The 72,089-nt window shown below is 41.2% G+C and overlaps 1 protein-coding gene across 1 annotated transcript; it reads left to right on the top strand.

Moving 5' to 3' along the window:
• The first annotated feature begins 12,870 nt into the window (after positions 1 to 12,870).
• LOC121861253 (serine/threonine-protein kinase fray2-like) lies at positions 12,871 to 68,869 on the top strand. Its single transcript, XM_042358900.1, is given in 7 exon segments — positions 12,871 to 12,892; positions 13,825 to 14,041; positions 14,043 to 14,404; positions 16,795 to 16,841; positions 16,919 to 17,026; positions 24,306 to 24,408; positions 68,610 to 68,869. Coding segments are annotated over 7 exon segments (1,119 nt in total).
• Positions 68,870 to 72,089: the final 3,220 nt, after the last annotated feature.

The raw sequence follows: 72,089 nt of genomic DNA, 5'->3' as shown, positions 1-72,089 counted from the left end.
TCCTGCCTCCCTCCATCACCATCACCACTACCCTCCACTGCCTCCCTCCATCACCACCACCACTACCCTACCCTCCACTGCCTCCCTCCATCACCACCACCACTACCCTCCACTGCCTCCCTCACCACCATCTCCACACTCCTCTCCCTCCCTCACCACCATCTCCACACTCCTCTCCCTCCCTCCACACCAACACACTCACTCATCTACACACACACACCATAACTCACTCTCTCTCCCTCCCTGCACTCCAAACACCTATTTCACCTCTGTCTAACTCGGCACCAAATTTTTAGCTTAAATTCTCAGTTACTTAACCCTTTGAGCATTCCACTGGGGGGATTTCCACTACACCCACTTTTACTAAGCCTCAGTGATAATTCTCGTGTAATTCTTCTTTATTTGACAGGTTTTTTTCACTCTCCGACTTAAGGCTTCGTTTATATTACACAAGTATATGTTTTGACATGTTGATACTCCCAACACCTTCTCATATTCCCTCCTGTCTGGTGCTAGTGTTGTGTACATGTACGATGTTATATTTTAAATTATAAAGAATTAATGTGTGTGTAGTGAATCATAAAAGAATATGTGTCTGTCTGTCTGTCTGTCTGTCTGTCTGTTCCAGCCATATCTTTTAAACGGAAGCAGTTTGAGACCAAATTTTTCCTCCATTGAGATATCACCACGACGATTGTGGGAGGTGGTTACCCGCGGCAGGGAGGACAAACTGTGGCAGTCAAGGTTATACAGTGTGTATAACGTACTGTACATGTCACGTGTATATCCCACACATGCCGTTTAGCCTAGTTCAGCAGTAATATCCCCGCAGAACAAGACGGTGGCACCAGTCCGTCAGGCCCCGTGAGGAGGTCTATAGTCGAATTTTGGAAGTTGTATTTAAGTTCTTTAATACATACCCTATGTGACGCTAATTCATCATATATCGTAATATAATGTTTATTATAGATTAAATTATGCATATAACATTATAGACGATACACAGTAAGGTATCGCCCCCCTACACGCTAGAAACATGCCGGGTTCCTTGGGGTCGAAATGCAATCTCTGGCGTCCGTCTTTTGCAATGGGCACAAAAAACAGGCAGCTGACCATCCTGCCAGTGAAGGATATTTAAGCTTTTTTACCTGGTCTGTGGAGTGAGGGAAGGAGGAAGGTCTCGCTCGCCGGATGATCCTCCTTACTGAGAGGTTAAGTTGTGGTGGTCGAGGAGCAACAATACACACAGGAAAAATTCCAGATCCACATATTCTTAATAAGTGACCAACAATGGCGTGTCTCATTTGTCTGTCTGTCAGTCTGTCTGTTCCAGCCATGTCTTCTAAACGGAAGCAGTTAGAGACTAAAAATCTTCCTCGATTGAAATATCACCACGGCGATTGTGGGAGCTGGTTACCCGCGGCAGTGAATGTTGTACACTATATAGTATTTACCTCAACCCATTAGACACCAGTGTAAGGGATGCGACACTGGGAATTTAGGTGCCAGTTTAAGTGGCTGTGTGATGAAGGGAAATTAGATTGTAGTTAGAGATTTAAGCAACAAAGCTCCTCGTAGCGAAAGGATTACACACACACACACACACACTTATCTATATGTTATATGATATACGTATATATATATATATATATATATATATATATATATATATATATATATATATATATATATATATATATATATATATATATATATATATCTTCTCTCACTTGTTACTCTACCTACCTATATTCATGTTTACAGCTCTCTCAGTGCAAAAATTCAGTCTTGTTAACAGTTCACCACCGAAGGTACAATGCAGCAGTAACGTGACCAAAAATATTCCTCTCTTAATTTCTTCTGCTTAATTCCTTTGCCTCCTCTCATATTATTATTATTATTATTATTATTATTATTATTATTATTATTATTATTATTATTATTATTATTATTATTATTATTATTATTATTATTATTATTATTATTATTATTATTATTAAACAATAACGCATTCAAGATCTTTATTTTATAGTAATGAATATTCCATTTTCTTTTAACAGGTATAACTAAACTAGTGAATTTGTTTTTGTTGGCCTCTATCCCCCCGTTCCCATCCCCCGGAGCTATCAGCGCCACATAAACCGTATTGCTTCTGCCACCGTCTTGTCAGCTACCATTTTTAACCTAGAAATTGCATCCCCGCCCCCACAGTATATCATAGTGCTTCATGAGGGTAGTGTTACTCTCTCTCTCCTCTCTTCCCTCAGCCATGCCTTAGTGGGTGTGTGTGTGTGTGTGTGTGTGTGTGTGTGTGTGTGTGTGTCTGTCTGTCTCACTCTATCGTTCCATCACCTTTAAACAGCATATTTCCCACCAAAACCTGAACCCTTTGAAAAATTATCATTTTACCCCGACCATTATGTACTTCACACTGACCGGGCCTCCCTATATAAAAACACTATATTTTTCTCCCCCTTTTAATATATGAATTACAATGGTTATATACAAAAGTTCTATAGTGTGATCATTGCTATAGTGACATTGTATATATATAAAAATAATAATAAGAAAAACAATAGGACTCTACTTTTTTTCTCGCGGTGAAAAAAAAACGATAATAAAAACACGTAACAAAAGTAAATCGTATTATTTTTATTTATAGTTTACAATTTTCATTATTTATTTAAAGTTCATTATACACGTATCCCCTTGAACATCATTTGCGTCGTGTATAACCATTCAAAAAATTACACGAATAATAATCATTAATTCTTCATTCATTTTCACACTCGATAATTGAACAAGTTAACAAGATCTTACGGGGTTAGGTCTTGAACTACTGACCTCCTGTGTAGAATGATAGTCTCATGTGATTAGAGTAGATGTAACTTGTCCTGCTGCTGCTATTATTATTATTATTATTATTATTATTATTATGATTATGATTATGATTATTATTATTATTATTATTATTATTATTATTATTATTATTATTATTATTATTATTATTATTATTATTATTATTATTATTATTATTATTATTATTATTATTATTATTATTATTATTATTATTATTATTATTATTATTATTATAAGCTTACAAACTACATCACACACATCACACCCACACGCCAGGCCAGCCAGTGAAGGCAGACCTCACCCCTAACGCAGCAAAAATTGGTACACAATAAGTGGTGTTCACAGGCTGCCTCAGTATCCATCTTCTTTAACACTTTCCTGTTTATCGAATTCTGGTAAATCCCTGAAGGAGAACGGGACGTATTTATGTGCAGTAGGAAGTCTCTTGTATTGGGATTACTGATGTGTAGTGTTGTATAGTGAGTGTTGTATTCTGAGTCACTATACTGTATTATGGTGAAGATATAGTGACATTGTGTGGTGTTAAGTGGAGAGTTGTATAGTGTGTGTTAGTTGTATTCTGAGACACTATACTGTATTATGGTGAAGTGATGGTGACATTGTGTGGTGTGTGGTGTGTTTCAGACTGTAGTGGCCTTCATATGCACCATACCATGTTGAGTAGAACAAATATGGTTGTCTATTCGTATGAGAAAGTTATTCGTATTTATATCTTCTGATATATCTGTAAAATACAAATATTCATGTTAGGTTAGGTTAGTGTTAGACTAGGTTAGGTTAGGTTAGGTTAGGTTAGGTTAGGTTAGGTTAGGTTAGGTTAGGTTAGGTTAGGTTAGGTTAGGTTAGGTTAGGCTTGACATTCCTTTTAATCTAAAGTTCCTCGTTTGCTATATTATTTGTTTATCCTTAAATACTCCGTAAACTATAACCTAACCTGACCTGACCTGACCTGATCTGACCTGACCTGACCTGACTTGGCCTAACCTTCCCATCAGAACTAAAAAAAAAAAAAATATTTACGTCTCGGCGCATTACCTGTGAGCCCACCTTGCCTATGACGTCATAATATCACCTCGTAATGTCTTCCTAAACGCGAACATTCAAAAACCCTTTCAGGTTATTTCAATTTACTGCGGAGCAAATGGCGGACCCAATAGCACTACTTGTCCGTAATTGTGCCATTAGTAAGGAGCCAGTGATGGTGTTAGCGTGGTATTATGAACTATAGGATTGTTGAGAGTAAGGTTCCTGTTTATGTATTGAGGAGAAGGAGAGAGGCACAGTATGGTATGGGTGAGGAGAGACAGAGAGAAGATGGGAAAGAGAGATAGTGGTATAGAGAGATAGAGATAACTGATAATATGGAACGAGAGAGAGAGAGAGAGAGAGAGAGAGAGAGAGAGAGAGAGAGTTACGGAATATGACAAATATCCGCCCACACACACACACTCTCTCTCTCTCTCTCTCTACACACACACACACACACACACAACATCCGGAACAAGTAGATATACAGTACATAGAGATTCTTTAATACAGAATCATCCGGAAGTTGTTGATATTATAATGTAGTTAGTCACGGTCGGGTCACTGGCATCCTCTCACGGAAACTAATTAGGACAACATAGAAATCAAAGACAGGTGTACATGTTACCACCGACCCCCCCCACCCACCCCTCACCACACCCACACCCACACCCCCACCCACCCACCCCATGATGATTGTTGCCGCTGATAAGGTTGCTTTTAGTAAATTACCTGTTCTGATGGTGATTTGTTATTGTTCTACACCTGTTTGGTTATTTTTTTTGTATTCACCTGTTGGTTAATTAATTAGTCTCGCACACCTGTTTGTTTCTTTGCCTCTTATACCTGATGTTTATTTTAATCTTCCACACCTGCATCACCATTATCCTTATACACCTGCTCTACCATTATCTTCATACACCTGCTCTACCATTATCTTCATACACCTGCACCACCATTATCCTTATACACCTGCACCACCATTATCCTCATACACCTGCTCTACCATTATCTTCATACACCTGCACCACCATTATCCTTATACACCTGCACCACCATTATCCTTATACACCTGCTCTACCATTATCTTCATACACCTGCACCACCATTATCCTTATACACCTGCTCTACCATTATCTTCATACACCTGCTCTACCATTATCTTCATACACTGCTCTACCATTATCTCATACACCTGCACCACCATTATCCTTATACACCTGCACCACCATTATCCTTATACACCTGCACCACCATTATCCTTATACACCTGCACACCATTATCCTTATACACCTGCTCTACCATTATCTTCATACACCTGCTCTACCATTATCTTCTACACACCTGCTCTACCATTATCTTCATACACCTGCACCACCATTATCCTTATACACCTGCTCTACCATTATCTTCATACACCTGCTACCATTATCTTCATACACCTGCTCTACCATTATCTTCATACACCTGCACCACCATTATCCTTATACACCTGCTCTACCATTATCCTCATACACCTGCTCTACCATTATCCTCATACACCTGCTCTACCATTATCCTCATACACCTGCTCTACCATTATCCTCATACACCTGCTCCACCATTATCCTCATACACCTGCTCTACCATTATCCTCATACACCTGCTCCACCATTATCCTCATACACCTGCTCCACCATTATCCTCATACACCTGCTCTACCATTATCCTCATACACCTGCCTGTTACAAAATGACCAGAAACTGAATATTTTTTACGGATATTTTCTTAAGACTGAGCTGCGTGTTGTTGTCAGCTGTGTATGCATATTAAACATCTTATCAAGGATGTGTTCTAACTAATACATATATACATAAACCTACAGACAGACGGCATATGTATACAAATCTCAGACATAGATATGATATGATAAAGATAATTATTTAAAAAAGAAAGAGTAACATTTTATTGAACTCTAGAATTTAGGATAAAAAAATAACATACAGGATTTCCCCCCAACTCTGTCCCCTTGGGTGTTATGGGCTGGGTAACTTTTGTATGGAGGAGCTACACAAGTTGTATATCGACGCTGTGGGTAGTGGACGGCATCTGGTGGTGTTCTCTGCCTCACTAACTCACACCGCTCCTGTACGATAACTTCACCTTAGGCGCCTCGACCCACATTGGCTGGTGTACTCTGGGGAGAGGAGGTCGTTCTTTAGGGAGTCACCTTATGTCGTACCAAGGATTTATAGTTGTCGTACTCTACGATTACGTTGTCGTAGTATTACTCTACCTTGTCATGTTTAAGATGTTGGTGTATTATGATTATGTACCCGAGTTTTAGTACCAAGGTATTAAGCGATCGTTGCCGAGGTATTAAGTTACGTTATTTTATTGATAAAGTTGTAAAGGCTTTTGGACTTGGTATTTCTGTGTCATCGTAGTGGAGAAGTTATTACAAGTGAAGGTTACCAGTATCGCCCTCCTCAAGACACACTGCCTCCCGTGTTGGACTTACTGACATATACTCGTCAACACATTCTCTAGTGTTTAATATGTTAGGATTTTTTTTATAAGTTGTACAAATGTTTTCGTTCTTCTGGATATTATTAGAGAGCAACATATACTTTTTTTTTTACACGTCATTATTGATTTTTTTTGTGATTTGAATATCTAATAGTGTGAGTGGATATCGATCAATCAGAGTATCGGTTTCATATCTGAGGGTTGGTGACCACAGTCCTCCACTCTAAACGTTTTCGGGTTGTTTTAGTTATCTCTGGGGACCGAGTTTTTCATCCATCCCAGTCTCTGCCTTCCCCTGGCCCTCCTACCCTCAACTTTGTCTATTAATATTTCTGTTATTATCCACTCAACCCTAATTATATATTACACTAAATGGGGATAGTTGCCGAATAGTGATAAGTTTTATGTTTTTTTTCTTTTGGGGGTATATAATATCCACTCTATGTTATGTGACCTTCGAACCCTATATGACCATACCCAAAACAAGAATGGTAGAGAGTCTCACAAAACTCCACGTTGACGCGGGATGGAGACACAACTCACCACTAAGACGGTGATCCTGGGGGCGTAATGTTGTGTAACGAGACCAGCTTATGGAGGGGCGGTGTATGTCTGGCGAGGCCCACCTCCATTACCGGGATAGTGGAGGGGCGAGGCCGGGGTCACTATATACGTCAGCGGCCACTCCGGGGAGAGCAGCGCCAGGGTCACTAACTCCGGGTTACGGCACAATATAGTGGTCATAACATGTCATATACGCCAGGTATAGAGAGAATTAGCTGGACAGGTAGGAAGGTAACCCCCACCTGTTCCCATTACCTGCTGGCACCCCGCCAGGTATGCCTGGTCACCTGATCGACTCAGGTATCACCCAGTACCACTTTAACTAATCAATATGAACTACCTAACCAGTTAGCCGAATCGCACAGTCATCATTCGAGATATGTATCCATCCCAGTTAGGGCTGTCCAGTCAATGAGACCAGTTCATGTGGCAGTATAAGTAGGCAGTGAGTGAGCCAAATTACCACAGTATATAATTATTTCCCTTCTAAACCAGTGAATGTAAAAATGTTAGTTGATGACCCGACCCTTGGAATCATGAGGCTGTTATGAGGAGTGTGGGTCATCATACACACATTCTCTACTGAGTTGTGCAAGGAGAGAACTACAGCTCCTGACACATATACAAGATATATTAATCCTAAGGTCGCTCCACCACCGCCACGATACTACCATCCTTAACACAGGGTCAAGATAAGCTGACACAGTAATTAAGGGAGCCAGATTCATTCGTCACTGCCATAGTTATCATCATTAAGTCCAGCGAGGGACCAACAACCTAACCTAACCTAACCTAACTAACCTAACCTAACCTAACTAACCTAACCTAATCTAACTAACCTAACTAACCTAACCTAACCTTGGAGAGGAATGCCTATGGGAGGTGAACACACACACGGTAGAGGGACATCACACTAGGCAGAACACAACCGAACTTTCATCTGGGACATACATACCTAACAGTGTCACTATCTGAGGGGAACGCCAGGCGACATTTATTGCTCGTGCTGGCGCTGTTTATAGTATGGGTGACAGTACCATTCTTTGTTGCTCCCTGTCTCTCTCTCTAGTAACACCAGAGACGAACAGATACGAAACGATATCTGTCACTTTTAATCTCATGAAATTCACGTTAAATGACTACCCAGGGATAAAACTAAGTGATGTTTGTTGCTTCCTGTTACATGATCACGAAAAGAATCTCCAGATAAGTTAATAGTTAAAAACCTACAACTCCTCTTTAACGTCTCGCTATAATAACTACATAACAAGATACAGGAGTAAATAATACCGCTACTGTTTCTTCTGTATAACTTTCATAAAAAAAAGTCCTAAGAAATATATAAAAATCTGACTAATATTTTTTTGCGTTTCCCTTTAAGAATTTCCCTAAGAAAGATGAACAGCGAGGTAGGGAAACTATCCGATTCATTTTGTGTTACTTGTGTTACCTTAAAGAAGTAGGTGGGGAAGTCAAGGAACTAAAGTAAGTGCTCCTTGTTACCATTAAGTACGAGGTATCATTGTCAAAGGATGAACGTAAGTGCTCCTTGACTCCTTGTGTGTTACTTTCATAGGAAGGGGAGGGGGGATGGTCAGGCGAGGCTTGTGGCGAGAAAAATTTTTCCCATCGATCCAAGACCCTGGGGATATGTGAGAGAGAGAGAGAGAGAGAGCGAGCGAGCCAGTGAACAAAAGAGTGTGTGTGTGTGTGTGTGTGTGTGTGTGTGTGTGTGTGTGTGTGTGTGTGTGTGTGTGTGTGTGTGTGTGTGTGTCTCCCCGTAAAGTTATGATGAACTGGACGTACAGAGATCCTTGGCTTGTCCTCCTGGTTTATGTGTTTCTGGTGAGTCACGGGTCAGAAGAAGAGAAAGAAAACTAAGGAGAACAGACAGACAGACACACACACAGACGGACAGACAGGCAGACAGACAAATAGACATATCATAAAGGTAAGAGAAATAAAAAGAGATAAAAGAGACCGAGAGGTAAATATCACCCTCCATGTCATAAAGAAGAGTTATCACAGTGAACTTTAAGCGTATAATTGTACTATAATTATTTATTTTTAACCAGCTGAGAAAACGAGATCCTTAAACCTTACAATCGTGTTTCATCTGTTTTGTTTTCATGTTTATATTAAGGTTAAGAAGGTCCAGGATATGGGTGATATTTTCCCAAATCTTACGTGATGTTTAGACAAAGGGAAATTGATCGCTATGGAGGAAAGGTTGATGGTCCTTGATAGTAATTTTTGATAGAAGTAGAGTCTGATGGTGTACGGGGTGATGAGATATATTGTTTAGAAGTAGAGTCTGATGGTGTACGGGGTGATGAGATATATTGTTTAGAAGTAGAGTCTGATGGTGTACGGGGTGATGAGATATATTGTTTAGAAGTAGAGTCTGATGGTGTATGGGGTGATGAGATATATTGTTTAGAAGTAGAGTCTGATGGTGTACGGGGTGATGAGATATATTGTTTAGAAGTAGAGTCTGATGGTGTACGGGGTGATGAGATATATTGTTTAGAAGTAGAGTCTGATGGTGTACGGGGTGATGAGATATATTGTTTAGAAGTAGAGTCTGATAGTGTTTAGAAGTAGAGTCTGATGGTGTATGGGGTGATGAGATATAGTGTTTAGAAGTAGAGTCTGATGGTGTATGGGGTGATGAGATATATTGTTTAGAAGTAGAGTCTGATGGTGTACGGGGTGATGAGATATATTGTTTAGAAGTAGAGTCTGATGGTGTACGGGGTGATGAGATATATTGTTTAGAAGTAGAGTCTGATGGTGTACGGGGTGATGAGATATATTGTTTAGAAGTAGAGTCTGATGGTGTACGGGGTGATGAGATATAGTGTTTAGAAGTAGAGTCTGATGGTGTATGGGGTGATGAGATATAGTGTTTAGAAGTAGAGTCTGATGGTGTATGGGGTGATGAGATATATTGTTTAGAAGTAGAGTCTGATGGTGTACGGGGTGATGAGATATATTGTTTAGAAGTAGAGTCTGATGGTGTACGGGGTGATGAGATATATTGTTTAGAAGTAGAGTCTGATGGTGTCTGATGGTGTACGGGGTGATGAGATATATTGTTTAGAAGTAAAGTCTGATGGTGTACGGGGTGATGAGATATATTGTTTAGAAGTAGAGTCTGATGGTGTACGGGGTGATGAGATATATTGTTTTTATTAGATATGGAAATAAAACTTTCTCTTTTGGGGATAATTTAGGTGTGAAAAAATTTACTTTGTTGTTATTAATTCGTTACTAGTACTACTAGTAGTAGTAGTAGTAGTACTGCTGCTGCTGCTGCTGCTGCGAGCATAACTACTAGTATTATTACTAGTATTAGAACTAGTATTATTACTAGTATTACTACTAATATTATTGCTAGTATTTTTTTTTTAAATGGCCTCCATCCTCCCCCTATAGCCACACCTTCGCCGCCATTTTATTACCTTAAAAATTGAATATCCTAATACATAAGTAGCTATCCTAGCTGTGTTGAGTTAGTTGAGCCGCAGATCTAATAATAATAATAATAATAATAATAATAATAATAATAATAAACGGTTTATTAATAGAGTTGCAGCCGGTGGCTGAAAATATACAGACTTACATCTATGCGGCATTCACTGACTGTTGCCTCATAGTCAATATCTGCAACTGTTGTCGGCTTTGGGGCCGTTGCTCTCGTCCCCCTGAGGAAGAGCAAAGCCGACCTAAGGAGAGAGAAGGACAGTCGACATCTCATCCAGGCTGTTACATAACTTCTGGGCTGCTGCTTCTGTTCGGATAGCACCTCCGCTAGTCTGGCGTAGAAGCATCTTGCACTTGGTCCCATCCCACCAGAGGTTGTGAACACTAGAGGAGTGAAGCTGCCTTGAACAACGTTCTGAATTCTCTCCCCATATGCCCTTATCTTGTCGTTCTCGTTCCACCAATTATTGCTAGTTTTACTACTAGTATTACTACTAGTATTATAGCTTGTGTTATTGCTAGTATTATTACTAGTATTATGGCTAGTATTGTTGCTAGTATTATTGCTAGTATTACTATTAGTATTATAGCTAGTGTTATTGCTAGTATTATTGCTAGTATTACTACTAGTATTAGCTTGTGTTATTGCTAGTATTATTGCTAGTATTATTACTAGTATTATAGCTAGTGTTATTGCTAGTATCATTGCTAGTATTATTGCTAGTATTATAGCTAGTGTTATTGCTAGTATTACTACTAGTATTATTACCAGTATTATTATTAGTATTATAGCTAGTGTTATTGCTAGTATTATTACTAGTATTATGGCTAGTATTGTTGCTAGTATTATTGCTAGTATTACTATTAGTATTATAGCTAGTGTTATTGCTAGTATTATTGCTAGTATTACTACTAGTATTATAGCTTGTGTTATTGCTAGTATTATTACTAGTATTATCGCTAGTGTTATTGCTAGTATTATTGCTAGTATTACTACTAGTATTACTACTAATACCACCAATAATTACCAAATAGAAAAGTTATACGAAGAAAGAAGGAAAGAACGTGTATAATACTGTTTTATAATCCAAGTAAAAAGATAAAAGACGAAGGCAGAAGTGAGGGGATGTCACAGTAAGTTATGAAGAGGCAACAGGTTGGTGGAGGTTTACAGAGATTTACTTCTGACAAAAAGGAAAAAAAAACACGAGTGAGGTTTTCTGAAGACCAGGATTACGACAACTAACCCATGTGGAGTGGGAGGGGGTGATGGGTGTTGTGTGTGGTGGTATTGGTGGTGGTGTGGTTGGTAATGGTGGTATTGATGTTGTGATGGGTGGTGATGGGGGTGATAGTGGTGGTGTTAGGAGTGGTGGTGGTGATAGGGGTTGGTGGTAGTGTTGCGGGTGGTGGTGATACCGGTGGTGGTGATAGTGGTGGTGATGGCGGTATTAGTAATAGTTGTGGTACTGGTGGTAGTGGTGGTACTGGTGATGTAGTAATGGTGGTAGTGTGAATCCCCCTGACCATCTTACATCTTCTTCATCTTATTCTTCTTCCTGCTTCTTCTTCCTCTTCATTCTCTCCTATTCCTTCCTTCTCTCATATGCAGGAGACGTGAATGAGGACTTTAACTCAGTAGGAGAGGATCAAATACTTTCTTGGAAGAAGTGTAAGGCGTTCAATGTTTGAAAATGAGAGAGAGAGAGAGAGAGAGAGAGAGAGAGAGAGTCTGTCTGTCTGTTCGTCTGTGTCAGTGTGTGTGTGTGTCATCGTGCTACTGACAATATATCAACACACATGTATCTATATTACTCTTCTGGTATATACGACCCGACCCGACCCGACCCGACCCGACCCGACCCGACCAACAGAGCGCCCCAACAAACAACTCGTTTAATAAATACGCGACTCCAAAAACAAGTAAGGGCTGGAGGGGTGATCTGTGAGGGATGGCTCTTGACAGCTGGAGGGCCGGTGAGAATGGGAAAACTTGGCCGCAGGAAAGATGTGTAGAGGGGGCGGGGCGGGGGTGGGGAGGGCGGGGCGGGGGTGGGGAGTAGAAATGTGGGTATGGGGATGGAAAATGGGGTGTAGAGAAGCGGGAGGAGAGTAGGGGGTATAAGGAGGGAGACTGGGGAGGATAAGAAAGGTGTGGGGAGATAAACGTCGTGGGGAGTTGACGGAAAGAGTAAGGAAAGTGGGAAAAATATGATGATGTCTGGTGTGGGGAGAGAAGTAGGGAGGGAGTATTTTAGACTGGGGAGTGTGTAGGTGTGGGGGAGTGGAGGAAGGAATTTTGGAGAGAGGAAGGGGGAATGTAAAGAAGAGGGGCTGAGAGAGGAGGGAGGAGAGTGAGTGGGGTGTGAGGGAAAGGTGGGAGATCTAAGGGACGCTGAGGACAAATGGAAGGAAATGGAGTGGAAGGTATGTAGAAGAAGGAAGAGGAGATGGATGGCAAAGAGGAGAAAAATAAGAGGTGGATGATGTGGATGAGACTGTTCAGGGAGGAAGAAGAGGGGGAGAAGATGTATGGCACGGAGATGGAATGTGGCGTGCGGTGGGGGGAGAACAGGCGTGTGGTGGCGGGAGAACAAGCGTGCGGTGGGGGGAGAACAGGCGTGTGGTGGCGGGAGAACAAGCGTGCGGTGGGGGGAGAACAGGCGTGTGGTGGCGGGAAGAACAGGCGTGTGGTGGGGTGGGAACAGGCGTGTGGTGGGGGTAGAACAGGCGTGTGGTGGGGGAGGAAGGCGTCGTATAGGGCATGTCTCCCATGGGTCATTAGTATTCATGAGGGAGGGCCAAGGCCACAACCCTCGACCTATTTACACTTCACCAGAAACTTTATGACCCACAAGTGTAACAATTTTACCCTAAGTTACTTTTAATTCATTACTCTCGAGGCTTACAATGTGTTCGTATATTCTGTACAGTACGTTCATAGAAATCCACTCGTACTGTTCATACATCAAACACACACACACACACACACACACACACACACACACACACACACACACACACACACACACACACACACACACACACACACACACATGCATTTAAATGTGTAAGTGTGTGTGTGTGTGTGTGTACATGTAAGTATACAGGTGTGTGAGTTTGAGACAGTACATCAGTCGTGTGTGTATTTAACGTTCAATGTAATGTTCGTGTGTGTCTGCTGTTATGTACGTACGTGTGTGTATTATGTGAACGTATTATGTAAATGGGACTCTTTCGTCAGCGGAAACTCTTGTTAAGAAAAACAGAATTGCAAATTGTTTATATTACACCAGCCAAGGTGACCCGGACGAGATGGAGAGTGAAGTGAAGTTAAGAGCAAAGTTATTGTTGGGGAGGTGAGCCGGATACCTGGACCCGGAGCAGGAACGGGAGCAGGAACAGGAACAGGACTCGGAACAGGACTAGAAACAGGAACAGGATTAGAAACAGGAACAGAACCAGGAACAGGAACAGGACTAGAAACAGGAACAGGAGCAGAATCAGGAACAGGAACAGGACTCGGAGCAGGAACAGGACTAGAAACAGGAACAGGATTAGAAACAGGAACAGAACAGGACAGGAACAGGAAGAAACAGGACAGAACCAGGAACAGGAACAGGACTAGAAACAGGAACAGGAGCAGAATCAGGAACAGGAACAGGACTCGGAGCAGGAACAGGACTAGAAACAGGAACAGGATTAGAAACAGGAACAGAACCAGGAACAGGAACAGGACTAGAAACAGGAACAGGAGCAGAATCAGGAACAGGAACAGGACTCGGAGCAGGAACAGGACTAGAAACAGGAACAGGATTAGAAACAGGAACAGAACCAGGAACAGGAACAGGACTAGAAACAGGAACAGGAGCAGAATCAGGAACAGGAACAGGACTCGGAACAGGATTCGGAACAGGATCAGAGCAGGACCAGGAAAAGGTTAAGTGGGTTACGTTAGGTTAAGTGGGGGATAATTTAGAGTTCGATTAAGTTACAGTAGACTTGAGGGAAGGTAGAACTGTGTCCCGTAGACTTGACGACCCAACGAAGCAAACATACCCGGCACTGAACTCTCCACCTTCATTACCTCAACTGTAAAGTCAGGTACCTATTTACTTGTGAAGGTAAGAGCCAGGTTAACCCGAACGGAGCCAGCGAGCCTTAGAGCGAGACTAACCCTACAGTATATCATCCCAGCCGCCTTTACCTGTATAAAGGCACTACAGATACATATGGATTACCAAGTGAAAGTAGTGTATCATTGGCTACCAGCTCAGATTAACCCTTCAGAGTGATTAACTAATAACAGCAGAGCGTTAATCTACAGGTGGTAGTCCGGATTAACCAATCAGAACAGTCGCTGGAAACACGAAGCTTAACAACAGGTGTCCCTTAACGTCATAATAACCCCTCCCTTCCACTTCTCCCTACGTCCCTTCCTATCCGCTCCCCTCCCCTCTCTTCCCTCCCCTCCTATCCGCTCCCCTCCCCTCTCTTCCCTTCCCTCCTCTCCTGTCTTCTAAATTCAACCTTTTCCTACACCTTCCTTCATCCATCTTACTCCCTCTACCTCTCCCCTTCCTCCCCCAGCCCTTTTTCTCAACCCCTCTTCCCTATCTTCCTCTCCACCACTTGTTCCTCTCCTTCCATTCTTTCATTATTTACCCCCATTCCTTCCCTTCCTTTCTTCTCCTATTCCCATTTTTTCCCTAAATTTGTTTCCCTTCGTCTTATTTTTTTTCCTCCCCCAAAAAGACAAAAACAATAGCGGTGTCCCAGGAAGAATGAACCTCGGTTGAATTATGTAGAATGGACAACAAAGATGATGATATGGGAGGTGAGAGCTGGAGGTTTGTGTGAGAAGTGAGAAATGTGTTGGCTGAGGAAGCAGGTGTGAAAGGTGGAGGGATGTGTGAAATATGGAGGGATGTGTGAAAGGTGGATGGTCATGTGAGAGGTGGTGGAAGGTCGTTTGAGTGGTGGAGGGGTGTGTGAAAGGTGGAGGTGTCGTTTGAGTGGTGGAGGGGTGTGTGAAAGGTGGAGGTGTCGTTTGAGTGGTGTGAGGGGGCTGTATGAGATGTGTGATAGGGGAGTAAGATTGGAGAAGGGCTGCGTGAGAGGGATCTGAAAGATGTGAGAGGTAGAGAGTTGTGTGGGTTGAAGATTCCCTAATTGGTGTCCTTAAACCTTATGAAAGATATCAAGAGTGAATAGTTAGAATGAGGATGAGAATGAGGAATGAGGATGAGAGTGAGGAATGAGGATGAGAATGAGGAATGAGGCGTGAGAAAGAGAGTGAGGAATGAGGATGAGAAAGAGAGTGAGGAATGAGGCGTGAGAAAGAGAGTGAGGAAAGAGGCGTGAGAAAAGAGACTGATAAATATTATGAAGGCGAGAGTAAGAGAAATACGCAAGAGAGGAATAGAGTAAAATGTGCTGTGTAACGGTGAGAGTGGAGTGAGAGGTGTGAGAGTGGGCTAAGCATGTGGGAGTGGAGTGAGAAGTGGGTGAGAGGTGTGAGAGTGGAGTGAGAGGTATTGAGGGGGGTGTTGGGGTACAGCTTTAAGGTAGATGGGAGCCTGCCCTCTGGGAGGTCGTCAGCTCTATAATCATGGCAGGTTATGTGCGAGGGAACTTGATATGTGAGATAATTACTAGGTGAGGGAGGTTGGATGGGCAGGTGAGGGAGGGAGGAAGGGAGGCAGGTGAGGGAGGTAGGGCATAGCTTGTATTTAGTGGTGGAGTAACATTGGGAAGCTTGGACGGTCAATAGTAAGATTTAACACACACACACACACACACACACACACACACACACACACACACACACACACACACACACACACACACACACACACACCGTCGCCAAACAAGCAGAAGAAAAACTTTTATTCACCAGAGAAATTGGAGCTACAGCAAGAGACTTTTTTCCTCTATTTTTATGACAAAGTTTGGTATTGGTATCCAGCAGTACATTGTAGTCGTTCACCAGGTCTCACTGACATACAGATGAAACTCTGGTAAAGAAAGTAACGAGAGACACGAGGCTTGTGTTGCAGGTCACAGGTGGAGGCAGAAGGCACAAAATTGAATATCTGATCACCACCTGAGACCGTGAAGCTTCAAGCAGATATATCAGCTTCTCACTCGTGTTATATAGAGACGATGATACACATGTTATAGTGAGTGGATAGTTGACTCTTCCTTTTATGTAGTTGTAATTTTTATATTGAAATTCTTATAACATTTCATATATATCGATGCACAAATTAGACGTTATGGTTAAGCTAATATTTATTTATAGTAACCACAATTAATTTACGTTGTAGAAAAACTTAAAGGTGGAGCGATAAGGAGGCGATATGAGCTGTGCAACGTGAGCGAGCAGCCCCCTGATGAAGTGTACGAGTGTGTGCTGATCTGGGGAGGGAGGGAGAGAGAGAGAGAGAGAGAGAGAGAGAGAGAGAGAGAGAGAGAGAGAGAGAGAGAGAGAGAGAGAGAGAGAGAGAGAGAGAGAGAGAGAGATATCACCAAACTCTAGTTGATCCAGATTTTAGATGGGCAGCTCAGAGAGAAATAATGAATGAAAAAAAAAAAGAAAGAATGAATAAATGAACGAATGAATGAACCAGGATTAATACACACCTAGCTTGATGATCACAGGTAAACAGACAGTTGTTGACTCTTGGGTTTAAGCGACTCCCAGGTGAGAAGATAAATATTTAACATGATAACATCTGGAGGTGTCGATCACTATTTAATGTGATATATGACTTTCCTCCTGCAACTCTCTCTAGTGTGTGTGTGTGTGTGTGTATGTGTGTGTGTGTGTGTGTGTGTACTACCTGCAATATTCAAATCTGAGTTATCTGCAGGTGAGGAAACTCTAATGGGACAGCAGAAGGGGTACTGATATATGTAAAGGTAATAGTAAGGTGGTGTCTATCTCTCTCTCACCTCTCACACAGCTCTCACATATCCTTCCTCCTCTCACACGACCCTCTCCACCTCTCACACAACCCTCGTCACCTCTCACACGACCCTCTCCACCTCACACACGATCCTCTCCACCTCACACACGACCCTCTCCACCTCTCACACGACCCTCTCCACCTCACACACGACCCTCTCCACCTCACACCCGACCCTCTCCACCTCACACACGATCCTCTCCACCTCTCACACGACCCTCTCCACTCCACACACGATCCTTCTCCACCTTCCACGACCCTTCCACCTCTCACACGACCCTCTCCACCTCACGACCCCTTCCACACACGATCCTTCCACCTCATACACGACCCTCTCCACCTCACACACGACCTTCCACTCCACACACGACCCTCCACCACACACACGACCTCCACCACACGACCCTCTCCACCTCTCACACGACCCTCTCCACCTCACACACGACCCTCCACCTCACACGACTCTCCACACCCGATCCTCTCTCCACCTCACACCCGACCCTCTCCACCTCACACACGATCCTCTCCACCTCACACACGACCCTCTCCACCTCTCTCACCCAGCAGGCGTTGTTCACTCCTAATTCAACCGCGGCTCATTCTTCTTGGCCCTCCTCGTTTTATTTACCTTTTTGAGGGGAGAGAAACAAAAGGGTTGGAGGGAAGGAAGAATAAAAACAAATGGAACGGAGGGGCTTTGAAGGATGGAGGTGGAAGGGGAGTGGGTTAAGGAAATGAGGGAAAGGGGGATGAGAGAGAAGAATGAGGTATAGATGTGAGAATAAATGAGGATAGTAGGGGTGAAAGAGGATAATAGTGAGGGTATAGTAGAAGAAATAAAAGGGAAACATGAAAGAAGGAACAGGATGGGATAGAAGTATTAAAAGCAGGAGGTGGAGGATGGGGAGGGTGAGAGAAAGTTAGGGATGAGAGGAAACAAGTAATAAACAATGGAATGGATGGGAGAGGAAATTTGTGGGGAGTGATGAGGTTAAAAAATGGAATAGAAAAATATAATGAAGGTGAGGGGGAGAAGGATAGATGAGATAAAGGAGTAACGTGAATACGAAAGGGGTATGGAAGAGGAGAGGCAGTGAGGAGGAGGTAGAGAGGAGAGGCAGTGAAGGGGTGGTAGTTAGGAGAAGGAAGTGAGGAGGAGAAAGTGAAGAGAAGGCAGTGATGGTTAGAAGCAGTGAGGGAAAACAGTGAAGGGGGGTAGGTAGTGAGGAGGAAGAGTCAACACCTGGTCAAAATATATAACGAAGGTCATTTATATAGCATGATTACTATGGCGTTAAGTGACACCTGTTGTTAAGCTTCATGTTTCAGCGACTGTTCTGATTGGTTCATCCGGACTACCACCTGTAGATTAACGCGCTGTTGGTAAACACTCTGAATGGTTAATCTGTGCTGGTAGTTAATGGTATAACGGTATTTATTGTGATTTATCTGATTGGTTAATTAACACCGTAACCCACACCTGTATCTAACCAGACTTAACCTTATCTAATCACATCTATGCTTAAATAAACATAGCTGACCTTAGCTACCCATAACTATCATTAACTATGTAATTATATCTAGCCTTCATTACCCATATCTAACCAAATCGTCCCCAATGTACACTATCCTAACCAAATCGTCCCCAATGTACACTATCCTAACCAAATCGTCCCCAATGTACACTATCCTAACCAAATCGTCCCCAATGTACACTATCCTAACCAAATCTTCCTCTACACTAACCTAACCAATTCCCAAACACCTGGTCTTAATCACCTCGTAATTCACCTGGGCAACTGATTATAGGTAATACAGTGCTATAGTGACATGTTCCCTATTGTTGACAACTACATAACTGTCTGGTTAAGCTCCTTATTGATATGGAAATGAGATCTGTTTATGTAGGGACGTGGGTGGGTGGTGGGTGGGTGGGTGGGTGGGTGGGTGGGTGGTGTGTGAGGGGGGGTGGGCTGGGTGGGAGGAATATCGCCAGCATGAGCAATTATCTGCGTCTGGCATTCTCCTCCACCTCGTAATTACTTATCCGGATTGTGTGTGTAAATGTGATGTATAGTAACACACACACACACACACACACACACAAACACACACACACGCACACACACAAACACACACACACACACACACACACACACACACTGAGCTTCACTCTTACTAAATTAATTAATAAGTTAAAGGTGTTTTAAACTGATATTAATGCCTGTTATATTATTGAACGTTTAGAAGATGTGAAAAGACTATGAATATATTTTTCGAGGAACGATATATTTTCTTTCTTTTTTCTGTCGTGTAAGAACATGAGAGAGAGAGAGAGAGAGAGAGAGAGAGAGAGAGAGAGAGCCAATTAAGACACTTCTGTATCCTAAATATCCTTAAAATAAAAGAAATCTAAATGCAGACCAGAAATACTGAAGACAAGGAGAAAAATGCTTCGACCACAAACTTTCTCTACTTGTTAAACTTACCTGTAACACCTGAGACCAACACAAACACGTGTATTTCACAGCTGACTGGAGCACAACACAGTGTTCTATCCACCACACGAGGGAAAACAAAAGAAAAGCATTACACACACACACACACACACACACACACACACACACACACACACACACACACACACACACACACACACACACACACACACACACCATTTTGAACACTAAATAACATTAAGACGAAAACTACATCACAATAAACTTATAATTTTACTACACATTTCATTCTTCAATCTTGACCTTTAATGACAAAAGTAAAACATTGTCATAAAAAAATAGTTACACTCATCAGAGGTCGTTAACGGTGGCTCCTTAACTACTGGTCATTAAGGGTCGTTGGGTAAGTTAACTAGCACGGTAATTACACCAAAAAGTAGGCCAAGACTCCCAGAATTTGGTTTTATTTTTAGTTTGAGTTTAGTCTTTAAAGGTAAAACTTACTCAAAATACAGCGTTATGTAGCGACAGATGAGTTGAGTCTTCCTGCTGGGGTAGTGAGATGTTGATTGACTCTCTGCCTCACCTCCCTGTAGATGCTTATTATTATTATTATTATTATTATTATTATTATTATTATTATTATTATTATTATTATTATTATTATTATTATTATTATTATTATTGTTATTGTTATTGTTATTGTTATTATTATTATTATTATTATTACTGTATTATCATTATGATTATTAGTTGTAATATTATTTCTCGTACTAATAATACTAAATGATGTTCACTGTAATCAATGCTATCATTATCATATAGATATGAAATGCTGCTAAATTAAAATTTCATAATTGTTATCATTATCGCTTTCATAGCAGCAATATCAAATTATATGATTATATACTTTAGATAATTGTTTTTGTTGGGTGTATGACTACAGTAGATAAGCTTTAGTCTTGAGAGCTGTTGTTACCTACACAGTGAACGGGGATAGTAGTGAGCACGATGAATGGGCGTGTTAAACCATATTTGTTAGCCAGAACTGTTTATCGATCATCCTCGTGTCTATCTCGTCTTTCATGCTCGCTCCATAACTTATCAACGACTGAAGGAATATCAATAAAACATGATACTAGAATTTGTAAATGGAAGTTAAAGTTGTCGTATACTCTATTCAGGACGACCGTCTCTTGAATGTCGTCAATATTTACAGGAGTACCTTGTGTGTAGTGTAGTGTAGTGTCCTGAAAGAAGTATATCTTGAAAACTACGAAAACTGTACCCAAAAAAATGCATACAGATTCAAGACCCTGACAGACCAATACGTCGACTCACAATTATTGAAATATTAAGAGAATATAAAAAAAGAACTTTATGTCACGTATATGTAGTTCCTTGTACCACTTCTCCATCCTGAACTCGAGAGGTAATCGAATGTTTTATGACTTGCCAATATAAGCATAACACCTCGAAGCTTTTAGCGTTATAGCTTCGTTTACTTAGACTGGTCGACGGAGTGTAATCTTCCCGTGTGGTATGCTGGACTCTCTCACCACCTCGCTCACACTCAGACAGACAGACAGACAAGATTAAAAAGGCCAAAACCCATAAGTAGGTGGAACATGTCCCCCCCCCAGTTGTTACATGTTGATGAGAGACTAAAAAGAAGTTGTAGTGAGACCATACAAAGACTTACTATGGTTGTGGGGAGTAAATGGACATACGTGAAGTCATTTGTCGATAAGAAAATCACATTGTAAATTAAGACGACGAAAAATCGGAGGGAGATGTAGGTATTCTTGTTAACCGGAAATTAGATAGATATACAAAGGGGGAATTGGGTAGTGTAGGGCAGAGTTCAGTATGATAAGATTAATTAACTTTGTAACAATTTAGGCTCACATGAGGATTAGGTTTTAAAAAAATATTGATGACAAATTTTAAGAAGAAAATAAGTGAAATTCTACCGAGGATTTTATTTAACCTTAGGATAATGAAATAATTAGTTATTAATTAGATCATATTCTGTTTCAAGGAAAATTGATGAATTCGGAAAGCCAAAGCAGAGACTTCCTCAGGTAAAGGTGTGGGTCAGACCGAGTCCCTGTAATGAGTTTAGTGAGGCTAAACCTTAAGAAATTAGAAAGAAGAAAGTTAGATGAAATGAAATGTGATTTAGGAAAGGTGAAAACAGAGGCACGTGGAGAATTTACGAGTGAAACCACAAATAGACGCAGCAGCAGCAGCCCCACTCCTTCCACCCCTCCCCCACTCCTTTCACCCCCTCTCCTTCCACCCCCCTCCTTCCACCCCCCTCCCCCTCTCCGTTGACCTCCTCTTCCTCTCCTTCCACCTTTCTCCCTCTCATAACACCCTTACCCCTCTCCACTCCCTCTTTCATAACACCTCTAACCCTCTCCACTCCTCCCACTCTTATTCCGCCTCCTTCCCCTCTCCTTCCACTATTCCCTCTTTCCTTCCACCTCCACCTCATCTTCTTCAGCCTCCTCTCTCTCTATCTCCCTGTCCTTCCTCCTCCCCTCCATCCCTCCCTCTCCTTCACACCTCCTCCCCATCTGTCCCCTCTCCTTCCACCCCTCCCCATCTGTCCCCAGCCTGCCCTTTCCTTCCACCTCTCCCATTTCCTTTCACCCTCCCCGTCCACTCCTCCCCCACTCCCGTCCTCCTCCTCTCAGTCCCCTCTTGCCGCCTACCCCTCCCCTCCTTCCTCTCACTTCCCACCTTCTACCCCTATCCCATCCCTCCCCCTCTCCATCCACCTCTCCCTTCCTTCCACCCACCCCGTTCTCCTACCACCTCCCCTCTCACCCCTCCCCTCTCCTCCCATCCCTCCCCTCTTCATTGACCCCTCTCCTTCCACCTCGTCCCCCTCTCCCATCCCTCCCCACTCTTCTTCCACCTCCTATCTTTCCACCCCATCCTTCTACCCCCTCTCCTTCCACGCCTCTTCTCGTCTTTCCACCCACCCCTTCTCCTTCTCCTTCCACCCCTTCCTTCCCCTCCTCTCCTTTCCTCCACCCCTCCCCTCTCTTCCCCTCCTCCCCTCTTCTTCGACCCCTCCTTCCACCTCCTACTTCTTTCCTCCCATCCCTTCCCTATCCTTTCTCCCCTATCCCTCCCTTCATCCCATCCCTTGATGAAAGGGTCAACTCCCAATCAGTTCACCCCCAGCCTGATAACCTGTACAGAGTCTTGGTTCTCGTTAGGCTTAAACAAATCTGTTTTGATCACTGTACATTATTTAATGAGAAAGTGTTGTTCTCTTGGTAATTTGTTGTTTATTTTACCCATTTCTTAAAACTCTCGAGTATCCCAGGTTGTCACGGGTTCATGGCTATTCCTGATCCCATACTTAATTTCATGGACTTTTTCTGTTGGTTTTTGTGTTCGCTATCTAGCTCCTGTAATGTTTTAATTCCAGCTGTCATATGATGTGTTAATCCGTTTGTGAATCATCGCCTTCGTCCACTTATCGCATTATAATGATTATGTAGTGTTTGGAGGTCGCCGCCGGGGGAAATAATCATAACAAATACCTCGGTCTCGTTTGTAGGTCGTCAGCTTGTTTGCTCGTCTCATCAACCTGGTTCAGCTGAGAGTCCGTACACCTTGCATTAAACCCCTTTTTAATATCGTACCTTCCAGCCCTACCTTAGATCCATAGTACAATGTACGTAGATAATCTGATCATACAATTTTGTTCCCTTGTATTATTTTCAAAGTTTATATTAGTTTAGCTACGGTAGGTTATTTGACTCCTGTGGTAGAGCCGGTGACAGCGAGGCGCCACACAGTACATTAGCTCTTCACTCGTCCAGGTGTCTGGTGGTCACTGCTGGTAAGGTTGGACCTCTTTTTTCCTAGGTTATCTGTAGGAGTGAGAGATCTAAGTCTTTATTATTTCTAGCACGTAGGCAGGAGTGTTTAATTTGTGACTTATGTGTATATTTAGAGTATTATTATGTATCATGTTTACAGTATGTTTACACTCGCCATAGATTATAAGTACGTAACCTGTCCCTCCACTCTTTGTGACTTTATCCTCTGGCCATTGATTAAGGAATGCTCTGGTCATAAGAGAGTAAGGAGGGGGAGACCAATAAGGACTGAGGAGCACTCTGTAGGTTATAACTGGCTGCCACACTTACCACAACGTCTGCCTTCAGCACTTTATATAAGTTAGTACTGTAGTGTATTTATCACCTAATAAATACCATTGCTGTTGTGGATTTATCAGCACTTGACGATATCGTAGTGTAGAGTGAGGAAAAGGCGAAGTCCCGTGTATCGAGGTTCTACGGTGTCAATTAATCAGTCCCACTCGTATTGTCCCATCACTCCTTTCACCATACAATAAGGTTTTATTCATGTGTTGTATTGCAGGGGAGAGGATGGAACGCTAGAGACGGCCACACCTGTTCCCCATCCCAAAGAAATGCCGGGTACCAGACGCCACAAGGACAGTCGTTACTGCCAGTCAGCCCAAGTGAGTTGTAGTAAAGTCATAGATATTGAGTAACTGTGAATCTCTTCTGGTGATGCATTATACCCCTCCCTCTGTAAAGGCCTAGGACTTAGGGATAGAAATCCCTTACCAGGCTAATCAGGATCTTAATAAAGGAAAGTCAAGGACCATGGTTTCCCGAGGAATAACAAACAACCGTTAGAGATTGGCATCTCTTTACTATAAAAATATAACACAAAACTCTGTCACCACTCAACAAACATCAAATAATTACGGGAGTCAAACAATTAATGGAAGCAACAATTAAAGGAATCAAACAAATAATGGGAGTCAGCAATTAATGGAATCAAACAATTATAGAATCAAACCATGAACAAATATTTCCTACGGCAGTGGCCCTGGGGGAAGGTTCTGGAACACGGTGATGCACACTCAGGGTAACGAAACGTCCACTTCGACTCCACACTCAGCGACGTCTTGAAAAGGCAGGAGAACACCGGGGCACCGACGGAATGTGATGAACTGATGGTCGTGGTATGCGGTAGTGGTAGATGACCAGAGAGTTGGCAGTTGATAGGTGAAGGTCTGGGAACACAGCCCACGAGTCCAGGACCTATGATGAGATCACAGCCAGAATTTGACGGACAGCAGGGAAGCTAGATACTGACGGTATGGCGGCTGGGTTGAATCTGCCGGTGGCGGAGATAGTCGCTGCAGTTCTCACCTCCGTCCAACCACCCCAAGTGTCGTCTGCACCAGCAAACGAGCGAGTTAGCAGCGGTAACCAGCCGGAGGATCGTTTCCGCCCTTACACCCTCCCTCCCACAGCCCCACTGCTTATTTCACCTGGTGACTAAACACCTTATCACTACCTGGTTAGGTTAGTATTAGGATATGACGAATGGTCGGCGGCGCATTATCATTGGCTGGGGCTGACACTGATATTCTCCATTACAGCTGGTGATGTGACGGGCTGACCTCTCGGAGCGGGGCGATGGACCGGAAAGTGCAGCGAGTGTTGGCACCCTTCCAAACTACTCCACCCCCTTCCCAAACTCCTCCTCCTCCCTCCCTCCTCCTCCTCTCCCCATCCTCCTCCCCCTCTCCTCCTCCTTCCTCTCCTCCTCCCACTCCTCCTCTTCCTCCTCCTCCTCATTTTTTCTCCTTCCTCCTCCCTCCTTCCTATTTCCTTTTCCTCCTTCCATGTTGCCTCCTCCACCTCATGATGCGAAAATTTCCCATTTCTATGATGCAAACTTCCTTTATGATGCAAAATTTCATTACGATGCGCAATTTCCATTTCTATGATGCACCTATTTTCTATGATGAAAATTTCCCATTTATATGATAAATTTCCATTTTTTATGATGCTAAAATTTCCCATTTTCTATGATGCAAAATTTCATTTTCTATGATGCAACCCATTTTCTATGATGCTAAAATTTCCCATTTCTATGATGCAAAATTCCATTTTCTGATGCTAAATTTATTTTCATACCTATTTTCTATGATGCGCAATTTCCCTTTTATATGATGCTAAATTTCCATTTATATGATGCAAATTTCCATTTTCTATGATGCTAAAATTTCCATTTTCATGATGCAAAAATTTACTTTCTATGATGCAATTTCCCATTTTCTATGATGCAATTCTCCTCTGATATTTCAGATGAATTTCTCTATGATGAAAATTCCCATTTTTCATGATGCGCTATTTCAGATCTCCCATTTTCTATGAAGAAAAGTCCCTTTTTATCCCATTTTTAATGTCCATCATAGAAAATGGGAAATGATCATAGAAAATGGGAAATTTTCGCATCATAGAAAAGAAATTTGTGCATCATAGAAAATAAAATTCGCATCATAGAAAATAAATGGCATCATAGAAAATGGGAAAATTGAGCATCATAGAAAATGGGAAAGCATCATAGAAAATGGGAATGGCATCATAGAAAATGGGAAAATTGAGCATCATAGAAAATGAAATTTTAGGATCATAGAAAATGGGAAATTTTAACATCATAGAAAATGGGAAATTTTAACATCATAGAAAATGGGAAATTTCGCATCATAGAAAATGGAAATTTGAGCCTCATAAAAATGGAAATTTATGATCATAGAAAATGGGAAATTTTGCATCATAGAAAATAATTTGCATCATAGAAATGGGAAATTTACATCATAGAAAATGGGAAATTTGGCATCATAGAAAATGGGAAAATTGAGCATCATAGAAAATGGAAATTTTGCGCATCATAGAAAAATGGGAATTTGTGCATCATAGAAATGGGAAAATTGAGCATCATAGAAAATGGGAAATTTTAGCATCATAGAAAATGGGAAATTTTAACATCATAGAAAATGAATTTAACATCATAGAAAATGGAAATTGCATCATAGAGGAGAGGAGGAGGAGTCGGCGTAGGAGAGTGAAGGGGAGGAGGGAAGGAGGAGGAGGAGGAGGGGAGGAGGAGAGGAGGGGAGGAGGAGAGGATGGGGAGGGGAAGAAGAGAAGGGAGGGAGGGGTAGGGGGGGAGGGGATAGGGAGGGGAGGGGAGGAGGAGAGGGGGGGCAGAGAGCGGGGAGGAGGAGGGGGTGGAGGAGGAAGGAGGAGGAGGAAAGGGGAAGGAGGAGGGAGGAGAAGGGGAGGAAGAGAGGGGGGAGGTGGGAGAGGGTGGAGGAGGGGAGGAGGAGAGGGGGAAGGAGGAGAGGGAGGAGGAGGGGAGGAGGAGGAGGAGACGGAGGAAGGAGGAGGAGAGGGGAGAGGAGGAGGAGAGGGGGAGGAGAGCTTGAGGAGGAGAGGGGAGGGAGGGAGGGGAGAAGGAGGGAGGAGAGGGTGGGAGGAGGGGAGGGAGAGGGGAGAGGGTGGAGTAGGGAGAGGGGGGGAGGAGGATAATCCACAACAGCAGGTATTTATTAGGTGATAAATACACTACAGTACTAACTTATATAAAGTGCTGAGGCAGACCTGGTAAGTGTGGCAGCCAGTTATAACCTACAGAGTGCTCCTCAGTCCTTATTGGTCTTACTCTTATGACCAGAGCATTCCTAATCAATGGCCAGAGGATAAAGTAACAAAGAGTGGGGGGACAGGTTACGTACTTATAATCTATGGCGAGTGTAAACATACTGTAAACATGATATAATAATACTCAAATACAAATAAGTCACAAATTAAACACTCGCCTACGTGCTAGAAATAATAAAGACTTAGATCTCACCCCACAGATAACCTAGAAAAAGAGGTCCAACCTACCAGCAGTGACCACCAGACACCTGGACGAGTGAAGAGCTAATGTACTGTGTGGCGCCTCGCTGTCACCGGCTCTACCACAGGAGTCAAATAAACTACCGTAGCTAAACTAATATAAACATTAAAAATAATACAAGGGAACAAAGTTGTATGATCAAATTATCTACGTACAATGTACTATGGATCTAAGGTAGGACTGGAAGGTACGATATTAAAAAGGGGTATAATGCAAGGTGTGCGGACTCTCAGCTGAACTAGGTTGATGAGACGAGCAAACAAGCTGACGACCCGCAAACGAGACCGAGGTATTTGTTATGATTATTTCCCCCGGCGGCGACCTCCAAACACTACATAATCATGATAATGCGATAAGTCGACAATGGCGATGATTCACAAACGGATTAACACATCATATGACAGCTGGAATTAAAACATTACAGGAGCTAGATAGCGAACACAAAACCAACAGAAAAGTCCATGAAATTAAGTATGGATCAGGAATAGCCATGAACCCGTGACAACCTGGGATACTCGAGAGTTTTAAGAAATGGGAAAATAAACAACAAATTACCAAGAGAACAACACTTTCATTAAATAATGTACAGTGATCAAAACAGATTTGTTTAAGCTCTAACGAGAACCAAGACTCTGTACAGGTTATCAGGCTGGTGGGGTGAACTGATTGGGAGTTGACCCTTTCATCAAGGGATGGGATGGAGGGGAGAGGAGGGAGAAAGGATAGGGGAGGGGTGGGAGGAAAGGAGTAGGAGGTGGAAGGAGGGGTCGAAGGAGAGGGGGAGGAGGGGTGGAAGGAGAGGGGAAGGGGTGGAAGGAGAGGGGAGGGGTGGGAAGGAGAGGGTGGAGGGATGGGAGGAGAGGAGGAGGTGGAAGGAGAGGGGAGGAGGGGTGGAAGGAGAGGGGGAGGGGTGGAAGGAGGGGTGAGGGATGGGAGGAGAGGAGTAGGAGGTGGGAAGAGGGGGTGGAAGGAGAGGGAGGAGGGTGGAAGGAGAGGGTGAGGGATGGAAGGAGAGGGGTGAGGGATGGGAGGAGATGAGTAGGAGGTGGAAGGAGGGGTGGAAGGAGGGAGGAGGGGTGGAAGGAGAGGGTGGAGGGATGGGAGGAGAGAGGGAGGGTGGAAGGAGAGGGGGAGGTGGAAGGAGATGGGGATGGGAGGGAGAGGGAGGGTGGGGAGAGGGAGGTGGAAGGAGAGGGTGAGGGATGGGAGGAGAGGAGTAGGAGGTGGAAGGAGGGGGTGGAAGAGGGAGGAGGGTGGAAGAGGGTGAGGATGGAAGGAGAGGGTGAGGATGGGAGGAGATGAGTAGGGAGGTGGAAGGAGGGTGGAAGGAGAGGGAGAGGAGGGTGGAAGGAGAGGGTGAGGGTGGAAGGAGAGGGGTGAGGATGGAAGGAGGGAGGGTGGAAGGAGAGGGGAGGGGTGGAGGAGGGTGAGGATGGGAGGAGAGGAGGGGAGGTGGAAAGGAGGGTGGAAGGAGAGGGAGGAGGGTGGAAGAAGGAGGGTGAGGATGGAAGGAGAGGGTGAGGATGGGAGGAGATGAGTAGGGAGTGGAAGGAGGGGGTGGAAGGAGAGGGAGGAGGAGGGGGTGGAAGGAGAGGGGTTGAGGGGTGGAAGGAGAGGGTGAGGGATGGGAGGAGGGTGAGGGATGGGAGGGAGAGGTAGGAGGTGGAAGGAGAAGGTGGAAGGTGAGGGAGGAGGGGTGTGGAAGGGAGGGAGGAGGTGGGAAGGAGAGGGAGGGTGTTTTAGGGAGAAGGCTGGAAGGAGAGGGGAGTGGAGTGGAAGGAGAAGGTGAGAGTTGAAGGACAGCGGGAGGGTGGAAGTGAGTGGGAGGGTGGAAGGAGAGGAGGGGTGGAAGGTGAATGGGGAGAGATAGAGGGAGGAAGGAGAGAGAGAGAGAGAAATAGAGTGAGTGAGGGGAGAAGAGAGAGGGGTAGGCAGAGGAAGGAGTTGGAATGAGAGTGGGCAAGTAAAGAGTGGGGGGTTGGGGTAAAAAGAGAGAGGGAGAGGTGAATGGAGCGGGCTAAGGGGTAGAAGGAGAGAGGTAGTAGGGAGTGGAAGGAGAGAGGGATGGGTGGAAAGCTAGGGGGAGATGTTGGAAGGATGGGGTGTGGAATGGCATATTGAAAGAGTTTATATACTGTCAGGAATCACTCTCGCCCTTTACACCAATAGACAATCATTCAAATAAACCTGAATGTAAACACCAATCCCTACGGAGAATATCATCACCAAATATTCCATCCACTAATGTAAATAAATCTTTAAATAATACCAAGCCACCTATTAAGAATATCTCCCCAGAATATTCCCGTATATGAATATCATTTCTGTCACAAGGAGGTGGAGGTGTAATTTAGCATATACAGGTATAACACTCATCTCTAATACACGAGTTCGAATTTCATGGATACAATTCGGAACTGTCCTAATTGCTGGCGTATGAGAGAGTGGGCTGAATTAATACAGCACTGGGAATTTACACAGATTTTACTCAAAGGTGAAGTAAAATGATAGTGACTTTGTTGATGTTGGAGAGTTGTGTATGGTGATGATGATGATGATGATGATGATGATGATGATGATGATTGCTCTACATATTATGGGTTTGATGAGTAAGTAATAATAATAATAATAATAATTAACGGTTTATTGAAAAAGTTCTGCAGCCCGAAGGCTGAAAATATACATTGGGCACAAATGACTTATTACATACATTGGTGGTTTAACAAAAGCCTTCATTAGAGAAAGGTAGAGGAACATACAGTGAACATACAGATTAATGTAGGTGTTGAACAGCAAAAACGTAGTGTAGTAACTCCCTCCCAGATGGTGTTAGGAGGGACCTCACGTGGTGTAGTAGTTCCCTCACAGATGGTGTTATGAGGGGCCTCACGTGGTGTAGTAGTTCCCTCACAGATGGTGTTATGAGGGGCCTCACGTGGTGTAGTAATTCCTCACAGATGGTGTTATGAGGCCTCACGTGGTGTAGTAATTCCTCACATGGTGTTATGAGGGCCTCACGTGGTGTAGTAATTCCTCACAGATGGTGTTATGAGGGGGACGTGGTGTAATTCCTCACACCGTGGTGTAGTAATTCCCTCACAGATGGTGTTATGAGGGGCCTCACGTGGTGTAGTAATTCCCTCACAGATGGTGTTATGAGGGGCCTCACGTGGTGTAGTAATTCCCTCACAGATGGTGTTATGAGGGGCCTCACGTGGTGTAGTAATTCCCTCACAGATGGTGTTATGAGGGGCCTCACGTGGTGTAGTAACTCCTTCACATATGGTGTTATGAGGGGCCTCACGTGGTGTAGTAATTCCCTCACAGATGGTGTTATATGAGTGAGGTGTGGTTCCAGGCCTTCCTATCGTAGACGGATTAACACATCGCTGGTAGTTGGGTCTCATGGGCCGTTATCACTGGGTACCTGGGACCTCACTGTGTGAAAGGTCAACTTGGGTACCACTGTTACTGTTGAGTTGTTCTCACTGACTTAAGCACTGTTCACCACTGTTCACCTCTGTTTAACACTGGTTCCATTTCTTTCCTAAATGAAACAGTAACTTCTGGCGTGAACTTGTTGATATTCCGGTGGGGAGGAGGGTTCAGGGGAGGGAGTTGGTATGGGCCAACATAGCAGTTGACCTGGCTGCTCCGAGAGGAGCGCCAGGTACGTCTTGACCCTTCGGTGTGTGTGTGTGTGTGTGAGACGTAGGATGATGATGTTTTTATTTTTTGACTGTATGTGTATTCATGCCGTGTGAGTATACTTGTGTGTGTACGTGTATTGGTATGTATTTCTGTGTTACCTAATAAAAACGTTTGGGAGTGCATTTATCTGTATTTCTGACCTCTATGCATATACTGTACAATATATGTATTTGTCTATGTATATCATGTAAACTACGTTAAAAGTCATACCAATGCATATAGTAAGTGTGAATAAAAGCGAAAATAACTACTACTACTACTACTACTACTACTACCACTTCTACTACGACTACTACTACTACACACAGCCTTCTGCTTTGGGAAACACAATGATCATGAACGAACTCACATATAAACAGAAGCCAACCAACCAATATACCTTGTAATGATTCCACCAATAGACCAAATGAAATATACCACCACAGGACATGCAATAATAATAATAATAATACTAATAATACTAATAATACTACTAATACTAATACTAATACTAATACTAATACTAATAATAATAATAATAATAATAATAATAATAACAAGACAAAAACAACGTGAGGTAACAGATAACTCAAATACAACTAAGAAAATAAAGAAATACAATAAAAGAAACAGCAGAAAGGAAAGACAAACGGAAGCAAAAAAAAAAAAAAGTCAAATTCACGTAAAACGACAGAAAGAGAAATTGGCTGATAACGGTGATAAAAGGGAAGAAAGAAAAATAAGAACGAAAGAGGCGTAACTACGGGTGGAATATAAACAGGTAAGGAACACGGGGGTGGGAGGAAGAAGATCGTCTCTGCAAACAAAGAGAAAATGGCCAAACACACCAACAGTCCCACGTACAAGAAACAAAGACCTCCGTGTAAACAAAAGAACATACAAACATAAACAAGGAAGTAGGAGGAAGAAGGAAGAAACAGAGATGCAGACAACGAAAAGAAACAGACTAACTTTAAGATTATCTGAAATGGTAAGACAAAAAAAAGGATATATTTTCCTTGATGTACAGGTATATTCAGTCCCAGGGAGAGGACGAGGCGCCTCACTTACATATAACACTCACACAAACATGCATTTACACCTACATAAATACACACACACACAAACACGCACAACACATACAAACAAACACACAATCACCTACAAACACAGACCAACACAGAAAACCAGTGGAAAACATTTTAGGTTCTATATTTGTGGATTCTTGGTGGGTCCATTTCATTTGGTGTGTAACGTAGTATCGACTTGGTTGTGTTCCTCTGTGGCTTTAAAGTGATGTGTCGTGGTTTGTTGGGTACGGCAACCTCTCTCTTGGCCCATCAGTGAGGTAAATAGTTTGTTGTTGTCGCTGTTCCTTGAGTTTAAAATCAGACCAATAATCACCTTCGTAGAACTAATGAATGATTTCTTTAAATATACGTCTAACTAAATATCCTTATAAAAAGTAACTACCTCAGTTGAGTCAGTTAAGGCACAGATCTATGAGGTATTCCATGTCTGTTGCCTCATAGTCGATGTTTGCGACTGTTTTTGGCTTAGAGGCCGATGATCCTTTTTCTCTGAAAGTAATGCAGACCTAAGTACAGAGAAGGACAGATGACGTCTCAAACAGGCTGCAATATAGCTTCTGGGCTGCCGCTGCTGTTCAAATAACACCTCGGCCAGTTTGACATAGAAGGATCTTGCACCCGGTCTTATCCCGCCAAAGGTTGTGAACACCATGCGGATATGGGGTCATATATCCTAATATCAAAAAAGGCTCGCTGTCCCCGTGTCCAGAAACCGCGAGCACTGACGTCAACAAGAGTTTCGTTGCATGTGTTGAAAGTCCTGTGATGGAGATTCTCAGCATCCAATGGAACTACTACTACTACTACTACTACTACTACTACTACTAATATAATAATAATAATAATAATAATAATAATAATAATAATAATAATAATAATAATAATAATAATAATAATAAACATCACTCCAATCCATTTTTCCCACAATAAACTCCTAGGAGGGGTCCAAACGGGTCTTTCAATACCTCCCACTATACAGGCTTGGGTGAGGCTTCAGAGTATTCGGTGTAAAAGTTTACGTGACATCGACCTAAATTCGATTATCCGCTGCACAGTCGGAAAAATAAGTTCTTTGCCTAACTTCGGGACTTCTGTTTTTTCCTGGTGTGTGTGTGTGTGTGTGTGTATATATATATGTGTGTGTGTGTGTGTATATGTGTGTGTGTGTGTGTATATGTGTGTGTGTGTGTGTGTGTGTGTGTGTGCGTGTGTGCGTGTGTTTTTCTGGGCTATCGTCACCGTACCGATTTTTTAGGGCAGGTGTCATCAATCAAGGACTTCCTGGTTCTGGGAATTGGTTGACGGGGGACGTGAAAGTGGATTTAGGTGACCATGTTGATAGAAATTGGACATTGGTATTCCAGCGGTAGCTTGTGAGGCTGCCGGTGGTGACCAACCTGCCCGTCCGCCACCACCGCAGTACACCATGGCTTGATTATTGACACCGCAAACAAACAAACAAATAGATTGATTAAATAAACAAATAAGTGAACAGATACACCAATAGACGGATGATAAAGTAAGCAAAGAGTCTATCAAGGAATTTGTTGATGTAGGGATATGAATTAATATATAAATACATATATAACAATATGAATACAAACACATACATAAATTTAATAAACTAATATAAGTAATTATAGAAATTGATATTTTTTTATAACCCAATAATTAAAAGTAAAAAACAATATAAACTTTAAAGTATATTTATTTACTTTGGCCATGGTACCTGTACTATACCTGTACTATAATTAAGAAACGAAAGTATTAAAATATGAAGAAAAAAAATCGCTTCCAGTTCATTTATTTTCTTGATGACTTTGTGTTTACGACCCTCACATAAGTCTCTAAAAAATAGTGATATTAAGTCGAATAATTTCAACCTGACTTAAAAAGAAAAGAATAAGAAAAAAAAATAACCTTTTCTCTTTACAGGGATTTTATGACTCCTGCGTGACACTTTTTTTTTTCTCTCCTTTATAAACTCTGACCTCCGGGTAACATTAGTTTTGTATCAATATTTAGAAATGCTTGGCGGAAAAAAAAAAAAAAAAAAAAATAATAATAATAATAAAACAATAAAACAGAAAACAAAAGTAAAACAAAACAAAAACAAAAGTAAAAACAAAACAAAACAAAACAAAACAAACATAAAAAAACAGAGGAAGATGGACGGACGCTTGTAGACAAATCCTCCAGTAATTATAGCACTTTAGTAGACGAACGCCACCACTAGTTGTGCATCTTTACTACACTAATTAACCCCGGGAGATACACTAAACTCTCATTGGTAAATATGTATGTATGTATGTATGTATGTATGTATGTATGTATGTATGTATGTATGTATGTATTTTCAAAGTAAAAATAACATAATCGTCTTATTTCAGTCCGCCAGCGTTTACGTAATGTCCTGCAGTGTAAATTACGGCAGTGAGCTCTCGGAAGTAAGTCCTCTGTAACACCCAGAACAATACACACACACACATATATATAAACAGGTTGTGTTGTGGAGGATGATAAACACACTCAGACTTTGGAAACTCTGAAGAATAAAAAAAAAAAACTAACAGAGAATCTAGCTCGTGGAGGTTGTAAATAATGCAGGCCATTATGGGGGGAGATTTAGAGAGATTTGTCAGGCTGTAAATCGGTGTAAATATCATCCTCGGAAGCTGTAGTGTTTCAGGCTGTCGGCCAAGAACGAAGGTCATATATCAGACCGTCTCTCTCTCTCTCTCTCCCTCCTGTGAGCTAAACGACACACCACTTACACCCATCGAGGGAAGAATCTTTCATCTGCAATACTCGACAAAATGTATACACCTCGCTTGGAGAAACCAGTGTTGGGTGTGTTGAGAATATTTATGTCAGATCACGGTATAGAAGGTTAGGTTAGGTTTGGTTTAAGACGTATTCCTCATTGTGTCAGCCATCACCAAACGGAGAGAATCCTTGAAAAAGTTATAATAATTCATGTGAAAAGAAAGAACATAATGCATTAAATCGTCCGGTTTCTTTTGATGCTTTAAAATGTAATGCTATTTTAATATTCGTTCTTTGGATGTTTTATAAATTAAGAAAAAAAAACAGGTAAAAAAAAAAAGCTGACAAAACACAAACAAAAAACACAGGTATAGAGCTAAAAAACAGAGACAAAAATAAACAAGTGTAAAAATGCGAAAAGTATTAATAGTCAAGCAAATAATTTCCTTTTTTCCTTTCGTGTGTACAGAGCAAACGTCTGGGATTATTTACTCCGACGACAAATATCAAAGCAAACAAGTTTTTATAATGTACTGTAAAAGAATAAACGAGAATAATGTTAATGTGAGTATAATAAACTCCTAATGGGTGTATATTAGTGTTGAATACATTATAATATTCTCATGAAAAACAAAAGCAAAACTACGAGAGAGAGAGAGAGAGAGAGAGAGAGAGAGAGAGAGAGACCTCCTTGCAAGAGAAAATACACAGTAAACCTTTAACCTTTGGTAAATTAACACGTCCGTCATCACCTTGCAACACAGCGCAGGTATTTTAAACTTTTGCACCTCTTCTTCCTCCACCCCGTCTCTCCTCCTCTCCCCCTCAACCTCCTCCTCCTCCTCCTCTCCCTTCTTCTCCCGCACCCTGTCCCGCCCTTGACAACTTGGTGAAAGCTCTGCGTCACACCGCCCGCCACCTCCCTGCAACGCCCTTGGGAAATGCATGACAACATGGAGTGGCGCCCTTGTCATGTTCCGCCCGATGCCATGAAAATTGCAAAAACAGAATGACAGAAGGAGTTCAGTGGGGGAGGAGTGACGTCACATGCTTGCGTCATTAGTGTGGGTGTGACGTTGATTCATTGCATCATGAGCATGGCTGTGAGGTCACCTGTTTACGTCATTGGTGTGGGTGTGACGTAATCTCCTGGGTCATAAATTTAAGTGCAACATGGCATGCTTGCAGTACTGTGTCATGGACTGGAATGTGAAGTTGTGTGGCTGCTTGTGTCATGTGCCTGCCAGCTTATGTAACAAATAGGACTATAAAGAGACACAAATTTTAGGAATATATTCAGACGTATAAATAAACAGACAGACATACAACTTAATAAACAGATAGACAGAAAAAGTTAAGACTCTCAGTAAAACATCAATAAACACCGATAGACTGACAGATAATAAAATAAACACAGACAGAAAATAATGACAGAAATTCACAAGGTAAAAACTGACGAGTTAATATAACATCAACCAGACTAACACGCAGACATTTTAATATTCACCAACACCGACTCTGAGAAAAAGAAACAAAAATGATAACAAGGAAGTACACCCCTCCTCCTCCTCACCCCTCACACCCTCTCTCCCTTACACCCCCTCCTGCATCCCCCCACCACTCCCTACCCCTCCTCCACACACACACACACACACACACACTCTAAGAGTTCAATGACTTTATGATTTGCTCACCTCGGCTACAACATTGAGTCAATATTAGCCGAGTGAGTTTATTATTCAACACACTTCACCTGAGCATTGTGTTAGGTAACTGAGTGGTGGAGAAGCCTATTGTCTGCCTCACCGTGTTAGCTCTACTGTCAGCATAGATTATTACTTCTCAGTTGAATACATATTTGTCATTTACATTAGTCAGTGACTCTCTGGTGGAATGAGTAAGTGTATCTTATGAGCCAACACGTATGTATGTGATTTGCATACTTGTGTATAAGTAGTATGCATAGAATATACCAAGGAATTTGCTACTGTGTATGATACTTAGTTTTAGTCGATGCGAACAGTTAACTAGCATGTTGTAAAGCTGCTATTGAAAGGCCACTAATATTAGATCTGCTTAGTGGTAAATAAATAAAATTACAGCAGGGGTGAATATAAATTATGATATATAATTTTAAAATAGCAATTTCAGTGATTAGTTTTTCAATATTTAAAACTGATCACACACACACACACACACACACACACACACACACACACACACGTCATTATATCAGCTAAATACTTTGACTTAAATTAACCTCATTTTATACAACTTAGACATCAAGTAAATTCATACACTTTAAAAAACATCCTCCTTAGCCACACCAAAAAACAACATTTAGATAATTGTTTAGGCTTTAGTCAGAGAGAACATTACAATATTAAACTGCTGTATAGAGCTTTCACATCAGAGCCTCTGTGATGATCTAGCTAGCTGACCATAAACGAGTCCAGAATCAACTATGCAGATTAGAGCAACAAGAAGCAGGATCAAAATTTGGATAATCAAAGTTTCGTATTAATTGTCATGTTTGGTTAAGGAAGGGTAGGTTGGGTTGGTGATCTTGTAATTATTAGTCCAGTCACACAGTATTTCTCGTTATCTCATTCCCACTTCTCGTTATCTCATTCCCACTTCTCGTTATCTCATTCCCACTTCTCGTTATCTTATTCCCACTTCTCGTTATCTCATTCCCACTTCTCGTTATCTCATTCTCACTTCTCGTTATCTCATTCCCACTTCTCGTTATCTCATTCTCACTTCTCGTTATCTCATTCCCACTTCTCGTTATCTCATTCCCACTTCTCGTTATCTCATTCCCACTTCTCGTTATCTCATTCCCACTTCTCGTTATCTCATTCCCACTTCTCGTTATCTCATTCCCACTTCTATCTGTGTTCTTTATCTACTACACTACATTTTCCGGTTTGTATTTTACGTTAATCGAGTTCTTTTCGCATTTTATTTCATCCCATTTAATTTCTTTTTCTCGTTTCCCATCGAGTTCGCTTCACTGTTTCAATTATACATTTTGTGAATCTCATGGGGTGGGGGGAGAGGGGGAGGAGGGAGAGGGAGAGGAGGGAGAGGGAGAGAGGGGAGGAGGGAGAGGGAGAGAGGGGAGGGGGTTTCAATTCAATAAATTCATGGAGGTTTCAGCTCAATATATATATTTAAAAAATATATAAAAAAAAAACAGGTTTTCAGTTTAATGTCTGTTTGTTTGTTTTGATTTCATGTGTTTTATTATTATTATTATTTTTTACTTCTGAGAGGAAAATATGACTAATTTGTTCTATTCATGGCTATTTCACGACACAAACCACATCAACGAATTTTTTTATTTTTTTATTTAGTGTTCGTTGTGGTTGTATGAACTTGTATGGTGTAGTGTGGAGGCTGGATGTTGGAAATGGCCTTCCCAGTATCCAATGCGTGAAATAGTTTTTTTTTTAGAGAGAGACGGGGTGAAAAAAGAGAAACGGAGAGACAGAAATATATAGATATTTAGAAAGAGAAACAGATAAAAAATAGAAAGAGAAGGAAAATAATAGAATGAGAGAGAGAGAGAGAGATTGCTCAGCACTCACTATGTAATCTGAATTATTTGATAATTACGGAATTTGAATTTGGCGATAAAAAACAATGCAATATTGGGTTCTGTTCTGTTTACGTGTGTGTGTGTGTGTGAGGGCAAGGTTTGTGTGTGTATGTGTATTTTCATGTTAACGAATATCCATCTACTGTCACTTGCATATGAGTAACTAAACACACACACACACACACACACACACACACACACCAAAGAGCTACTATAATCTGTAATTTCCATTCCTCTGGCGTGTCCTGCCTCGTCTCTCGGCTGATATTCTTTTAGCTTTCAATTAGAGTAATGGTGTCTAGGAGTAACCACCATTTTGCTACCTATGTCTCTCTGTCAGTCTGTTTTTGTGGCACGCTGTTCCTCGCTTTCCTTGTTGCTTTGTCTGTCTTTCTCTCTCTTGTTGTCTCACGCTGTTACTCTCGCCTCCCGTTATTCCTGTTATTTCTACCCCACTTGCTTATCTCCATCAAGCTATAAGAGACAGCCAATTTAATAACAGAAGCTATATTATGCACTTGCCTCAGGCTAAAAAATATCCGCTTTTGGCCGCATACTGTGAACTCGCATTACACTATGAAAATGTGATCTGAAAGCACTTACATCATGTCAGGTAACATCACTGAATCTTCACATCTGGTAACAACCATTAGAGGTTTCGGAAGAAACATGGGATGAGACCCAGGAAGTGCATTATAGGTAACTGTAAAATAACATTAGAGTCTATCCTTAATCACTTGCAAGAGGTCAACTAGAAACTTACATTATAGTCTATGAAAATATCATCTGGGAGCACCTGATAATACTCGGACATTCCTCTCAAAGTGTTGCGCCATTCAAAAACAGTAATTCAACCCAGCAACTCATCAACATGTATGGTGGTGAATAATGATAATGATAATAATAATAATAATAATAATAATAATAATAATAATAATAATAATAATAATAATAATAATAATAATAATAATAATAATAATAATAATAATAATAATAATAATAATAATAATAATAATAATAATAATAATAATATGTTTAGTTTAGAATTATATACGTATACAATTTAAGGGAAGACGATTCTATACATTATATATTACATAAATTATTACTATACAAACAACTATAAGCAAGAGAAACAAAAGGTGAAGATTCTATATTAACTCACATAACTAAGACGTGATTAAAACAACATCAGTAGTGGATAATTACGTAATGTATCTTATCATATGTATCAATGTGTAGAGAAGGAAATGTATCTTTATAATAACAAAACTCGACTTGGAGAGCTTAATATACAGTATACCATCAACAGCCCGAGTAAGTGAAATGTGGCGGGAGATATCCGTAGACTTTACGCCCGGCCTGATTACCACCTACTGCTCTCTCTCTCTCTCTCTCTCTCTCTCTCTCTCTCTCTCTCTCTCTCTCTCTCTCTCTCCATCAAGCTATAAGAGGCGGCCAATTTAATAACAGAAGCTATATTATGTTGACTTAAGCTGGATTATGAAGACTTTTTCACCACCTTGATAAAAGACGTAAATAAGCGACATAATAATATGCCCGTAATACCTATATCCCTATGGACTAATACTTGTCTCATTCCTCTAATTATCTATTTTTATCTATACATTATTTCTTGATGTAAACAAAGTCCCGAAGAATAGAAGTACTTACATGTTGTCATTATTATCACAATGCGAGATATATAAACAAAACTAAGTTGGTAGTTTAGACAACAAGGCTGTTAAGTGGCGGCCGTCTGTCACAACCACAAGTTGGCTGTTACAACACATTTTGATCACAACAATAATTATGACTTCCACAAGTTGTTGAAAAGGATAATAAAAACAATGTGTTTATGAGTGTGTGTTGGACTGCAAAGGAAGCAGGTTCACTGGTGGCGTGTCTGTTGAGTGTTATACCGGCGGGGGACGTAAGACTCGTGACAACACAAGTGTCATCATACCATATTTGGTGAAGAAGTGATCCCAGGGAGAGAGACACGAGGTGTTCTGTTATCACAGCCACACGTCGCTCACCAACACTCTCCGGGCCAGGTGATGGTCATGAGTCATTCATTATTACTCAGACTTCAGTGTTCAGTCATTCCTTCACTCTCACATGTACTTAATTCTTCTACACTATTTACATTACCGCTGGGGAAAGGACTCCCCCCCCCCCCACCCACATCTGATGTCCAGCACCCTAACTTGTCCACCAATCAGCTCCCTCGTTACAAGACTACTACCCATTCATTAATAAGTTTAGTATTGTGACTCTGCCACATGTACAGTCTCCAAATCTTGACCACTTGACAGTATTTGGCATGAAAGTACCCGAAGATTTTAGGTATTAAGGAGAGTTTTATCCCATTTTGTGGTTCAGGCACAATATGTGATGACAAGTAGTGTTATTAGTATATCCCAATAATATATATAACTCAGTAGATGCCAGATATTGCTAAGTGTTCAAGACTTTTGACCCCAACTGTACGTAAACGTCACCACAGTGAGTAAAGTAACTTGAGGCAACTGTACACAACTGTTACGAGTCTGAGACACAGACACATACATACACACACAACACAACACACACAACACACACACACACACACACACACACACACACACACACACACACACACACACACACACACACACACGACACAACACACACGACACAACACACACGACACAGCGACTAAGAGGCAGAAATATTACCTTATATTCCCAAATCTGCGACAACACTACATTCCCGGCTGATCCCTGAGTTGTGGGCCGGACCAGCTCACATTACTGACGAGACCATGAACACAATTGAGGATTATTAAAAGAGAAATGGATTTTGTTGGTATTTAATGAGCGTATCGAGATATATAGCTTGACACATACACGCACGTGCGCACTCACACACACAGACATATAGACAGACAGATACAGACAGACAGACAGACAGACAGATACAGACAGACACAGACAGACAGACAGACAGACACGAGCGTAAATACTAGTGAGGTTAAACCTGTCATTAGTTTAATGCAACACGGTCACGAGAGTAATTCTTGCATTGAGGATAGTGGAGGAAGTGAAGTGAGGATGGTGAGTGAGGTGCAGTGAGGATGGGTGAGGAGCAGGAGGATGGTGGTAGGCGCAGTGAGGATGGTGAGGAGGCAGGAGGATGGTGAGGAGGCGCAGTGAGGATGGTGAGTGAGGCGCAGGAGGATGGTGAGTGAGGCAGTGAGGATGGTGAGTGAGGCGCAGTGAGGATGGTGAGTGAGGTGCAGGAGGATGGTGAGTGAGGGGGCAGTGAGGATGGTGAGTGAGGCGCAGTGAGGATGGTGGGGGCAGTGAGGATGGTGGTGAGGCGCAGTGAGGATGGTGGAGGCGCGGAGGATGGTGGTGAGGCGAGTGAGGATGGTGGTGAGGCAGGAGGATGGTGAGGGGCGCAGGAGGATGGTGAATTGTTGATGGGCGTAGTGAGGATGGTGAGGAGGCGCAGTGAGGATGGTGAATTGTTGATGGAGGCGTAGTGAGGATGGTGAGTGAGGAGGCAGTGAGGATGGTGAGTGAAGCGCAGTGAGGATGGTGAGTGAGGCGCAGTGAGGATGGTGAGTGAGGCAGTGAGAATGATAGTTGAGGCGCTGTGAGGGTGGTGAATTGTTGATGGAGGCGCTGTGAGGATGGTGAATTGTTGATGGAGGCGTAGTGAGGATGGTGAATGAAGCGCAGTGAGGATGGTGAATGAAGCGCAGTGAGACTTCAGAGTGTTGGTTCCGACTCTTTCAACTCTGGGTCAGATACCTTAACATTTGACTGTGATAAAAAAGGCTTTAATACCTGACTCATGTATTGTATAATGATATGTAACACGAATAGTAATTCTTCATGATGTATGTGTTAAAATACGCTCGCGCGCGCGTGCGTGTGTGTGTGTGTGTGTGTGTGTGTGTGTATGGAATCGTTACTATTTTCACCATATTTGTAATTACTTCTAAAATTAATGCTTTTATCGGTAATGTCACAAACAGTTCTCTTTACTCAAGTCATCTACAAAGAACATGCAACACATTGACCACTATGAAAACGTCATCACTAACCATACATAATCAACAACTGTCACAAAAACAATATATCACAAGGACTTAACTCACGAGATTAGAGCTTTTACTGACGACAGAATATTGTGAAAGTTACCCCATAAAACTTGACTTAATCCACACTTCAGCACCAAGAAATTTAATCTAGCATCTTGAAGCTTTTTAACACCCGGTTTTAATACACACACACGTGTGTATATATATATATATATATATATATATATATATATATATATATATATATATATATATATATATATATATATATATATATATATATATATATATATATATATATATATATATATATATATATATATATATATATATATATATATATATTAGTTGGTAATTTCATGAATACTGTCCAGGGATTTATGTTAATGTGTGTCGCAGGTTATTTTGATGTATTCAGTGAGGCAGCGACATACATGCACGTGTTCACATGAATATTTACACACATTCATTAACTTTATACACTTGATCACGCACTTATGACTTCTTAGCATTTACAGTATATGTTCGTGTAAAGTTACGAAGGTGAACAAAATTTGTCATTATTTATCTCTTTCCCTTCATGTACATATAAATATGTGCACACGTACACACACACACACACATGTACTTAAACCTACATACATAAATGCAAACGAAAATCTTTGCGTAGCTTTTTTTGCGATCTGACACATGCCACACCCCATCGACCCTGACACATAATGTATACGCAGCCGATATATCCATTATTAAATACGCAGTTCAACCCTCAGATCAGAGAGTTTATTTTCTTATGCTGACAGGTCGCTTAAACATCGTTCACCTACTCTGAGCTTCTAAACAAGTAAGAAGTTTTAAGACTTGAGAAACATGTGTCTTAGGGTTCAATGTCTCCTACTGAATTAGGGATTAAGTGGTGAAATCTTAGTGGACAAGTTTCTCAATATTCCACGGTTAGGTAAGACTTCTGTAAGCTCATACACGCTTGAAGATTTAATGCCAATATACTTTTTTACGGGGAATATTAAGCTCAGTTTAATAGATGAAATTATTCTCTGTGCTCTAAGTGTAGATTTACCTCCTGTCCTCTGTTATGATGGAAAAAAGAAAAACCTTTGATGTATAACTAAAGACTTGTTTTGGTGAGATATCAAATATTCCTTGTTTAGCCTCTTAGTCCAATGTATAACAGGACTAGTTTACTTTACGGTATGTCTAACTGCTTACTCGTATATACTAACACAGACAGACAGACGTACAAAAAAACCACGTGTATATATATATATATATATATATATATATATATATATATATATATATATATATATATATATATATATATATATATATATATATATATATATATATATATATATATATATATATATATATATATATATATATATATATATATATATATCAAACCAACTTATACCGTGTGATGAAAAGTCTACAAATCGTCCAATATTTGGGGAACATCCAGCACTAGGCACGACTCTCTTTCATATCCCAAGTTCTCTCGTCTATTCATCCCTGAGGAAGTTCAGTCCGGTCTTCTATGTAATCTCAATATTTGACCTCCTCCTTGACCCCTGTGTGTGGACGGTGGCTGAGCTCTTGAGACACTCTCCGTTTGATGTGATCTACGGTGGAGGACTCTTGGATATACTGGCGGGGGATACAACGTCAAGACCTTAGCCGGGCAATTGAGAGGAATGACCCTAAAACGCGAGGTATTGCTTTAGCCTGTTTCTCTCTGGTTCTTTGGCCTGCGAGGATTTGAGAGACAGCGTGTGTGTGTGGGGGTGTGTGTGTGTGTGTGTGTGTAGGGGGGGGGGGTGGAATGTGCCCCCGCCCCGCACATACTATTTGGTCAACATGCTTTAAATCATTCACTTCACCCTATAAGCCACCCAGTAAACGATGGCTTGGATGTTAATCAATGTCTTAGATCATCTTCCAGGTTAATTATTAACCAGTACAGTTGACGAGGTGTCCGGTGTCCCTGGGCCACCCCTTAACACTGGGTCGTACACCTCACTGACCCGGAGTTTGGGTGTTGTGTTGGCGATAGTTTCAACACTTTAAACAGATTTTCTACTCGATGCAATTATGAAGGTTATCCTCGAGCACTAAGGTAAATATCTATATAATATACACATTTATACTGACATATGTTTTTATCTCTACCAGTATACACAGGGAGCTACGACACACCGCGGTTGAACTAGAATCCGCCAGCACCCTCTCACCAGGTCTCCCCACACCTTAGGTCAAATGAACCCACCTGGGTAGGTAGGCAGGTATCTTGGTGTTACCTCTCCTTGTACCACAGGTGTGAGCTGGTCACCCCACGTCATAAAACTTGAGTGAAGCTGTATTGATTTTCTAGATCCACGTCAGAATAGGTAGGCGTTAAAGCAGATGGTGCAGGAGAGGCTAGTCTTGTCATGATGACGTGTACACCATACTACACACACCTTCTGGAGTAACAAGGTATTTACTAACTAACAACAAGATGAGGTTGTTATCACTCAGCAATGATAACACCTGCTGGGTAAATTAGATATGTGGTGACTTTGAGATCAATAAAGTACTGTCAACAACAAACACATGTAAAGCTAACACTCTCCTCGGTGACTAGATGACGTTATTATCAACATACCACAAACACCTGCTGGGTTAACATATTTGCTGCACGTCCTTAAACAATCATTAGAGGTTTTTATATCAGTAAATATTGATAATTAATAACAAGAATTATACCTACATCATCTACATACACCAAACAGCTGTTGAGTTAGCAAAATAGTAGATAAACTACACACAACAAATTATTAGGTGTTCTAACAAGCCATGGTAACAAGTGCCACCAACTTATACCAAGTGTTTACAGCAGCTATTGATGAACGTGATGAATAAGGCGTGACCAGTACTGACGGTGGTCTGTACAGCGCTACAAACAAGTACAGAACTACCAATTTGTTGGTGAATGTTACCCAATCACAGAGATATGACTTGCATAACAATGACCCAGTGATACACACACATAGATGATAAATAAGGTAATTTGTGGTTGCTGTTAATAAATCAGGATGTTATTAACAGTACACCACTAACAATGAGCATATTAATATACAGGTATTAACAAACCACTTAGTAACTGTTAACAGCGGTATATCCTCAAGATATAAACAACAGTCAACAGTTAATGTATTATGACAAAAGTTATCACAATCATGGTTAACCGGTAACAGTCAATAAGTCATCACTAAGCATCATGGTAGGGAATCTTAACAACAATAACATACTGACACGAAGTAAAACAACACATCGACTTGGTAAACTCACACTAACTCTAAATATTAAAATCACGGTGACATTAACAACATACAGACAGACAATGGTTTAACGAAGCCTTGGGAACAACCATAAATCTCAGTGAACGTAATAACAGCTTGGCAATACCACAACGGTCGTAAGTAACGTTTGCTGTGTCGGGTACGAACGGCAGCAGTAGCAGAAGCAGCAGCAGCAGCAGTAGAACGATGAGTTACGACATTACCTTCTCCAGCACCGCCACTACTGCCAGGGGTAAGCTGGTTACTTGTCAATACTTGCATTATATGAGAGAACGCCAGTGGACTATAACCCCGTGTTCAGTATTGTGTTTACGGTGGAAAATACAAGTCCCACTAACTATAACTTATGTAGTGTTACCGTAAAGAACTGAACATACGAGCTATTTATGTAAAACATTCCTTATATATTACAGAAACAGACACACAGACAGACAAAGATTAAGATCTAATTTACTAAGATAAACAGTGATGCTTGTAAATGGGATGACATATGATATAATGAATGTTTTATGCTAGTGATTTAATTTAAGAGTGAAGCTTAACTCTTGCTGATACTACCAACACTCATCAGGTGAGAGAGAGAGAGAGAGAGAGAGAGAGAGCGCAGCTGCATCATACTATCTTAAGAGGTCACCCAGAATAGCCTGAAATCCACCACAACGTCCTGCGAAATTGACCTTTGACCTTCCAGGGTAACTCACATATTCTAACCTTTGTGACGTCAGAAGCAATGCCCACCTGTGTTGGCCAAGACAGAAATATATTGATTATGAAGGTAATCATTATTATTATTATTATTATTATTATTATTATTATTATTATTAATTATTATTATTATTATTTATTATTATTATTATCATTACATTTACTTTTTGGAATTATATTGTGTTGGTTTTCAATTATTTCTTAAAGTTCTGTGATATAGGAATACACTTCACTTCCTCACAACAAGGACCTGCATCCAGTGGCTAGAATGAGGTATCCACAGCCAGTGTATAAATAAAAGCTTTAACTTTTCTTCGTAACTTTGTGTAGTGGACCTCGGGGAAACCTAACTCATTTCCGCTCCACTAACTTCTACGGGATCACTCTGTCAATATGTCGGTGTATTTCATAGTGAGTGTGTGTGTGTGTGTGTGTGTGTGTGTGTGTGTGTATGTGTGTGTGTGTGTGTGTGGTTGTGTGTAACCCAAGTCAATATCCCAAGCCACGGAAACAGTATACACCCCCACACTTCCTAGATAACACCTCCACCAATACCATCCCCTTTGTCCACACACGCCTAGAGACGCCCACAACTCACAAACACCCACGGCGAAAACGACTCGATAATTGGCCAGGTATTTTATGCTAATGAAGGTAATTGTTGGGTTTTACCTGGTAGTGCAAAGGTTAATAGAGTCATTAAGATGCCAGTGTGTAATCTCATGGGATCACCCAGTGGGATTGGTCTATTGGTTGGAGTCAGTATCAACGGAATGCAAACCTGTATTAAGTTCAAATTAAATCCATTTTGTATTAAGGTCTTTGATAAACAGTGATCCGGTTAGACGTAAATAAAACAAATCCCCATATTATTTTTCTGTAGCCATAAATTTGATGGTGAATTGAATGGCGATGATAATTTGCATTCAGTTCAAAATATAGTTCAGGGTATATTTACACTTACGATAATAGATGGAAAATGAGATAAAAAAAAAATTAGGATATCTATGTTTCTATTCATAGTTTCCCTCAGAGATGCCAAATCTAGGAGGACTGCTGGTCAAGGTCCCTAGAGAAGAAGCTGGGGTTGAGGGGCGTAACTGCCTACCCTCAGACGTAGAGAGAGAGAGAGAGAGAGAGAGAGAGAGAGAGAGAGAGAGAGTTTGGATTAACCCTACTTTGACATACAAATATAACATAAAGCTATGGACTCAGTGGTCAATCTTTTATCGGTTTGTCATTATTACACGCGTATTTATTAATTTAGAATTTAACATAATCCGAGGTATCAGGTTGGGAGAGTGTGTCGTGCTGTTTGTATTACTTAAAGCGTTATCATTTTTTATTTCAGTAAATGAATCATGTGTAATAATGGTTGAAACACATCACCGTGAAGTACAATATTCAGAATTTACTTAGTGCAGTTTCGACTCTTTTGTCTCTCTTATGTATGTATGTATGTATGTATGTATGTATGTATGTATGTATGTATGTATGTATGTATGTATGTATGTATGTATGTATGTATGTATGTATGTATGTATGTATGTCTGTCTCTTTTGTGTGTGTGTGTTTCATTCTCTCTCTCTCTCTCGCTTCCAGAAATCATAAAATTGAGACATTGAATATTTAATCACTTAAAAAAGATTATATGAGATTTAACTATATAAGAAATCGGGGTTTGGTGACGCGGTGGCAGGTTTCAAATATTCCTGAAAATGAGTTGAGGTTTTTTTTCGTCTCCATCGTGGAAGAACGTCAGTTTAATTAATTAGGGAGATAAGACCGCTTTAATGGACAGTGCAAATATTGAACCGAAAATCTAAAGGTTTGGACATAGTGGTGGTATGAATGACGATGTTTAAATTGAATCTGTCTGTCTGTCTGTATATGTTATCTGTCTGTCTGTCTGTCTGTCTGTCACACACACACACACACACACACACACACACACACACACACACACACACACACACACACACACACCGTTTACAAAATATCCTCCAAAACATAGATTATACACAATGATTTTAATTAGCATAATATCCCCACCCAAATCCTCAGCTTATGTTAATGTTAAACCCCCAAAAAGAACACTTGCTGGGACTTGTGTCATTAACATTCAACCTAACATAAACTTGAGAGATCTCTTTTACGGTACGAAGCAAACGTGACAAAGGAATATTTCTCTCGTAATATATCCTGAAGCCGAGTGGTGAATTATGGAGCAAGGAGCTACCTCAATTACGCCTTTATACTGGGTGTTTTTAAGGTATTTCTGGCGTCGTGGTGGTGAGTTGGTGGATGATAGGTTGCCATTCTCTGTTCTCTCTGATTCACACGATCTTTATGGGATTCGGTGTTAACGTGGGGAGGAGATTTAAGTTGCTGTTTATTATGAGCCATGCAGTGTGGATGGTGGGTAGGATGGATGGTTGATCTATCCCACGTGTATTATGAGTTAGGGTTAGGTTATTTAAGTGATGGATAGAGGATTTAAATGATCTTTTCCTTAGGGTTTAGATCGTGGAGTGTGGGTAGTGGATAGGGAGGGGTGACTGTAATATTATCGCACTATCAAAACCACTGACTTTATTCCAAGCTTGCAGCAGCAGATAAGGCCGCCATTACCAGCAAGTTAGGAGACCACAGACACCCACACCAGGACAAGCTTTTATCAACACTGTGAAGATCCACGCATATGGTACAGTGCCCCCTCATTACTATTCCCCAGTGTCACCTCGCCTCACTAACAAGTTTCATGAGTTGACCACCACCACATTCAGGTCAGTTGCAGCCCACGTCGTTGCTGTGTTCCCGTGACTTGACTCTTTGAGAAATATATCAACTTTTACCATCTTCAAATGGACATGGCTAAGGTCAACTTTTTACTTACCCAGGGAGTGTAATTAGTGACCTGAGGTGACGTGTAACTGCCTGAACTCAAACTTAACAAGTCTCTCCCAACACACCTGAAAATTGGTAAATAATTTATGTTCTCGAAAGGTCTCGATCAGAAATGTAAGACCGAGACAATAACCTGAAAAAAAGTCTCGCGACCTACAACGGTGATTCACAAACGCGCGCACACAGAGGGAGATTCGGGTGATAGGGAGACAATGGTACGAGAGTTGTCCTGGTAGTCGACACAGAAGGTCACAGAGGAAAGTCATAACTGTATGTGTCTTGCAGTTCTCATCACATTAAGAAGAGATAGACAGACAGACAGACAGACAGTTATTGCTTTTATGCATGTTTTCAGTTGTATTACTGTCAGCAAGGAAGAGGAGACCCTATCAGTGACTACAGGGATACAGGAAGAGAGAGAGAGAGATCCTTGAAGACGTTCCACCACCAGGTAAAAGTGATAATTTCCCTCAGATAAGTTGCCATCAATTAACACAATAATCACAAGTAATTACCTATCAGAAAAATTATCCGACACAAGTTAACAAGATTATAGTATAGAATACTTGATAGGAAATTAAGCAGGTGGGCGTGTGCTTAGGTTATAGATGATATAATTAAGCTAAATATAATGTTAAATATTATGATTACATTAGCTAATTATGTAATGGTTAACTTCAGGTAAATATTTTTTTAGGGGGGATGTTTTAAATTTTATAAAGGGATATTTAAATGCACCTACATTCGCACGTACATATATATTTACTTATAGATATACAAATACACATATACTATTGTCGAAATAATACACACACACACACACACACACACACACACACACCCAATTACCTGTACAAATACACAGTTCCCAGGTAATCCATAATTAACATATTAACACAGCGACACACACAAGATGTCTCGACACAGTTTAATCAACTTCCCTTTGGTTAACCACACGACCCCACGACAAAGGAGAGAAGCTGCGCGCACGTGTGTGTGTGTGTGTGTGTGTGTGTTGCTACTATGATAAGACTCATGTGTTCTATTCTTTTACCCCACAAAAAATAAAGTATTAAATGTGGGTGTTATTATTATTATTAACCAACCAACATGATCACTGAAAAAATAACTATACTGAAGGACATATATTACACACATATACTTTTTTCTTATTTGATATACTTCTGTGAATACGCCAAGAACCGGGAGTAAGTTATGGTGGGAGGAGTATCTGCAATATATCCGTAATGTGAGCTATTTTCGGCCATATTTTGGTCGTGTGCCCAACATATTCTGGGTGATCTTATTCCCACGAACAATTCCATTCTTGCTGTACGTTTTTTCATTGAATTAGCCCCAAAAATGTATCTTAATTCCTTGAGTTCGATGAATTTAACTCAATTATTAAAATTACTTTATATTTACCGAGTTCTTTGAGTACAATGTCTCGAGTTGTTTAATAATGATTACTTATTTAATCCATTGAGTGTTATGACATTGTACTCAAGGGGTAATGTTATCGTACTCAATGGATAGAGTCATTGTACTTAAGGGATTTAGTCATTTTACTCAAGGGATTAAATCATCGTACTCAAAAGTTAAAAAATTCTCACGTCCCTCAACAGTCCCTAAACACACTTCATTTTCCAAGAGTACAAGAGTCCTCACCATCAGTACAGTGACTCATCATCATCATCATTACGGAGCTTTTTAACCATATAGAGTAAAGACCCTTAATGCCCTAATGCCTGGGTAAACAATAATAACACACTGGTGAGATCCTACTTTAAGAGAGATAAAACACAGTGAAACGAGAACACTACTGAAGAGGACCTCAGGTTAGGTTAGGTTAGGGATTTCAATACTACGATTTAGGTGGTATAACATTATTTATTTTTAGTTTTACGTAGATGTATGTATGTATGTATGTATCTATCTATCTATGTATGTATGTATTAAGCCACAAGTGAAGTCAGAATATATGTAAGTTTTTGGTAGGAAGAAATATCTCCTCAAAGGGGATTCCGTATTAACTAATCTAAAATATGCGTTTAAAAAGACCTCGGCCGTAGTTGTTGAAGAGCAGTAATGCATTATAACATCATCATCAAACGTTAGGAGCGAGAGCCTTGTAGTGTGATAGATTGATGATGATGATGATGATGATGATGATGATGATGATGATGATGATGATAGTATGTGATTTGGAAACTAACCTAACCAAACCTAAACTAATTTAATCGAACCTAAAACTAAACCAAACCCCTCAGGTAGTGTTAGGGTTATTTGATTATCAGGTGAAATTAACTAAGGGGTGTAATCTTCATGTGATTCTATAATTCTTACTTTTGACTCGTACTAAAACACGTAATACAACAGGTCAAACACTACCATAAATCATCCAACTGTCACCACGTTACAAATTATAAGTCATGTTTGCACTGTGTAATATTTGCTGAATAAATAAAGATAAATTTTAATTATATCTAGACAAAGGAAGAATGTGCATACTGATACTAACTAAATAAATATTGGTGTAACTATTTTTTTCTTGTACTGTTGGTGCTTCTTCATCTGCTTCAGTGATTCAGTTAATCGTATATATATATTCATGAGATTTGTGTTACCTGGTTATTCCGTGTACCTGATAAATAATGCAGAATCTATTTTTTTAAGCTCTAAACCCTACAGCAGGAACGTGAAAAAGACATGATTAAGTTTGCTCATCATAGCTGCCACTTTGTCTTGCTGTGTAAACTTTGTGGAACGACCAACTTTATCTTCAAAAGGTGGAAATGTTAACCTGTGATAATGTGCTCTCATCCTCACACTTAAAGAGTCACCAGCCACACACTTTCATGCGTTCACACTCTTCAATGTTGACACTGGTATTAGGACAACCTCTTAACGTAAACACAACACACTGGCTTATAAAAAACAACACACTATGGAATGAGCCCAAACACCACCAGAGAGACGGACCCAAACATCAAATGATTCTATAAACTTCATCACCAGAGACAGGTCAGAGCATTTGAGGTACAATTCAGCTTAACACAACAGACACATGTAAATTTGGAATGGAGATAACAGTGAGGCAGATTTGGAATGGAATTAATTCTGGACACAAAGACGGAAGCAAATTGGGGCTGAGTATGAACACCTAGCAATCATAACACAGTACAGTCGGGTATATAAAGCGATCTTATGTATTATAAAGCCATTGAGGGAATATTCAGCGGTGGGATAGCATTGTATAGTACACACAGGTTAGCCTAGACTGGAGCAATCAAGGTTAACTACAGTATGAAATTAGCCAAGGAGTATCATATCTGGACCAGAGAAACACACACACACACACACACACACACTCACACCTTAGTTACCAATAAACTATGACCATGAGTGTAAAAACATAACTATATAGGTCATTGAAGGTGTAATTACTAGCCAGAGTTAAGTGTGGGCAGGTAATTTCCACACCTTAGTCTACCTGAAGGGGTGAGAGTCGTCCGTGTGAATGATGATCCTCTCCTATCATCATTTTCATCATCAACTGGGGTGTAGGATCGATTAAAGTGGGTACTCATCCGCGGAACGGTGATGAGTGTTCATCATCCAGCACTGGGCAAAAAGCAATGGCGAGGCGAAATAACAGCAGCATAAACATGGCATATATGGCCGCTTTATGGTTCAAAATATTTGCAAAATTTCAAAAACAACATTAATTAGTTTCCATGGGTGGGGTTAGGTAGGTGGAAATGATTGATTAACATTGTGGAATCCATCACCTCATCCCTCCTATCCTTACTCTCAATAGAAAAATAAAAACAAGTCTCTCTCTCTCTCTCTCTCTCTCTCTCTCTCTCTCTCTCTCTCTCTCTTCTTCTCTTTCTCTTCTCTACTCCTCTCTCTCTCCTCTCCTCTCTCTCTCTCTCTCTCTCTCTCTCTCTCTCTCTCTCTCTATGGGGATATTCAATAACAAAAATCCCTCTCTAGATACAGATAACATTTAGTATCATGACTCCCGAACCACAAGCTATTTTCATTCCTACAGCCCTCAGTAGCGGTCACAGCACCAGTAATGCCGACCATACCCCCTCCAAATGGTCCTGTTTAAACCCACTTACCAACCAATTCCCGGTGTGGTTCAGTGGGACAGGAAGCTCTATTAACAATACTTGACTGTTTACGATGTCAATAGAGCTATCGTGGAGGAAAACACAGGGGGGAGAATTTCAGCTTGGAGACGGCACAAGTTGTCACGGAGATGAACGATGGTGCCAGGAGGCAGCAGCGGCGGGCAATATGGAGAAATGCGGTATTTTGGTCGGTAATGGTTCTCTCTCACCGAGTTAACTTTCTGTGTTTCATTAACCGTTTTGGCAAGTGACCTTGTTTTCTCCTCTCTATTTATCTCTCCTCTCTATTTTTTCTCTCTCTCTCTCTCTCTCTCTCTCTCTCTTCTCTCTCTCTCTCTCTCTCTTTGTCTTGTTTTAAAAGCATGCGAAAATTGTCTTAAATTATCAGTCAAAATCGTTGATGCTGCAAATTTTTATACAGTAGAATGTTTACTTTCCACAGTAAACATTGTTGGGTCGATTATAGTTTTACGGCCGAGCTGTATGACCTGCTGATAGTAACCAGACTAATATACAGATACAGATAGGTGAAAACAAGAGTGTCTACTCCTTCAGGTTATAACCAATACCTTAAATACGACTTACAAAATGCTGCAGCGGTCAAAACAACAGAATGCTGTCTGGTCATCTACTAGCCAGCAATGCGCATCTGCTCTCACTTCTTCAATTTTGCAACATGGGCAGCTATCCTATCTGGACCTATCTGAACGAAGGAAATATATATAATTTATCTAAATATTTACTTTCGGTTAATGTTTGGTCTACGTGCACAACAATGCTTATTACAATAAGAATATGATGAATCACCTGAAGGGTCGCCCTCCAGCTTATTTCACGAAGCTCGAGAGCGAGTCTTCATTAGAGCCACATGACAATATTAATAAAGGTAAATTCTTTTCATACTATATATGAAACATTATGATAAATGTGTTTAAAAATCTACTTCGTGTGGCTAAACTAGACGTAGAGCGAAAACGGCTTTACAAAACATCTTAGTTATGCCGCGAGTCGTTTAAGTAGTAATGAGCAGCCGATAATATATATTTTACATTAAACTTTCCAGCATCCTGTTGAGTCAAGTAGCTTTCTCCTTTAACCTCATCGTATATATTCTCAAGTTGTTTCTTGACGCCTCCTACACCTGCGATCATCGACCAACTTCTTCACGTTCCCACAGGTAGAAACCAGAATCGGAAGTAATTTCGTGAAATGGTTCAGCTAATATGTTCTAAGCCTTAGAAAACTAATATTTTTTCGTTTTAGATTATTATTATTTTTTTAATTCTAAAAACTTGAGTCATTCACAGGACAAAATACAAAGTTTATTACTTTAGTTATATTTGTGAAAAAAACAAATATGTGATGGTTGCAGAATCACCAGAGTTACAGTCTGGGAGGCTTACCTGTAAAAGTCGAGAGGGTCTTAGGGAAGGTATTAGCTGAACCTAAATCTGGGGAAGAGTTTGTTGGTCCGGTGGTCGCTTGTGCACCCCAACAGGAAGGAAGTAATAGTTCATCTCTTCTATGATCCCATTCATACTGTGGGTCGTTTGACCTGTGCCGGGTGGGCTAATTCCATATATATATATATATATAAATATATATATATATATATATATATATATATATATATATATATATATATATATGAAAAGCACAGGGCGCATGTAGTCTTATTCAAGACATCTTCGTTTGCCTCTGAAGATGTCTTAATATCCACGTTTCATTGTGGATTTACATAGAAATATATATAAATATAAATATATATATATATATATATATATATATATATATATATATATATATATATATATATATATATATATATATATATATATATATATATATATATACACAACTTACATACATACAAGTTAAGGAGCTGTAGGACCCAGTGTCACTGTATAATCAGAGAAGAGCGGACAACTCACCTGTGACATAATGGTCAGCATGCTCGTCTTGAAAGTGAGTGGACCCGGGTTTGATCCCCGGGCAGGGTGAAACTATGGGCATTTTTTTTACGTCATTTGCCTCTGTCTTCCCAGCAGTAATTTGGAACCTGGATGTTAATCGATTTGCGGATCGTGTTTCGGGGTAATAGTTAGCCAGTGCAGTTGGGGAGTTGTCCGAAACCAGAGAAATTAAACACACACAAACACAACCAACCCACATTATCATATTTCTTCTCCGTATTTTACTAATGAAAACAGGAAAAACACACTCGACATTAAAATAGGTCAAATTGTCCATTACTGGCAGAAGGAGCAGCATCTCTGTCGCCGCCAGTCATGACCCCACCATTAACACCTAAGTTATGTGGCCCTCCTTAATGACTTGCCTCACTCCTCCACCCAACCTCCCGCCACCAACTATATTTTAGGCCCATGTACAGACCACTACACACACACACACACACACACACACACACACACTCTGTATCATGAGAATGAAGATAATGCTAATCTTAAAAATTAGGATACTACTACTACAGCAACTACTACTAGAAATACTACTACTACTTACTACTACTACTATAATAAATATAATCCAATCTTCATGTGTCCCTCACAGTAAGTTACCCACCTACATTATTATATAGATAAGATAAATTCTTACCCCTAAACAAGCAACATTACCAATTAATAGCCTACCACCTGCACACACACCTCTCTAAGCTTCTCAATAATTAACGAGACACTTCCAATATGTTACTTTTACCTGCTTATATAACCCTCCTGAATTTAGCATGACTTTACCTGTACAGTGTGTGTGTGTATTTATAGACGTGAGACATTAATTTTTACTATTGCACCACCGAGGGATTGTTTCCAGTTTTGAAAGGCTCTTTACGGCCATTTAAGTGTTGAGTTAAGGATATTGACGACTTATAAGCATAGTATTACACTTTAATTATTAAAAATATACGCACGCATACGCACGCATACGCACACGCACCCCCTCACACAGCACGCTGGAAATTTACGTTACGGTAAGAATCTGTTATTTTATTTTTTTTACTTCTGTTTATAAATTTTTGATTTCATATTTAGTTCGGCCGTTCTGATCCAAGTTATATATATTTCCCATATTTTCCTGACACTTTTACCCTCACCATATACAAGTGCTAATGCATTTTGTTAATCTTCTCCGGCCACCATATATGAGTTGGAACAGTAAAAATAACAACATGATGATAAAACAAAACAAATGAAGGTCGATAGTCAGCGATCCATTATGGAAACTGAAGAAAAGTGACCAGATATATTGGAAAAAATAACGCACTTTGCCCAGACCTTTTACAAAAATTGGTTGCAGCCATTACTGTCGATAACAGAAATGAGTGTAATTTGAATACAGGTTTATATCTAATAGAAGTTTACTAGGAGGAGGTGAGGAGGGTGGTCGAGGTGAGTGTGTTGGGGTGGGGTGTCGAGGTGAGTGTGTTGGGGGTGGGGTGGTCGAGTGAGAGTGTGTTGGGGGTGGGGTGGTCGAGGGTGTGAGCGTGTTGGGGGTGGGGTGTGAGTTGTTGGGGGTGGTCGAGGTGGTTTGTTGGGTGGGGTGGTCAGGGTGAGGGTTTTGGGGGTGGGGGTGGTCGAGGGTGAGCGTGTTGGGGGTGGGGGTTGGTCGAGGGGTGAGGTGTGTTGGGGTGGGGTGGTCGAGGGTGAGTGTGTTGGGGTGGGGGTGGTCGAGGGGGAGTGTGTTGGGGGTGGGGGTGGTCAGGGTGAGGTGTTGGGGTTGGGGGTGGTCAGGGTGAGTGTGTTGGGGGTGGGGGTGGTCGAGGGTGAGTGTGTTGGGGTGGGGGTGGTCAGTGAGGTGTGTTGGGTGGGAGGTGGTGGTGGGGTGGGTCGAGGGTGGGCGTGTTGGGGTGGGGGTGGTCAGGGGTTGAGCGTGTTGGGGTGGGGTGGTCGGGGTGAGTGTGTTGGGGGTGGGGGTGGTCAGGGTGAGTGTGTTGGGGGTGGGGTGTTGGTCGATTAGTGTGTTGGGGGTGGGGTGGTCGAGGGTGGGCGTGTTGGGGTGGGGGTGGTCGAGGGGGAGTGTGTTGGGGTGGGGGTGGTCAGTGTGATGTGTTGGGGTTGGGGTGGTCGAGGGTGAGCGTGTTGGGGGTGGGGGTGGTCAGTGGGCGTGCTGGGGTGGGGTGGTCGAGGGGGGGGTGGTAGGGTAGGCGTGTTGGGGTGGGGGTGGTCGAGGGTGAGTGTGTTGGGGGTGGGGGTGGTCGAGGGTGAGTGTGTTGGGGTGGGGGTGGTCGAGGGTGAGGGTGTGTTGGGGTGGGGGTTGTCGGGGTGAGCGTGTTGGGGTGGGGTGTTCGAGGTGAGTGTGTGTTGGGGGTGGGGGTGGTCGAGGGTGAGTGTGTTGGGGGTGGGGTGGTCGAGGGTGAGCGTGTTGGGGGTGGGGGGTGGTTGAGGGTGAGCGTGTTGGGGTGGGGGTGGCCAAGGGTGGGCGTGCTGGGGGTGGGGGTGGTCAGGGTGGGGGTGGTCGAGGGGTGGTTTGGGGGTGACAGTGTGGCTATAGCTCGTGTTGACGTGATCCTTGCAGGAGGTGTATCTCTTGTCAGGCACGTGGGTGGTCGTGGGTTGGTGGGAGCAGTAGGATGGGGGTGGGGAGGTGGTGGGAGGTGGTTGGGGTGAGGTGGTGGGTGGGGTGGAGGTGGTGGGTGGGGTGGAGGTGGTTGGGGTGGAGGTGTTGGGTGGGGAGGAGGTGGTGGTGGGTGGGGAGGAGGTGGTGGTGGGTGGGAGGAGGTGGTGGGTGGGGAGGAGGAGGTGGTGGGTGGGGAGGAGGAGGTGGTGGGTGGGGAGGAGGAGGTGGTGGGTGGGGAGGAGGAGGTGGTGGGTGGGGAGGAGGTGTGGGTGGGGGAGGAGGTGGTGGGTAGTGGGGATGGGAAAGGAGGGGTGGTGGGGGAGTAAGAGGACTTGTATCAATTTGCTCCAGAAACCAGACAGATTAAATATATTACTGGTTATTATAATTTTTCCTTTATTTTCTTTATGGAAAATTTAAAAGTTTATATATATTTTGTTTTGTTCTGGTAATTAAATGGACACCCATCGTTTCATCCATCTAAGTATCACCTTGACTAGGTTTAATACTAGATAAAAATTAGCATTAAAAAAAACATGATAATTACTTATACTAATTAAACAGCAAAAAACAAAAATGCCACACAGGAAACACAAAGCCTCACTCACATCATGTATACACACACACACACACACACACACACACACACACACACACACACACACACATACAACGGCCGAGTGGAGTTCTAATTTTTTAGAAAATAAAACTCTGAGTTTCATCTCGTTCTTGCCTTTGTACCAGAAAACAAATATTGCATTTTAAAGTTCCTCAGAAGTAATGAAATTCCGTGTGCCGGGTCAGGGTTCGTTTTAGTGTATCCTGGGAATAATATAAGGTGCCTCCGTAAGACTTTAATGGTCACTCTAACCGATTATAACGCTGAGGAGCCAGTAACACATAGCCGGTGTTCATCCTAGGGAAAATATTGGTTTGCTTTATGGAAATGAATGTAAAATATAAAATGTGTTTTTCTTTTCTTGTTTTAATGTTAATAAAAATTAAAATGAAGAGTTAAGATATAATCACATGTTACTGAGGTAGTGAAAGTTTTAGCACAATATTATATCCATAAAGTTTGTTCGACGACGACGACGACGACGACGACGACGACGACGACGACGACGACGACGACGACGACGACGACGACGACGACGACGACGACGACGGCGACGACGACGACGACGGCGACGACGACGACGATGATGATGATGATGATGATGATGATGAGTGATGATGATGATGATGATGATGATGATGATGATGATGATGATGATAATACCTAGTTTCTACTCATCAGATACAATGTTCAACAGACAGAGTAATACGACTACAATATCCCCAACAGTGTGAGGGTCTTCTGGGTGTAGGTCACAGGGAGATAACAACTACAGCCACAGTCTCAAGATTCCTGCCTAATTTTTTTTTTTCCCGTAAGTGCAAATGAGACTATCTTTAGCCTATCTACTCTAACCTAACCTAACCCTAACCTAACCATTATGGACACACGGGAAAAAAAATTATATATCATCAATATTCTTTTCCTTATATTTCTGTTTTACGTCTGGGGTCAATTTATTTGTGTTAATGTATAGTAAACATTAAAAGTTGATATAAGTATTTTTTTTTATTAGTTTCTATAGGTATTTCTTGGTATAATATACAGGGTAATCAAGTTAGTGTGGATAATGTATCGTCAATGTGTGGAGAGAGTTCCTCTTATACAGTGACCGTCATCAAATATTTCTGTGATTTACTTTATTTCTTCTTAAGTCGACTTTCACCTGACACAAAATCGACAGACAGAGCTAGGTGGTTAGATAAGGTTTAGGATCGGATAGGTGGATAAGTAGGGAGGAGGGATGGGTAGGAGCGAGGGAAGCTAGAATGGGAGGACATAGGTAAGTGATGGAATTAATAGGTAAGTGAAAGTTATTCATTTCACATAACAAATATATTTATCCATATACCACATACATTCATCAGGTCTGTAGAACATTTCATGGTGTTTTCGGGAGACTAGTTTAATGATCCCAATTATTACATATTTTCATCACCCGGTAAAAAAAACACATCGGAGTCCCATGGTTCAAACAATTTTTTTTTATGACACTGAAAAGTTTTAATCAATCATAATAAACTAGTTGAATAAATGTATCGAGGTTTTAATACAAATGGCAACAGAACGAGAAGAGATGAAAATACAGACAGACGGATAAAATAAACTTTAATGGGTAAGTTACATGATTTTCCATATGAGTTTAGATATACGGACATATGGACACACGAACACACGAACACAGATACATACGAACACGAACACAGATACATACACAAACACACGGACACAGATATACAGACACACAAACACAGCACAGATATACAGACACACAAACACATGATCACACAGATATACAGACACACGGATACACGGACACACAGACACACACAGACAAGAGATATGTGAGTAAGAGACCAAAGCTACAAAAGTTTAATGACTTTCAGGAGGAATTTCGCAAGAGACAAATGAATAGACAGTCGGAGATAACGGTACATTAAGAGAGACAGTTGTGAACGGTGAGATAACGGTACATTAAGAGAGAAGTAGCTCAGACGGTGAGATAATGGTACAGAGACAATGCAACGGAACACAACGGTACCGAAGATGTAGCGGTACAGCAGAGAGGGACGGTACATCTGACAAAATTAAAACAAATAAAACGAGATGCAGACAGACAGACAAGCAGACAGACAGGCAGACAGACAGACAGACAGACAGACAGACAGACAAAGACAAAAAGAATAAATTAATCCTAGTTAGAGAGATTCACATCAGACAGAATGAACAGACAGACAGACAGCAGACAGACAGACAGATAGACAGAGACAAAAGGGAAAGAAAAGAATATTTAATGGTTCCTGTGGAGATAATCCCATGATACCGATACACAAACAGACAAAGAGAATAAGTGAAAGAGACAAACAGGCAGCGTAAGGAATGAGAGATAAAAAGGGGGAGGAGAGAGATGGCTACAGAGAGACAAGAAAGAGAAGTTCTTAACACACACAGAGAGAGAGACAGACAGTGAGGAGCAAATGGAGAGAGAGAGAGAAGAGAGAAAATGTGGAACAACAACAACGAAGTTTAATGAATGACAGTGGTTTAGGTCCCAACATCAGCCAACATTTCTGGGTGTTCCTGGGCCTGTGTGAGACCTCGTTACACAATCCAGTTGGTTGAAATGATGAACCTGTGTCATTTCGCTGCCTGAAAACAGCTGTGTGTGTGTGTGTCTGTATGGTGCTGCGGTGGTTGTTGATGCTGTTAATGCTGCTGTGGTCGCTGTCGATGCTGTTAATGCTACTGTTGTATGAGTGTATGCTGTTAGTGCAATGGTGTTGTATTGTTGCTGTGTCTCTGTTTTTATATGCTGTTCTTTGTAAGTTCTTTTCTGTTTATATGATTTTAATGGTAGTTAACGTTGCTGTTGTTTACTGCTGTTAGTGATGGTGGTTTACTGATGATTTTGCTGTGTGCTGTGGCAATGTTGTTGTTTCTTGTTTTGTTGTATTTGTAATTGATTAAGATTTCTGTCTGAAATCTAATGAACTTCCAGTTGAAATTAAATCACATTTCTTTCTTTCTTCTCTGTGTGTGGGGGGTGTGGGGGGGTGTGTGTGTGTGGGAAGGAATAGAGAAATGAATAAGGAAAGGTTAGCTGTGTTATTGTTCCGGCACCCCGTAAGCAAAGGAAGGCCAGAATGAAAACGTAATTAACTAGTCGAAAATAATCGTTCTTATTTCCGGTTTTGGTTTGGTCTCTACGTCAATCCTCTTCTATTTCAGGGTTGTGGTGCAGTTGTGCCTTGTTAGAGGAAAGGTCATGTTGGCGTAATGGATGTATAATTTTTTAAAGGTATTATTTTGTTTCGTTTTTCTGCCTCGAGGTCCTGAGTAGAAATAGAAGTGAAAGTTTTATTCTAGAAACATACACGGTTATATAAACATACACGGCCACACACACACACACACATAAATACATACACATATAACTACTCATACACTTACACACACATATATTATACATTTATACATACACACACATGGACAGACACATATACGCAAACATACACACATATACACAAATATACAAATATACATACACACACATACACAAATATACATACACAGATATACAAAACACACATACACAAATATATACACAGATATACAAAACTATAAACATAAAACACACACACACACACACACACACACAACACACGAACAATGTTTAAAGCCCCCGAAGCGAACGGTGGCACACAGTATTCAGCCTACAGTTACGTCAACAATTTACCTTTGGGACTAGTATACGACAAACTCAGCTCCAAAGTTACGATACCTCTGGATCTTAAAGTTTGTTAAAGCGAAGTTAATGTAGACTTGTAACTGTCCTGGCATTAGTTTTGTTTTTGTTTAGTTTTGGAGAAAGACTCTGAAGAGATGTGTGTTGTGTGTGTGTGTGTGTGTGTGTGTGTGTGTGTGTGTGTGTGTGTGAGTGTGTGTGTGTGTGTGTGTGTGTGTGTGTTTATCTCAGGGTCCTTTTAAACATGTCTATCATCCAATACTTATTGCTTCTCTAACGGCAATTAATAAACCACGTTAGCTAATAATAAAGCCACGTTAGCTAATAATAAACCACGTTAACTTCAATCATAAACCACGTTAACTTCAATCATAAACCACGTTAGCTTCAATAATAAACCACGTTAGCTTCATAATAAAACACGTTAGCTTATCATAAGCACGTTAGCTTCATTATACACCACGTTAGCTGCATTAATAAACCACGTTAGCTTATCATAAAACCATTAAGCTTCAATCATAAACCACGTTGGCTCAATCATAAACCACGTTAGCTTCCGATATAAACACGTTAACAATCATAAACCACGTTAGCTTCAATCATAAACGTTAGCCTTTTATACCGTTAGCTGCATTAATAAACCACATTAGCTTTTAGTAAACTGTAGCTTCAATAATAAACCACGTTAGCTTCAGAATCAAGATACTTTCCTTTTAAAGCTCTAGAGCGTCAAGAGGACAAAGGTGGAGTCATTTGGAATAATTTCATAGCTTTTGAGCCGGTGTGCTGGTCGCCTCAGCTAGATCTTATACCTCACTATTTACATATGAAAGACATTTTACATCTCCTGTTGCAAGACCTTAACTCCTCCGACCTACATACATGTAATACTGATGTTGCAGAGGTTGAGAGTGTTGCAGGGATATAATTTTTACAGTAGGTGTTGTGGGTTGTAGGTGTTGTGGGGTTGTAGGTGTTGTGGGAGGTTATGGAGTGTTGCGAGATATTGTAGATAATGAGATGCAGAAGGTGGTAGTGACGTGGGTGTTACGTGGGTGTGACGTTGGTGTGTAACGTTGGTAGTGACGTGGGTGTGACGTGGGTGTGACGTTGGTAGTGACGTGGGTGTTACGTGGGTGTGACGTTGGTGTGACGTGGGTGTGACGTGGGTGTGACGTGGGTGTGACGTTGGTAGTGACGTGGGTGTGACGTGGGTGGTGGCTCTGTAATTGAATCTTACGTCATCATTCTCATAATTTCTCTGTAGCCAAAAGAAAGTTTGATGTTATTTATTCTCTTTACAACTATACTTCCTCTCATAGTCACAACCTATGTTATTCCCACCAGTCACCTTGTGTGTTGTATCTAGCTAAGTGTCTCTTGGTAGCGTCAGTAGCTGTAGATTATAGCTAAAATGGTCTACAAATCATGTATATAGTTAAGTAATGTATCGATGTGTATGTTAGTCGTTGATAGTCAGCAGTCATAGTTCTGGGTGGAAGAGGTTGTATTAAGCCTTAGGTATAGTCCTTATAACGGTAATGGTAACAAGCTGAAGTCTCTATTGGTAGGGTCATTGTCTGGGGGTTGAGGAATCGTGGTGGGGAGGTGACACGTTCTACCACGCCACCCAGGCCATTGGTGTTTACGCATCTACCGTTTATTGCCCTGGCCAGATAGAACTGTCGAAAGCAATATGGCTTTGAGAATTGTAGAGGAGACGACAAAACATAGACATCTCGATGAAACAATTTGGCTTCAAAGGCTTTTTAGGAAAGGCATTAGTTATCGTAGACGTCTGATAGCTGAGACATTGACGGGATAAAGTCGTCGTTGGGACAGACAGACACAAAGACAGACATAGAAATACTACAACCACCACACACTCAGGGCAATGCTGTTGACGCTACGTTTTATTGCCTGGAAATTGTCTGTCGGTTATGGCCGTCCGTCCGGTAGTTAATTTGTTTTCTGGTGGCGTGACCACTCTCTCTCCCTCCCGCGGGTACTCCAGATCCTTGTTATGTGGACGTCATACACGTCGCCTCCTCACGACACAAGTGTTTCTTCGTTGGGGTCACAGGACATTCCAGAGGTCGAGATGTTTGTCTGTCAATCTATAAAACTGTCGAAAGAAAATTAATGATATAGAGAGACCTGTTGGCGCCTCTGTCCTTAACATTGTTAGTTCGTCTTCGTCATCTACCGAGTGTTAGTGTGAAATATCTCATGTTCTCTATATGGAAGTTTATTGGATTGTCCACTTTGTAAATGTAATAACAAAGCATTAAGAAAATGTATCCAGTCGTCCTTACCTACACAGGTATGTGGGCATCAATAAATATATATTTTGGAAATGTATTCAGTGGCAATTTAAATCTCCAGCAGATGGTGATGGAGGCCATTGACTATCACCTAGAGGAGAGGTCTGGATCATGTTGGCAAACAAGGAACCTCAACTACAATGGTAGAGTCTCATAAAACAGAGACCATTATGTGTGTTTAAGACGGTCACAGTGTGGTGAGACTAATGTTTTGTGGATATTATGAGTTGATATTAGAGTCAGACGCTATAACACACACTATAATATATATAAATATATATATATATATATATATATATATATATATATATATATATATATATAAATATATATAAATATATATATTATATATATATATATAAATATATACAAATATATATATATATATATATATATATAAATATATATAATATATAAATATATATATATATATAATATATATAATATATACAATATATATATATATATATATATATATATATATACAAATATATATATATATATAAATATATATAAATATATACAAATATATATATATAAATATATATAAATATATAAATATATATATAATATAAATATATATAAATATATATATATAAATATATATATATATATATAATATATATAAATATATATATATATAAATATATAAATATATATATATATATATATATATATATATAAATATATATATATATAAATATATAAATATATATATATATAATTATATAAATATATATATATAAATATATAAATATATATATATAAATATATAAATATATATATAAATATATAATATATATAAATATATATATAAATATATATATATATATATATATATATATATATATATATATATATATATATATATATATATATATATATATATATATATATATATATATATATATAGGCCAGGTGGTGTTACTGCTTGTCGTACACAGCTTAAGGCTCGTCAAGGTCCGTAAGTTTAATAGGTTCCAGTGAGCGACCGTCGCCTCCTGTGGCCTGAGTGTCGTCCAGGCTTCTGTTAACTCCACCCTGTTAAAAAGTGATACACATTATCGTAAACCGCAGAAGGAAAAAATCTTTATAGTTTCATTATTTTGAGACATTCCTTGTTGACATTATATTATGACGATACAGATATATAGATTGATACGCAGATAGACAGAAACAGGGCGAAAGACAGATCAGACAGATAGACATTCACCCTCTAGTAAGGAATCAGTCTGTAGAATCAATTAGGTCAGTGTACACATGTGAGGTGATGATCGTAATGGAGTGGCTGGCTGGCTGGGGTCGTAAAACTTAAGTAGATAATTATACAAGACGAGGCCGAGGATAGCGTGGCCTGTTGTGGTTAACCCTTCCTACTTTTTTTTATAGAGAAAGGAGGGTGAAAGAATATTAGAGGTGGGGGGAAGGAAGAAGTTCGGAAACTGAAGAAGTTGAGAAGAGGTAGAGGCGGGCTGACCGCCTAGCTGTAGGTTAGCTAAGCTTAATAGTGTTAGGGTTGTGTCATGGGGTAGTTATTGCCTGTCGACACAAGCACTAAACAGCCTACCCTATCCCATATATGTGTGTTTTGAGAGTTTTTATATTCCGCAGACCCTACTGGCGGATGCTGGTCTAGGGAGATTGTCTATTGCCTGGCCGTATAGAATGGGGGTGGTAATGGACCTTTTGAGATTTAACTTTTGGGGAACCATGTATGGTTGTTGTCGTTGTCTGGTGGGAGTCTTTAAGAGTCTTGCTCTAATCGTTTTAGCTTTGGCCAGACTCTGCTGGCCAGGTGCAGTTGCTGGTTGATGGGTTTTATTCTCAGGTCTCTAGGTACCTCGGCTGTGGTTCTGGTGAAGGGTATCTTTCACCTGTGAAATCTTAGGCTTCATTTTGGACCACCTGTAATATTAATATTTGAGTGGTGCTCATAGTATGAAGAGGTACTGCTGGGTAAGTTAATATCGGTATGATAAATGATGTCACCAGTTTTATTTTCTCAGGAAGCGCTTTAGAGCGGTATAGTTTTTTCAGCTCTTTCTTGCCTTTTCCTTCCTGGTGTGGACATGATGAGTAACCTGTCGTGGATATATGCAGGCCCAGGAGGGTGCCTCTGCTTTGTATTCTATCTGGGCATTATTGTTAATAATGGATGGGTTTTCCTTCTGCATAAGGGTATTATTGTGAATTTCGAGACTGGTTTGGATTTTCCATTGATTTTCGTAATTATTTAACCTTTCTAATTCCCGCCTGGTATTGTCTAACTGTAACGCTCGTGATTTTTTGATGTGTTGTTATTTGAGTGATGTCGTCTGCATACATAATATCTTCGTTTCCGCTCATGAGAGGAAGGTCTCTCCATGTGTTGTCTACCAGTCTGACATTTCTGCCGTCATGCCAGACTTTGTCAAATACCTTCACATCCCGAGAGTTAGATTACATACACCATTCGCCGCGGCTCTGGCTATGTTTTCACATGCCAGGGCTATCGCTGTGTGGACTTCTTTCCTGAACCCAAATTGTCCCTTACCACACCCCCTCCATCACCCCACCCTCTCCTTGTTCTCCTCCCTCGTCCCTCACCACCAACCATCACCCACTTATCTATCACCGCAGCCTCTTCTATCTCTCACCTCCCGCCAGCAGAGCAGATCGAAGAAACTAAATTTAGACGATGTACTTATGCTCTTAAAATATTTTATTTATTTAATTCAATAGTTGCTGTAATACTGCGTTTACGTATGATATTCATTATATATAAATTAGATTCTAAATGATAGAAAATATAAGGTAGTATAAGAATTAATGTCACTACTCTAGGTATTTATCAGAACGTAAGCAACAAGGAGTGGTATGTTCACGTTACTGCCCAACCTCTCCACGACACCTGAAGATGAAATGGTCGAACAGGAAAGAAATCTTGAGAAATGTGTCCATCAGTATCAACCATAGAGCCTCTTAGATAAGGTTGATATAGTGAAGACATAATAATAGTCAACATTAACACATGGTTGGTGCTCCTGTTAGGTGCTGAATATTATTCCTGTTTTATTATTAGGTACCAATAGTGTTTATATTATTCTGCCCCCCACCGATTTGTTGTTGTGTTTCCTCATCCTTACTCTGTCCGGGAGGGATAGAATGAGAATGGGATCTATGTGAAGGACTTATGTGCAGGAGTCGGTCACTTGACAATTAGCGTCGTATCCTCTGGTATTAAGTAACTTAACGAAGTTCACAGAACCACCCGTTAAGACTCCAATAAGCTGCGTATTGTGCTGGTCGCAGCAAACTGCAGATAAGATGAAGTGTATCAGCTGGTTTCACCAGTGCAGGAAGACATTCCTAGTCGGCAGTGCAAATTTTCCTGCCACAGAAGCTGCCGAGAAAAATTACCAGGAAAGCAAATCAGAGATACCAAGGATGAGATATTGCTTCACCTTCCTGTTGCATCATGCAATATAGAACCTGCAGCACCTGGAACCAAGAAGGCTGAGCAGGCTAGACGCCTCCAATTTCAGCATAAGAACAGTGCTTCATTTGTGGGTCAAAAAAACCCTGACAGCTCAACGAAGGGAGACGTTGACTGACACCTGTTAGTGCTGACACCGGAGAGTCATCCCGCAGAAGTTAAACAAACATCCGAAAACAAAAAGATGAGTTGATGCGGCCACATGTTGTCACATCCTCATCTGTTTGCATTTGGAGGACAAATCAGTACCACAGCTCGTGGTATTTACGGTACATATGAGAGGAAGATTCAGACATCATCTCTAAGTTTGGGAAGGGTGAACCAACAAGCCATGACTGGGCATTTCAGATGTTGGCGCAGGATATTTAGGTAGTACTTTAGAGTTCGAGGGAAGAAACAGAGTTTTATTATGGAAGCTGAAGTAATGACTCGAGCGTCACTCCTGAACAGATTGTTCTTTATCGAACGTCTAGGTTTTTCTGATTTTATTTGCTCAATTAACTCATTGTTGGCGATGCCTCGACAAAGCAGCACGATTACAGCCAGAGTTATCACAGCAACATGAGCAAGAAGATAAGAGACCTAAAGAGACCTAAAGAAGCCCTTACCAGCAGCGTGAATATGGAGACCCTGTTCCCACAAGGAGCAGCTGGGATACCGAGGAAAGCCACGTCAGATATTGAAGGCCTAACTCACACTTACATATCCACAACACAGTTTGAGTTCGAGCACTGCAGAAGATTTGTACCTGACTCACTGAATGATCTCACCCTCTCGACCGCAACAGTGAAGGTGACAATAACAATGGTAGGAGGAGCAGTGATACAACAGCCAGCAGTGATACAACAGCCAGCAGTGATACAACAGCCAGCAGTGATACAACAGCCAGCAATGATACAACAACCAGCAGTGATACAACAGAAACAGATTTAGAGATGATAGCTACACGTAGAAAATTTTACCTCTTTTGGTATTTATAATATTCATAATGGCTACCGACAACCGTAATAAAAAAAGTGTTTTATTTCTAAGAGTATTATTTCCACATCCTCACACCTGGATTATATATGTAGGTGTGTATGGTGTCTGTCAGGTGTGTAACATGTTGGGTAAGTGGGCCCCATGCCTAATAGTCCCTACTTCTTATGGGTCTTATTCAATTTCGTGTTCCTAATTCTAATGGGGTTTAATCTTAATGGGGTCTATTCTTGATGGGGTCTAATCTTAATGGGGTCTTAATCTTATGGGGTCTAATATTAATGGGGTCCTATTAATAGGGGTCTAATATTTATAGGGTCTAATCTTAATGGGGTCTAATCTTAATGGGGTCTAATATTAATGGGGTCTAATATTTGGAGGGTCTTAATCTTAATGGGGTCTTAATCTTAATGGGGTCTAATCTTAATGGATCTAATATTAATGGGGTCTAATCTTAATGGGGTCTAATCTTAATAGGTCCTAATCTTAATGGGGTCTAATCTTAATGGGGTCTAATATTAATGGGGCCTATTATCTCAACGTCATCCGTCACCCTCCACTCGTCACCCATCAAACTTCAGCCCTCACCCTCGTCATCATCACCCTTCATCCTCATCCATCACCCGTCACCATCACCCATCACCATCACCCGTCACCATCACCCGTCACCATCACCCATCACGTCACCATCACCGTCACCATCACCATCACCTCACCATCACCCGTCACCATCACCCGTCACCATCACCCGTCACCCAGTCAACATCACCATCACATCACCGTCACCATCACCCGTCACCATCACCCATCACCCTCACCCGTCACCATCACCGTCCCATCACCCGTCACCATCACCATCACCATCACCCATCACCCATCACCCGCTCCTTGAAAGCCATCTCTCTCAATTCTGTCGCGGCGGAAGTGGAACTATTCTTAAATTTTCCAACTTTGCGTCCGGATCGACTTTCATATGACTTGACTATAACTATTTAAGTATCTTGGTTTTATCACTTAATCGAGTTGTTGTTGGAATAAGATGATTTAGTTTATGATAAGTATGATATGATAAGACACACAGACAGTTATAAAACACATTGATTTAATATAAGAAAGAACATTACAAATAAAAAAAAAGGAATTGTATGTATGTATGTATGTATGTATGTATGTATGTATGTATGTATGTATGTATGTATGTATGTATGTATTTCCGCCGCCTCTGTATATATTCCTAATTTTTCCCCCACCCCCAAAAAAAAGGAAATAATTATCGCTACAGGCTTGGACAATGATATACTCGTGTTGTTGCCTTGTCATGAGCTCACGGCACTGGTAGTCTTTTTCCTGTGTCATTACGTCACACCACGGGATAAATAAGATGTACTTTGATATAAAACTCGAAAGGTTATCAGGCTGAATCTGGCTCATGACGTCATCATAACTTTCGGAGAGAGAGAAAACAGGAAATATTTTACAGAAAACAGCTTTTGAAGGACTTTGGTAATGCAACTTGTTAGGGTTGAAGGGAGGGAGGGGTGGGGAGGAGAGTGGGGTGGAGGGAGGAGGGTGGTGGAGGGGAGAGGGAGGGTGGGGGGGTGGTGGAGGAGAGGGGAGGGTGGTGGTGGGGAGAGTGGTGGAGGAGGGGGGGGGGGGGGGGGGGGGGGGAGGAGAGTGGTGGTGGGGGGAGGAGAGGGGAGGAGGAGGAGGGGGAGGAGGAATGAAATGGGAAGGAGGAGAGTGGAATGGGAGGAGGAAAAGGGTGGAGGAGGAGGAGGAGGAGGAAGAAGAAGGAAAACATGGGGAGGAGGAGAAGAGTTGTGAGAGAGGCTGAGGTATATAGCCCAGGAAATTATACTTGGTATGTTCCCTTCTTCCTCTACCCACCCCTAAGCTGCCCTTCCTCCCCACCCTACCCCTTCCTCACCCCTGCCCTTTTTCCCCCCCCTCTCTACCCCTGCCTCCCCCCTTCCCACCCTCCCCACCCTTCCTCCCCTCACCCCTGCCCTCCCCCCTCCCTCCACCTCACCCCTACCTCCCCACCCGTAACCCCCCTCAAGCCCAACTTGCCAAACTTGGATCATTCAACTGTTAACAACCCAAGACATTGCGTGGAATTGGGTATAAATACACCCACCAGGCCGATCTTTGTGAAAGCAAATCTGAGTCGCTTGAGGCTTGGGATCTAAAGGCGACGTTATGGGCAAAGTTAGCGTGCGAATTGCCCATTTTTCATCCATTATTGCACGAGGGGTAGGTGGAGGGCGAGCCGTCTTATATCAGCACCATGATAAAAATTCGACCTCGTATGTATTAAGCCGAGATAAATCCTCCTTTCAAGACGTCCCTTTAAAGTTTCC

The sequence above is a fragment of the Homarus americanus genome, unplaced genomic scaffold, assembly GCF_018991925.1.
Source record: "Homarus americanus isolate GMGI-L3 unplaced genomic scaffold, GMGI_Hamer_2.0 scaffold21314, whole genome shotgun sequence".
In the NCBI taxonomy this organism is placed as follows: Eukaryota; Metazoa; Arthropoda; class Malacostraca; order Decapoda; family Nephropidae; genus Homarus; species Homarus americanus.
This window is presented reverse-complemented; position numbering and strand designations above follow the sequence as displayed.